Source organism: Pteropus medius, unplaced genomic scaffold, assembly GCF_902729225.1.
Source record: "Pteropus medius unplaced genomic scaffold, Ma_sr-lr_union100, whole genome shotgun sequence".
NCBI lineage: Eukaryota > Metazoa > Chordata > Mammalia > Chiroptera > Pteropodidae > Pteropus > Pteropus medius.
In genome coordinates, this window is record NW_024344378.1 from 24,042,853 (window position 1) to 24,114,778 (window position 71,926).

At 42.4% G+C, this 71,926-nt stretch overlaps 2 protein-coding genes, 1 non-coding gene and 1 pseudogene across 4 annotated transcripts in view; 3 read left to right on the forward strand and 1 right to left on the reverse strand.

The window, feature by feature from the left end:
• The first annotated feature begins 1,304 nt into the window (after positions 1-1,304).
• ALDH18A1 (aldehyde dehydrogenase 18 family member A1) lies at positions 1,305-37,943 on the forward strand. Of its 2 annotated transcripts, none has more exons than XM_039871664.1 (18): positions 1,305-1,440; positions 4,329-4,444; positions 11,599-11,813; positions 13,632-13,781; positions 13,869-13,973; positions 16,869-17,027; positions 17,455-17,545; positions 20,658-20,782; positions 21,523-21,667; positions 22,349-22,422; positions 23,621-23,714; positions 26,442-26,662; positions 28,647-28,784; positions 30,750-30,945; positions 31,049-31,170; positions 33,475-33,661; positions 34,670-34,765; positions 36,932-37,943. In XM_039871664.1, exons 2-18 carry the CDS (start codon positions 4,357-4,359, stop codon positions 37,111-37,113), a joined length of 2,388 nt encoding a protein of 795 aa, XP_039727598.1. In that variant the 5' UTR covers positions 1,305-1,440; positions 4,329-4,356; the 3' UTR covers positions 37,114-37,943. The 2 variants fall into 2 exon arrangements, with proteins under 2 accessions (XP_039727598.1, XP_039727599.1); XM_039871665.1 differs by having other exon boundaries at positions 16,869-17,021.
• LOC120609924 (uncharacterized) lies at positions 25,929-26,047 on the forward strand (annotated as a pseudogene).
• LOC120610121 (5S ribosomal RNA) lies at positions 33,157-33,275 on the reverse strand. The gene has a single exon (XR_005654874.1). It is a non-coding gene; the product is annotated as a 5S ribosomal RNA (ribosomal RNA).
• Positions 37,944-69,693: 31,750 nt separating the features above from the next.
• Positions 69,694-71,926, forward strand: part of SORBS1 (sorbin and SH3 domain containing 1) — a 211,496-nt gene continuing 209,263 nt past the window's right edge. Inside the window, exon 1 of the mRNA XM_039871670.1 lies at positions 69,694-70,162. The gene's annotated coding sequence lies outside the window, so the exon portion shown is untranslated. The remainder of the gene's footprint in view (positions 70,163-71,926) is intronic.

Here is a 71,926-nt window from a genome sequence, read left to right on the forward strand (position 1 = left end):
TTCTTACTTTGACTTTGCAATAGGCTAACCAGCCTCCCAGCTTCTAAATCTAGTTACTGATTTCTTACACACAAATCACATCATGGCATCCCAGGACTTTAAAAGTCATGGTTCTCTATCTTTGAGGATGATAAAATTCAAAATCTTTAGCATGATACAGAAATCTATCTTTGAGGATGATAAAATTCAAAATCTTTAGCATGACACAGAAATTATGCAGGGTGGCTCCCGACCAAACTCCTCTCCTGTCACGTGTCTCATGCCTCTGTACATTCCATTCCCTCTTCCTCATATGATCCTGCTCCCTCTTCTAGGTGAACTACTCAAAGCACAACTGGAATGTCTACTCTCTTCTTAAAGCCTTGCCTGGGTCCCTGGGCACCCTCTCCTCTAGAAATAATCACATAGTGTTGTAATCATTTGTTCACATATTCATCTCTCCCATAAGGCTGTGAACTCAACTAGGGGGAGGATAATGTCTTCCTCCACACCCAGGGAATGCCTGGCAGTAAAGTAGCCAATGTTGAATGAATGAAGAAATGAATAAATAGGCACAGCAATGTTCTCAGGAACTACTACCGAAGAGGCGCACGAGCCCCTCTTTGTCACGGACCTACACTCGAGTGCTACACCTAGCGCTATGTCTGTGCCTGTGCAGGAACGTGCCCTTTGAGCAATACACAGCAAGTAGGAGAAAAGGAGAGAAGGAGACTGAGCTCTAATGTTAAGGATGGATCCTTATTCACCTTTGGAATAGTTCCAATTGTCTGGGACTGAATATAACTTTTTAAGTGCGATATTCTCACCAGTACTCTTGCCGAATGAGAGTTGGGCTGGGACCCTTGGGGTCTGAAACCGCTAGACGATTAGGGGGCAAATCATTTAATCGCAGTGCCAAAATTTTCCCACTTAAACATTAGAAGTTTGCAGAGAGTGTGGGTCTGTAGATAATTAATTGTACATTGATTCAACCTATTTTCAAGGTGTGCCTAGGATATATTGATCAACACTGAAAAACGCACCTGCTGAGTTCTATCGGCAGCTGAGGGATCTTTTCTGCCTCCTTGGAAGGCCCAATGGGTCGGCTCTTGGACACTCCCTTAGGCCCCTCCTGGGACGTGGACCTGCAAGAGAACTCGAGCCCCGCCTCCCGGCGTCTGCCCGGGCCTCAGTGGGCGGGGCTCGCCACGTGGAGCGAGGACCAGATTCTCAGAAGGCGCCTACGCGGTTGCCGTGGCGCAGCTCCGGGTCGGCCCCTAGCCCTACGTCAACAGCGGAGGCCCCGCGCCCTGGCTTTACTCCTACGCCGCTGACGTAACGTCATCTTTCGGGACGTGGACGGAAGAAAAAGGAGAGTAATCCGGCGCCAGAATCTCACCCGCGTGTACTCTGGGCTGGGCGTCGGGCCCTGCGGTAGCGGTGGCGGCGGTGCTGAAGCAGGTATGCTGCGGGCGGAGGGGACCGCGGGGATGGCGAGGCGCCGGCGCCTCTGTGGGGGCTGATGCGGGCCGGGGCCGAGGCGAGGGAAGGCGTGCGCGCCGGGCCGCGGGCGACGGTGGGGGCTGCCCGGGCGCTGCCCAAGGAGGAGCCAGGTATCCCGGGGTTGGATCCACGAGTGGGCATGGGCGCGCGCCGAGGGATGGCGGCGGGCTGGACCTCCCAGGGCTCGTTGCACGGCCCCGGCGCGATCCATATGCCGGGGTGCGGAGGCTCCAAGGTCTGCGGGGACTTCGAGCACCCGACCTTTCTGGCCGCCCATGTGTACACCCAAGTGAAGGAATTGGTTCAGGTGGAGGCTTGAAGAGTCGGCGGACCCTTTCTCGGTACGGGAGTCCGGATCCAGCTTGCAATGCACCTGCCTGGTTTTGATGTTTTACCGTGGTTTATAACTGGCCTCACGCTGACTCTCAAGGCCCTGTGTGTACAGTTCCCTACGGCCCGACCCGTCTGGCTTTCGTGATCCTGTCTGTTCTCAAAACCATCCCCCCCTGCAATGCACCTGCAGCCGGAGAATCCGCGCTCGACCGCCTTTTGCAGTATGGCATAAGGTCTGTGAATAGTTCCTGGCACATCAGGGCGCTGCCAGATCTCCCCCTCTCCCATTGTTATCCCTTGCTCTCGATGAGGCGGTTAGATTTATCATCGAGTCTTTGTCTTTAAGTGAACCATAACCGAGCTTGCGTTTCTCAGTGAAGTTTGTTGGGACTAAAGTTCAGTACTTCATCCAAATCAGTAAGATAAGGACTTTCTGTTTAGAACATATAAAGAGGTACTTGATAAATGTCCTGAGTCAAAACATGGAAACTTTTTTCACCTGATGACATTGAGTATAGACACACGCACAAACACACATAACCCATTTGCTCCCTGGAATCAGCTGTCTTGCTTTTTGAAGCTGTAATAAACTTTGGCAGGATGAACTATCATCCATTGCAGTAAGGAAGGGGTCAGTTAGAGGCGATGTAAGGGGAGAGGACAGGAGGCTTGGTTCCTAGGTCAGTCTCCAGTCTAATAACTTAATGACTTTAAACATTCGGAGCTTTCAGCTACTCTTAGATAAGAGAGGAGTAAACAGTCAATAAGTGTAGCGTGATTATTTTCATATCCATCAGAGAATTTTTATTGAATTCTTTGTGCCTTTGACAGGTCCTGAAGGAAATAAAGAAATAGCTATAAGGTATCATTAGCATCCAAGAGACAGAAGAAGGAAAACTGACATTTACTGAGCATCTGTTGTACCAAGGCATTCCATGTATTGTCTCATTTAATTTTCACAATAATCTCATGAGGTCCTTACTGTTATTGTCCTTGGTTTACTAATGAAGAAACCAAGGCTTAGAAAGATGAAGGCACAAAGCTAGCAAGTGCAGAGCTCCAACCCAAATCTTTCTAACTCCAAAGTTCACGTTCCCCATCCTATTTACTATGCTGTCAGTGGGAAGTTTATAATCCACTTGGGAAATGCAACAGTAACACATGAACCAATTAAAAACTAACCTGTAGGATTATATTTAATGCTAGAGTTGATGGGGAACGTTTATAAAGGTGATGGAACTAGAATTTTAATGTCGATAATTGATTATTTTACCCTTTTGGCTCTTCTATGGGTATTTTGGAGAATTCACATTTAAATAATTTTTTAGCAACAATTGCTGAAGGAATTTATACAAGCATCAAACGTAGACCATAGACTCCTATCATGCTTCAGTTTTAAGCAGATAGTTTTCTCTTGGGATCTTCCAGACACTTCACAAACACTGGCATCAACAAGGACAGCACTTAACACTTTCTATCACATATAGAAAGTGTTCACAACAGATGTATCCTGCCAATCTCTTCTCTCCCCTTTCTCTGACTTTGCGCAGAATAAATTGAACAGTACACGCCACTCCTGTTTCTCTTCACTCTGGGGCTAAATGCTAGTCTTTTGAAGCATGTTTAAGAGCATTGGAATATGTCCATCAAGCACAGAGCAAAAATTAAGAGGAGGCCCACAGGCAAAGAAGGTGCAGAATTTTTCTTATTTTGTGAAAACAGCAATGTCCCTGTAGCATAAGAGCTGCAATAATGAATGGCTTATTCTCTGTATATGTATAGGATAGAGCCCTTTACCTTTTTGTGAATAAACTATTCTTTGTCTGAAGCCTCAAGTTTGACCTAGGGTGGGAAAATGCCCACAACCACCATGTTCTCAACTCTGAAGTTTTTAGCGGTGTATTCATCCTCCATGGGATGTGCCTACAGTCATTTAAAATGCCAGCCATTGTCAGGCATTGTGACTCTGTCCCAGGGATGCAAGAGTATGCTTCAGATTTCTGTGGATGGTAGGAAGAAAGACATGGCAGCAGCCGCTGACCTTTCCTCTTCTTGTGTCAGCAAGGATCATGCTGACAAATCAAATATGTGGTTTCAGAGTTCTGTTGCAGGGAGATAGCAGGTAGGCGGAGATGGCCGTTGTTGGATGTTGGATATGTTTTTGATCCGTTGGAGACTCCCTAATGGTATAAGAATTGTACTAAAGATTTAATATCAATGTATAAACACTATACCTTAAAGTTTTTTGTCACTCAACATTCATAATCCTTAGTTGCCATTTGCTTGCATAAAAACTAAGGTGGTCTAGGAAAAGAGGGGTAGAGTTGGAGGCTGGTAAGGAGCCATTTGTTTGTTTTTTTCCTCTCTTCAGAGGAAGTGAGAGTTTCCCTAATACAGAGGAGTTTAGAGCAGGAGGGTTAAGTTTTCACTCTGAGTGTGGGACAGTGGAGGAAAATAAAATGAATTGTGTAGTATTTTTCATTATTCGTTTTTTTTTAAAATGCATCCTGCAGGTACTTTGATCATTGACCACATCACAGCATGTTGAGTCAAGTCTTCCGCTCTGGGTTTCAGCCCTTCAACCAGCGTCTCCTGCTCCGGGCCCCATGTACAGCTCTCTCCAGATCTAGTATGTACCATAGGAAACTTAAAAGTATGTGGGAAGTTTGGTCGGAGTGTGTTTCAAACAAGATTTTAAAGGAGGGGTAAAAAGTAATTTAGCAGAATTGGGTAGACAATAAGCAAGGAAACAGCCCATTGGTGAAATGTTCTAGTGTTTGTATTGATCAGTAAAATGAAACTTTTGGATGTAATAGATGGGTTTATGGCATAGAATCTGGTGATGGTTTCACACATATATACCTATCCCCAAACTCATCAAGTTGTATACATTAATTTTTTATAACTTTGTGTATGTCAAATAAATTAACTCAAAATTAAAAACATTTTTAAAAAATAATACCTATATTCATTCCCCCCAAATTTTTACAGTTGTTTTTATTACTTTATTGTTATTAAGTATTTAATTTCGAGATAATTGTAGTTTCACTTGAAGTTTTAAAAACTAAGACAGAGACAGTCCTTATACCCTTTACCTAGTTCTCCCAATATCTCAAGCAGGATGTTGATGTTGAGAGCGTCGAGATAAGAACATTTCCATCACCACAGGATCCTTCGGGTTTCTCCTTTCTGGCCATCCTCCTCTTCTCTGTCCCTCCTCCCTGTCCCTCACCCTTGGCAACCTCTACTCTGCTCTCTATTTTTATAATTTGTCATTTCAAAAATTATATATAAATGGAATCATACAGTCTGTGATCATTGGGAATGACTTTTTTTTAACTCAGCATAATACTCTGGAGACTCATCCAAGTTGTGTGTATAAGTTGGTTCCTTTTTATTACTGAAGAGTATTTAATGGTATGGGTATACCACCGTGTAACCATTCACTCATTGAAGGGCAATGGTTGTTTCCATTTTTTTGACTATTAAGAAAAGGGCCACTATGAACATTCATGTACAGGATTTTATTTGTACATAATTTTCATTTGTCTGGGATAAATGCCAAGAGTTCAATTGCTGGGTCATATGGTAGTTTAATAAGAAACTGCCAAACTTATGTAGAGTGGCTATACCATTTTATATTCACACCAGTAGTGTATGAGTGATCCACTTTCTCTTTATCCTCACCAAAATTTGATGATGTCACCCTTTTTTTTTTTATTCATTCTAATAGTTATGTAATGATATCTTATTGCGATTTTAACGAGCTTTTCCCTAATGGCTAATGATGTTAAACATCTTTTCATGCACTTATTTTCCATCTGTATATCTTCTTCAGTGAAATGTCATTTGCTCATTTTTAATTGGATTGTTTGATTTTTTACTGTTGAGTTTAGAGAGTTCTTTCTATGTTTTAGATACTAATCCTTGGTCAGATATGTTGTTTGAAAACGTGTTCCAGTTTGTAGCTTGTCGTTCTCTTAACAGGGTCTTTCACAGAGGAAATTTTTCTTTTTATTTTGATGAAATCCAGTTTATCTGTTTTTTCTTTTATGAATTGTACTTTTGGGGTCAAACCTTAGAACTCTTTGTATAGTCCTAGATTCTGAGATTTTCTTGTACGGTTTTTTCTAAAAGTTTTATAGTTTTACACTTAGGTCCATGGTCATTTTGAGTTAATTTTTATATAAGGTGTGATTGTTAGGTTAAGGTTTGTTTTTTTGCCTATGGATATCTAGTTGTTCTAACACCATTTGTTGAAAGGCTATTTATTTTGTTTTGAATTGGCTATCTCCTTGATGACACCTAAATCTTATCAATAGTCTATCTCCAAGCCTTACCAAAAGGGGACTTGCTTATCAACTAATCAAATAATCAAGTTTATTATCATCTGGAGTAATTTATCATTCATGTAAAGAAGAATGTAAGGGTTCAGTCATTCATATAAAGAAGAGTTCAGTGTCTGAAACTAGGCTTCCTGGATTTGAAAACTAATTCTGCTACTTAGTAAGTAACTTAGTGACAACACCTCTGAATTTAAGTCACAATTCTATGAATTGGCCTTTTGGACCAGGTTCAGCTGCACAGTAGTTCTGTGTCTGTGTTCTCACATTGGCTCAGGGCTGATCATTGAGGTCCAGGGCACCTCTGCTTAGATGATGGATCATCTCTGTTCCACATGGTCTATTATCCTCCAGCAGGCTATCCGTGGCTTCTTTACGTGATGCTTGCAGGTTCCCAAGAACAGAAAGCATGGAAGCTGCAAGGCCTCTTGAGGCCTAAGCTTAGAATTTATACAGTATTACTCCCGCTACAGTGCATTGGCCAAAGCAAGTCATGGGGCCACCCCAGATTCAGAGTGCGGGAAAATAGACGCTACCTATTGATGGGAGATGGTTCAAGCATTGTGGGTATTTTTGCAACTGGTAATGTCGATAAGTTACTCGAGTTCTCTGGGCCTCAGTTTTCTTATTTATAAAATGAGGCTAATAATAATAATAATAATAACAACAATAACTCATAATAGTTCCTAAGTCGGGAGGCTTAAAAGAATTCAGTAAGGTGACAACGATGATGATAATAGTGATAGTTAACACTTTTTATAATACTGGCTAATACATGAGTGTTTACTTTTTCCCAATCCCTGCTTGTACTCTGACTCTTTTCATCCCCCAAAACAACTTTATGAGGTAGCTGAGGTAACAGCAAGTAAGTGGAAGAGTTGAGATTCCAACCTTTGCAGTCTGGCGCCAGAGCCTACACTTGTTGTTTTACCTGTCATCTGCCCTGCAAAGGAGAATGAATAGGTAACACAGCTCCTGGTATATAATAAGTATTTGCTTCAGTATCTTTATTGTTGACATTGTTGTTTGTTCTCAGTAACCTCACTCACAGAAAGAGGTACTTTCTGATCTTGTTCCTAGATTTATTTTCCTATTTTTGTATCCATATTTTTCTGGAGTCTGGAGCTCTGTGTTCGCTTACCATAATAAGCAGAAGAGAGGAAAAGAAATTAAAGGCAAAGTGAAAAAGCACATAGATACAAACAATAGAGGGAAGTGGGAGGCCAGGAAGGGAGATGGAAATCCTGTCATAGTCTGTCCTTGCTCAGGCCTGGAACACAGCCTCATTGATTGCAAAGCATAAGGACTCTGATGCTGAAAGGGAAAGGCTTCTCCTTTATTGGAGTATGACCCATGGCACCTTTGCAGAACATGGACAGCCTTACCCACCATCGCCACCGCAGCACATAATACCTTGGTAGCCTCTCAGACTTACTAGGTGGAAATGGCTTTTCTTTGGGACTTAGAGCCTAAAGATTCCTTAGAAGATGGGAAGAGATTACCCATCTAGAAACATCGGAGTTTTCCTAATTCATCAAGGCCTTCTCAGTCCTCAGTATGGACCCTTAAAAGTATAATGCACTGCAGAATATTAAAAATGCCCCCCAAGAAAGGTAGGGTTAGTCTGGGAGGGTGAAAACATTGTTGAAAAGAAAGCCTGGATCCCATAGAACTGTTGTTGGTGCTCTAGCCTACTGACGTGACTGAGCTTGAACCTTGTTCATAATTGTAGCCTCCTCTTGCACCTTGTCAGCCCTGAGCTGCTCTGACGCAGTTGCCAATCTCCAGAGTGACCTTTGAGTGCCTGGCACTGAGCCGAGCCACCTTCTCCTGATACAGACTGCATCAGGAGTCTTATTTGTGCTCACCTACCCTGCTACATTCTGATCGATTTCTGTCATTTGACCACCTGGACTGACGTGCATGCCATACCTATGTCCCTTAGTTGCACTCTCAGGCTGCCCCACCCATGTTTAGCACACTTCCAGAACAAGACAAGCCCTTCAGTGGACAGGAGAGAAAAATGGCCAGCAGGCCTAGTCTTGAGAGCTGTCATAGTGACACTTTGGTGTAGCTCCTTGCTCTGCAGACAGCCACTGATGATCATCCCAGGTCCATACCCCAGGGGAGTAAGTCTCTCCCTCTATTACCTCTCTGTGTCAGGTCAGTGAGGCCAGAACTGTTATATGTACAGCTTTCAAGCTTAGACTTAGATATATATATTGCTTAGGATAATATCCCTGAAGACTGAGCCAGGGTACCAGTATTGATGAACCTAATGAAGAAAGGTAGCCCTCCATGGAACTTAGCCCCAAGAACAAACCAGTCCTTTAGTCCCTGGGACTCCCCTTGCAGAAAGAGACAACCCACCTGTGAGTCTAGCAAGGGTGCGAAGCACCATTTCTGTCCCAGATGATAGACTTACTAAGCAACTTCTGCCAGGAACTGGAGTGTGAGCCTGTTATAAAAAAAGACCATGTAATCTCCCAACAAACTTGAAACATAGTCACTTTAAAAATTTGTTATTTAAGAGAGGGAAGGAAGGATTTTTTTTTACCACTTCATTAGAAATGTTCTTTCTACGATTTGTACGTGAAGGAAGCAGGAAGAACACGCGGCAATCTGGTCCACAAGAATAAGATTCTGCCCTCTTTATCCACCAGTGGTACAGCATAGAGAAAAAGGATAGAAGCCAGATTATAGTTAGAGGAGGTAGTGGTCAGAAGATAGAGGCAGTGGGTCTAGAGAAATTCCGAGAAATCTGTAAAGGGAAGTAATAACGGTTAATACAAGTGAAGGAAGCTATTCTATAATAGCACAATCAATATTAGAAGAATCGTCCAAAGGTGGCTTGGAATGCTTGCCTTTAGCAATTCATTCGACTATTTGTTAATGTCTGTAATGATACATAAAGAACCCTTGGATCCTACCATCTGCAACAACATGAATGGACCTAGAGGTTATTATGCTGAGTGAAACAAGTCAGACAGAGAAAGATAAATACCATATGATTTCACTTATATGCAGAATCTAAGGAATAAAAAGAACAAACTAAGCAAAAACAGATTCACAAATATAGAGGACAATCTGATGATGACCAAAGGGGAGAGGGGTTGAGGGGCCGTGAGAATGGGATGAAGGGTTAAAGAAATACAGATTAGTAGTTGATAGATGGTCATGGGAATGGGGAGCATGGCTTAGGGAATGCAGTTAGTATTAATGTGATGGCTAGGTGGAGAGCCAGAGGAGAGAAAGAGCAATTAGGGGTATCATTTTATAAACTATATAAATGTCAAACAAATGTATTATATACTTGAAACTAATAAAATTTTAAAAGAGAGTGTTTAACAGATTAAAAAAACTCTTGGGGTGGGGAATGCCTAAAGTTTAGTCCTGCTGAGAACCTGTGTTGCCCATCTTCTCTCACTTCTCACGATCAGGGAATCCCACCAAGCCAAAGTCCATTTGCTGTGAGTGAGATGACCTGTCAACAACTCTTGTTCACAGACAACTTCTCCACTCCTGTCCAGTCTTTGCCTGCCACTCTGCCTGTTCACTCATCTCCTTCTGTGTCCGTTACAATTAGGTCAGATGGGTAGAACAAAAAATCCAAAACTGATAGCTCAAACAGGATAGAAATCTGTTTCTCTTTCTCCTGAGAGAAGTCTGGGGGCCTAAAAGAAGGGAGGCAGTCCAGGGGTTCCAGAGTAGTATATGAAATGATCAGGCTTCCACATTCTTTTGCTTCACAGTTCTTAGTGTGTTTTTTTGTAGTCTAAAATAGATGTTTGAGCTCCAGCCTTTATACCCATGTTCCAAGCAGCAGGATGGATGAAGGGAAGAAGGAGCACTTTTCCTTTTTTTTACATTTTTTTGTCCACATTTAATGTAATTTCAGTCAAAAGGCATCAATAGGTAACATAAAATTGGGTCAGAAGGAGAAGAGATTCTAAGAGTCAGAATGGTTCTACGTATAGAGAGTAATGGGAGGGCTCTGAGATAGTGAACCTTAATTTACCTAGGAACAAATAATAGCCGTGAATTGACACAAGTAAAAGTGGCTGGTGGCAGCTTGAAATCAGACAGCCATGGATTCAGATCTCACTCAGGAAGCACTTTTCTGTTTAAGGATATTCCTAGAAGTCTCGCATAACATTTTTATGTGTACCTCATTAACTGGAACTTAGTCACATGTCATGTCCATGTATATCTGAGCATGAAAGTTTGGGAAATGTAGTCTTCTGACGTGTCAGTGTACCCTGCTAAAACGAGAAATCTCTTAATTTGTGAGATAAGGGCGGGAATAATTGGACCCATGAGAATTGGCGAAGGGATTCATTGCCTGACATTTGGCTCTTACTCATTTTGGCTTTATGCAGATATATTTTCAGCTTTTTGTTTTGTTTGTTATTTTGTTTTGCCTCCCTAGAAATCTTATACAGTGTTGGAAGAAAAAAGAATCAGGAAAAGTTTGCTTAGGGGTAGATGTCCAAAGGGATAGAAAGCATCTGACTCCAACATATCTGACTCCAACATTCATTCCTTCAGAAACCTATCCAGTGTATTATATCATTATTACAGCCATCTGGATCCATACTGCCGTGTCAGAGATAAACTTTATAGGTAGATTAGTTATAATTTTTTATTACTCATACCAATTACTTTGCTCTTAATTATCTTTGCTAATCAGACTCTCTTTTAATAGTGGTGTGATTACTTTAAAAGGTTACTTTTTTTTTTATTATGAAAGCAATGCATTTTTATTGCATAAGTTTGGAAAACATAGGAATAAAGAAGAATTAAATCACCCATAATCCCATCAAGAGATAAAATATTAACATTTTGATATATTTTCATCTTTTTTCTATGCATTTGGACATGTCTATGAAACAAAAACATGAGCATTTTCCTATGTTGTTAAAAATTCTAAAAATGTTTATTAATCTTTCCTGCTTTTGGATGTTTGCTGATTTTTCCTGCTTTTGGATGTTTGCTGATTTTTCCACTGATAAATAACCTGATGAATCTCTGTTTCAATCTCCGACTACTTTCTTAGAATAAATTTCTAAACATGCATTTGCTGGATCAAAAGGTGCGCACATTTTTAGGCTTTTGCTATATTTTGCCAACACTTGTCTTCAGGAAATATGGTTTCATTTACAGTCTTCACCAGCAGCGTTTGAGTATACCTGTGACCTGTGTAGTAGATATAAACTCCACACAATACTGAAATAAGAACATGCTAAATATGGCTTTTGATATACTGGTTTTACTCAGAATGATAAAGCTATTTTTTGGTGGCTAAACTGATTAATATTGTGCATATATCTTTTTAATGAGAAAATATATTGTTTTTTCTTTCTTTCTCCTCTCTCTCTCTCTCTTTCTCTCTCTTTCTTTAATTCTTTCTTTCACATTTGACTTTGTTTGGGGGCTATAGATCCTGTCCAGCCTTTAGCCATCAGACATGTTCGTTCTTGGAGCAACATCCCCTTTATCACTGTACCCCTCAGTCGTGCACATGGCAAGTCTTTTGCCCACCGCAGTGAGCTGAAACATGCTAAGAGAATCGTGGTGAAACTCGGAAGTGCTGTGGTGACCCGAGGGGATGAATGTGGCCTAGCACTGGGACGCTTGGCATCTATTGTTGAACAGGTAATGGCCCAAATGGAAAATTTGCTGAACTAAAATACAAGTGTTTTTAAACTGTCAGTACAGGCTTATCGGTTTGTACAGATATTCCCGATTTGAGTGCAAGACATTTAATTCAGTCTGAAAACTCTCTTTCCCAATAAAGATGCCAGTGGGAAACAGCATCCCAAGGCAAGCAAAGGGGATGTCAAGGAGTAGAGTTGATCTCATGCAATTCATCCCTTAGGCTTCTTAGTGATGAGGAGCTATATGTATAAATATGCTATATATATATGCAGTTCATCCCTTAGGATTCTTAGTGATGAGGAGCTATAAACATTGAGATATATATATATATATACACACACACACACACACACACATATATATTATGTATATACATACACACACACACACACACACACATATACATATCAATGTTTCTTAATCCTGGCTGCACATTAAAATTATCTGAGGACCTAGAGATGCCTAGGCTTCACACTCAACTATTTAATATTATATCTATGAGATGGGATTCAAGCACCCATGTTTATAAAGTTCCCCAAGAGACTCTAATATGTAGTCAGGATTGAGAACCCAGATGGATGTGTGTAAATATTGAGGTTTCCCCATCCCTCCCGCCCAGTTTTGCTGGGCCTTTTTTAATTAGCCCAATAATCTTGAAATAAATAAGAACTACATTGCAAAGATTTCCCAAATCCAGATATTTAAAAGGACTCACCAGACTCCACAGCGAATACCCACATAAGGCTTTCATTTAAAGGCAAAGGATACAAGGCAGCAAGAGAGAGAGTGCAAACAAACATTGGAGGGATTCTGAGAGACAAGTCCCTATGCACAAGCCCCCTGGGGTCTTTATGTGGAGACAGGGACCACAGTCCGTCTCCAGATTGAATCACAAGAGATCTGTGCAAGGAATGTTGACTTTGGAAGGGCTCAGAGCAGAAGTTTCTAGTGGGGGTTTAATGCTCCCATGGCCATGCAGTCAAGGCAGGCTGACCACACATCAGTAAAGAAACTGACCTTGGGAGTTGACAATGGGAATTTTGGACTTTAAACATCATACCACAAATCCACTACTCTTAATCTTTGCCAAGAGCAAGGATCAGCAAACTCATTCGGTTAAAGGGCAGATGATAAATATTTTAGGCTTTATCGGCCATGTGTTCTTTGTCTCAACTACTAAGTTCTGCCATTGTCGCACAAAACCCACCTTAGACAATATGTGGATCTGTCCAAGGTAGGAAACAAAGTGACCATAGCTGTTTCTGGGCAGACAGAGCAGAACAGGGTCAGCATCTGTCCCTGGCCTAGCCCATAGGGATCACTCATGCCCGAGAAACAGCCTCATCTCTCCAGTTCATGTCTTAGAATTTGAGCCATCTGCTAAATTTATGTCGCGACTCCTAGCTCCAGACTTCTTTTCTGGGCTCTGTTTCCTGTAACTAGGCCTTCTGCAGATATCAGACTCCAGCAGATACCATCAAGACCTATGGATGCCACCAGAATTCCTTGTTATAAACTTCTGAATTCTGTCTGCCACCTACTTCCCAGATTTGAGTCAGCATATAGAAATCTGTATTTTTTATGGAGGATCACTTATTGTCACTGTTCCAAATGTACAAAAAATTAGAAAATAACCCCCCAGGAATCTGTATTTTTACCAAGCAGCCTTGGTGACTTTTCTAGGGCTAGCCCAGTGCTGGTCCATAAGCCAGCATTTGGGAGCCACTCAATTGTACACCCTGCCTGAGTTTCTTGTGAAGAGAGGAAAGAGATATTGCAAGTAACTAGTGATACCTTTTCCTTCCTTAATGTCAGGTGTCAGTGCTACAGAACCAAGGCCGAGAGATGATGCTGGTAACCAGTGGAGCCGTAGCCTTTGGCAGGCAACGCTTGCGCCATGAGATCCTTCTGTCTCAGAGTGTGCGGCAGGCCCTGCACTCAGGGCAGAACCAGCTGAAAGAGATGGTGAGATCTGCTTCCCCATCCCCTGTAATAGATCCTCAAGCCTCTGTTCCTTACTCCAAGCATGCCTTGTCTGTTGGTGTGTTACAGGCGATTCCTGTCTTAGAAGCCCGAGCCTGTGCAGCCGCTGGACAAAGTGGACTGATGGCCTTGTATGAAGCCATGTTTACCCAGTACAGCATCTGTGCTGCCCAGGTGAGAGGCTGGCCTTTGCAAAGGGTATGCAACCCCTGAGGGTGATTCCCATGGAGCAAGGGGATTATGAGCAGGGCCGTGGAGATAGACTGCTAGGAGATAGTCTTGGCTTCACCACTTGCTCCTTGGGAGATCTGGAGAAAGTCTTTAAGTCTAACCTTTATATGCCTCAGTCTCCTCATCTGAAAAATGAGGATATTAGTGCCTATTTCAGAGGGTTTTTGGAAGGGCTTAACGAGAAAATATATGAAAAGCATTTAATGAGGTACGTAGTACACTCAAAAAGTATCAGCTCTTGTTGTTATACTAATAACTCTTAGGACTACTACAAGTACTTATACTACAAGAACTAATACTTCTCCTGAAGATAGGAAAGTGTCTTTCATTGGCATCTTTAAATTCAGGTTGCTTGCTTCACTTTGCACCTGGTTGCCTTAGCTAATACGTATCTATTAAGCACTGAAAGGAAAGAGGAATGCTGGTGGTTGGTTGGTTTTTCATTCATTCAACAAATATTTATTGAGCACCCGTGGTGTGCCAAGGAGCCTGTTAAGCATTGGGGATACTGTAGTAAACAAATCAGCCATGGTGCCAGTCCTCAGGAAACTTATAAATTTTTAGTATTTACCCTTGAATATTCTAGAACCATCTTTCTATATCATTTCTTTTTTACCTAAATTTTGAGAATTTTTTAAATTGTATTTTTAATCAACTAAACAACTATACACTAAAAAGAAAGATCTGAATATCACAAAACACCAGAAAAAAAATTTAACTCCCCAAGTTATTATTCTCAAACTCTTATTCTGCCTCTGATCCATTTCCACAAATGTTATTTTATATACATACTTTCAGGTTTTGCTCTGCCATTTCCTATCACTCTGTTTCTCCATCATTTTCACAGTTGTTACAGTAATGTTCTAGTATTATGCCATAGCGTCCTTGAAAAATTGAGCTGAAGCAGAGAGGCAGGGACTTGCCCACCTGTTTCCTGTGGCTGAGGACCCCACTCTGTGTAATCTTAGATTTTTTTTTTCTGTTAGCATAAATATAATGAAAATCTTGATCTTTCACCTTTTATTAATAATCAGTTCTCTTCTCTGCCACTATCCATTGACAGTTTTCATCCTTAATTTTTACAAGTGCCTAGAGTCTAGTGAGTAAACTTAGGTCCAGGAACTGCATTTTTGTTTTGCCTTTTCCCAGCTTTTACGCTTTTTGAAGCTTTTTGGTTGGTTTGTTTTAATGAAAGCTGTGTTAAAGTTAGTGCTCATCAGCTACTATTTTTATTAATAACGTTAGGAAAGAGCTCCGCCCCCTTCAGCTTCTAGCAAGCATCCATCCATGGGCCCCTTCTCTCCTTCTTTGCCTTCCCCAGTGATCTCACCTATAGGAAAATTTTGCTCTTTGTACCTTATCCTTGTTTTCTTTACTAACCTTTATATGCCTCAGTCTCCTCATCTGAAAAAAGGTCTCTTTTGAAGACCTTTTCAGTGGCTTCTGGCAGTCTCCACTAAGTTGTTTTTCAGGTTAAAGACTTAAGTGCAGCAACTTGTTTTGAAATTAATTTGCGTTAACACATTGCCCTTCTCCAAGCACATCTTTTCTCTTAGGGTTCTTATCTCTGGCCTCTTGTTTGTTAAATTGTTTGAGCAACAGATATTTTCGCTGGACTTTTATACCTCCTACTTGCCTCTCCTACACACACATGTTTATTTTTATTGTTCAACCTTTCACCACCAGGACTAAAATCTATACATTCATCTTTGACTCAGTCCTGTTTCTACAGGACTAAAATTTTCTGAAAAGTTCATAATGTGTCCTTACAAAAATGTGCCCCATTCCATCTTCCTCAAACTATTAACATTTTTATTCTCCATCCCAGCAGCTAGGACAGGGCCTGGCATTTCAGAAGTACTCGATAAATTTTTTATTGAATAAGTGAGTGAATTATTTCCCTTAGCCATGTTACTATTTTGTCTTCATCACCCACATTGTATATGTCATTCAGGCTGTCGTTATCTTCTCAGTTACCATAGCCAGACCCAAGTTCAGGGCGTAGCCATTGCTACTCTGTTTCACTACGTTCCTTCTTGATAGTCTGCCTCCAACCTTCCTGCTTTGGCCTGCCCTACACTACAGGAATCCTCTAACTTGAATATCAGAGAGATATCAGTAAACCATTTATTCATGAGTGTCAGGATTTGTTTCCATTTGGTTTCTTGCTGTCATCTCCATTTACCTTTCTCTCCTGCTAAACATTGCCAAATACTCAGATTCAAGCAAGGGAGCAGGGCTGATAACAGCTACCACACCCAGCTCTCCACTCTGCCTTTCAGCAGCATATGTTCACCCCTTCCCCTGAACTAAGTTATGTCTAGCCCTTCTTCCAGTTTGTGACTAAGGATTTCCCTCCATAAATCTCTCAGAATAATCTCACACACTCACACAGTCTTCGTTAATGCTGGTAGCGGTTGGTTGCAGAGCAGGAACAACACAGCCCTGTTCCGTTTTGTCTCATCACTTTTCCAAGCAGGGTAAACGATTCATTCACTCATCTGCCAGATATTTCAGACTCTGAGTCAGATGCTATTTAGAAATTAATGGCAGTCTTTATTTTCACCAGTACCCCTCTAAAGTAGAGACATTAATTTTCTTATGAGAGAACTGAGATCTGGGTGCTCTCCGAGGATTAAAGTAAGTTTGCAAGAAGTTTTGAGCATTTTTAAATCTTCTAAGGGGTTCTCACCTTTTTCCCATCTCTGAAAGAAGTGGATAACATTTCTCAGAAGCCTAAAGTTTAACTCCTCTGGTCTTAGCGTCTTTTGTATGCTGTTCCTGGGAAGTTTATCATTTTCCTCCTTCCTGTGTTTTTAATCTGTTTAACTCGTTTAGATTTTGGTGACAAATTTGGATTTCCACGATGAGCAGAAGCGACGGAACCTCAATGGGACACTTCATGAGCTCCTCCGAATGAACATCGTCCCTATTATCAACACAAATGATGCTGTTGTCCCCCCAGCTGAGCCCAATAGTGATCTCCAGGGGGTAAATGTGGGTGAAGTATTCCTAAGGGTTGAGCATATGGAGATACTAATGCCACGCTCTGCTGCATGTACTGACACCAGGAGTTTGGCACTAACAAGATGGAGAAATTGGGAAAGAATGCGGTATTGTGGGCAAGCTACATAAACTCTTTGAAGTCAGCGTTTTTTTTTTTTCCAACAGGATGAGGTGTGATAGTGCTTTAAGATGGTGCTATGAGCATGGCTTATGCATGTCAGTGGATAGAAGGGTGCATGTTTGGAAAGCGGGGTTGCCAGTAGGCATGGTGTTATGTAGGCAGAAGGGGCCTGGAAAAGTTGTCATCTACTTACTCAGGGTCATTAATTTTGCCTGCCAGAGCCTAACTGAATGCTTCTGTGAACTTCTTTTTGAACTGTATAGCTCATTCACTTATGACTTTTTACCTGCATTCCAGGTTATTAGTGTTAAAGATAATGATAGCCTGGCTGCCCGTCTGGCCGTGGAAATGAAAACTGACCTCTTGATTGTTCTTTCAGATGTAGAAGGTACAAAGTTATGTCTTTTCCTTTATCCAGCCTTTGTTTTAAATATTATGTGTATGAGCACATGAGTTTCCTTCTTTGAGTCCTGATCTTTTGTTACTGTGGGCCATTATTTTCTGAACCATGTGGTCTGACAAAGAGTTTTTATGATTCAGAAGAAGGTGGGGGAGTCTGGGAGATGCAGTTTAAATGCTGAGACGTCATCATTTCCAGGCACTTTAGTTTCCTTCTTTGTAACAGCTTTGTGGAGAAATAATTCACATATCATACCATTCACCTGTTTAAAGTTTACAATTCAATGATTTTTAGTATTTTAATGTAGTTGTTCAACCCTCACCACAATTTTAGAACATTTTTAACACCCCAACAAGAAACCTCATACCCCTTGGAAGTAACTCCTCACTTCCCCACAAATTCTCCAGCCCTACGCAACCTCCAGTCTACATTGTCTCTATTGATTTGCCTGTTCTGGACATTTTATATAAATGAAGTCATACACTAATGCTGCTTTGAACATTCAGGTGCAACTATTTGTGTGAACATTTTTTTTATTTTACCTAGGAGTAGAATTGCTAGATCATATGGTTAACTGTCTACATTTAGCCTTTTAAAGAAGTGCCAGACTATTTTCCAAACTACGTATACCATTTAACCATGTAAAACCATTTCCTTAGTGACATAAAGATGTACTATTTTACATTCCCACTAGCAATGTATGAGGGCTCTAGTTTCTCCACATCTTCACCAACACATACCTCTTGTTATCTGCTGTTTGATTATAGCCATCCTAGTGGGTGTGAAGTGATACATCATTGTGTTTTTGATCACTTTCAGTTTTTAAGGTAATTCATGAGACGGATTATTTTAAATTGGAGTCACTGCAGAAAATCCAGACTGTATGGCTACTGTGTTCTTATATGTTACTCTAGTCCTTTTCCCCTTTCTTATGGAGGGGCCCCTCTTGGCTCCAGTTTGACTCTCCATTCACTCTTCTCACTTTTTAAAGCTCTTCCTATTTACATTTGTCCCATAAGGAATATATATGGTAGCTATCTCAAAAATGGACCAAACCTACAAGATCCCCAAAGACCCCTATACATTCCCAGGAGGTGAGAAAAACCATTTAGTTCCCTGCCCATCCCCAAGGCAGGTTAACATGGCAGGACTTGTTCTCCAGTTTGTACTCTAGCAGTATGAGGTAAGGATAGGGGCTGCCTGGTGAAGGCAGGGACGAAAAGAGATGGATCGATCAGTTCCTTGCCCATGTGGAAGGTCAGAGAGATCATACTTACATGTCAGTGTCTTTACCTGTAAGAAGGCCTAGAGCCATGTTTATCCACTGTAAACTTCAAATCTCAGGATAGGAATGGCTAATTTGGGGTAAGAGTGACCCACCTGGAGAAGAAGGCATTTTGGTTAATCAACAGATTTTATATTAAATTTCTGCTGTGTGTAAAAACTGTGCTAGGTGCTTTATAAATGTCAATTTACTTAATCCTTGTAGCGACCATGCAAAGTAGGTAGGTTAGCGCAATTGTTCAGTCGAAGAAATTAAAAATTAAATTCACATCAGTTAAATGGTATAGCCAAAGTCACACAGCTAGTACTTGGCAGAGGCCAGTTTTAAATCTCCTTTCAGTTAAAAAATCTGCACACTTCCCTCTCTCCTGTACTGCCTGTCAAGGTAAAGGATGTGAATTTGAGAGATCAATACATGAGCTCAATTTGAACTAGATTCTAGTAAAACAATTTTAATGCATTCTCACACACCAAAATTGGCCAGCAGTGGCCTTGTGCTCTTAACTCTTTGGTTATCTATTGAATGTTGATTATTAGAACAATATCAGATATTTAACACTGCTCTTGGGTTTGAGAGGCTGCCATTAAGGAAAAAGAGGAGTAGGCAAAATATCAATGCTGGGAACCTTTTGACATCTCTGGAGAATGTATTGCTTAGTATTGTCCAACCTTGCCCATAATATTTATTATATGAGACCAAAACAGCCTCAGAATCCAAGGCCGTGACCTCAATACACAGTGCCTTCTGAGAAGAACTCACCCTAAATCCTGGGAGCTGTGGAGGGCTGGGTCGAGGTTGACAGAGGCTCCGAGAGGTTACTTTTCTCCCTCTAACTGCCGCACGTGGTTCACGTTGCCTTCTTTTGTGCTGGACACGATTTCCTCTGGCTTCTGACTCCCGTACTCTCCTGGAGAGGATGTGTATAGCAGGGCTGTGTTAAAGATTTGTAGTAATGGAGCAAAGGGGTATATTTTAGCACAAGAAAAGCAGTAACTTTGTACCAAAAGCATCACTTCCCTAAATGTCCTTCAGCCAATCCCAACCAGGGGTGAGCCACTGAGAAGGTTAGTGTTCCTCCCTTTGGCCTTGACTGGGACTCTTATTTTCTCAGGCCCCTCTTTTCCCTTTCCGAGACTCCGACTTGCTCAAAGTAAAATTGTGAGGATTTTAAATCTTAGATTGTATGCATGTAACATTTCATGTAACTTTTATGTCACTCAGTTATAAAAGGGAAATAGGCTTTGTGGTGGTAAATCTAGACTGAATGCAGTAGTCACTCGCTCTTCTGCTGACTCAGCCTAACCTTCTCAGTGGCTCACCCATAATATGGGGCAGATAATTAGGGTACTGTGAGAGTTAATGAGAACCTGTCACATTCCATCCCACTCAGAAACAGTCACATTAAACAGTATATGCCTGCTGTATTATTTCTGCAATAGCCACTCATCTTTTTCAGTTAACATCCTTAAAGTTCATCATCATAAGTAGCAATGGCTGAGGTGAGAACAATTTCCTGGTAGATTGTGGGCAAGGCTAATAAATTCTGTGCCAAGGGTGTACGCATGCTCTGATGCTGGCAAACATCCATTTAATAAGCCCAGTTATAAAAGTATATAAGGTGAGTCCCCCTGGATCTGTTTTCCAGTGTGGGTGGCCCCAGGGATCCCTCATTCTCTTTCTGGTTAGAGCTGTTGGAACAGCAGAATCTATACGGATAAGTCAAGGTCGGAGTGGTTGGCAGGTGTCTGGGAGGCCTGTCTTGGGGGATACTCACTTCCATTAAAGCAGTATTATCGACTCTTGTTTACTCTTTAGGCCTCTTTGACAGCCCCCCAGGGTCTGATGATGCAAAGCTCATTGATATATTTTATCCCGGAGATCAGCAGTCTGTGACATTTGGAACCAAGTCGAGAGTGGGACTGGGTGGCATGGAAGCCAAGGTAAGAATCTGGTACCTTAACAATTATAAAACCAAGATAATATTTTATCATTTTTACTTTTGTAATTGGGGAATAATGGTTTAGATACTAGGCACGTACACTCTTACATACATACATGTCTAAATACTGAATGCATATTGTGTACCTGTATTTAGTCATATCTGTATATGTATTTTTATTAACATTATATAAAAAGTGTGTTCATATTATGAACTCAGGGGCAAGGTCTATATATTTTTCATAATTCTTAAATCTCCTCATGTTGCCAACTCAAAATATTTCTTGATGAAATCTTTCAAAAATTCTTCTCTCCCAGTAATTGTTCTAAGAACTTATACCCTAGTGTCATATGGTCATATGTAGCAATGGCAGAGATGAAGATAAGCCCCATTTACAAAAGCTAAAAGTACTCAGCTTCAGACTCTGGTCAAACAACAGACTAAACACTGAGTTGAGACACAAAAAGTCAAATGTAGAAATGTGAGTCCTGGTTTAGAGTCTTGGAGAGAGAACACACTGAACACACTGGGTCATCTTTAGGCAACACTTGCCAAGGTTGGGCTGGAAGAGTACATGGGCTGAGTGTGTTTTCAGAGCTTCTGAGCTGTTCAGAACGTTACTATATATACTTAATTGCTCATTATCACATTATATTTTATATCTTTTGCAAGTTAAAAGTGCGGGTGACTAGAGCCTGCAAAGGTTTGAATCTCATCTTTGGATCCCACCTCTCACATTAGGTGAAAGCGGCCCTCTGGGCTTTGCAAGGTGGCACTTCTGTGGTTATTGCCAATGGAACCCACCCAAAGGTGTCTGGGCACGTCATCACAGATATTGTGGAGGGAAAGAAAGTTGGCACCTTCTTTTCCGAAGTAAAGCCTGCAGGTAAGTAATTCTTCGTGGAGTCCAGTGGTCTGTGGATGACAGCTAGTGATGCCATGGCCTGGAATGGGCTGAAGACTGAGTTCTTACTGTGGGAACAGGGATCACAAATTAATGTGCTTATGTTATAAAATACAATATTGTTTTGAACACTGTTTGTAAAACTGGATTTTGATTTGCATTTGGAAAATTTATCTAACATGCCTAACTAGGCCTCCTAGTCTCTCTAAAATTACTAAGTTAAAGAATATAAGCAACCATTTTCTCAAGAAACATTTGCAAGGTCCATGCCGGATTCCAAGTACTAATAAACACTAGAGATGCAAAGATGTATAAGATGTATGCTATGTGCTTTCAAGTGCCCACAAAGATAGAATTGCATTATAATCGACATTCCGAAATCCAAACACATTAGAAAATAGCCAAAGTGGAATTGAAAAGATCTCTAAAGACATAAGTTATGTTGTTTACCCTAGAAATACAGATAAGTTTCCTGTGTTTATGCCTGAGTTAATCTGGTATATTTTTTAGCCATTTTATTGGCCAGAGTGATCTCTGTATGTGCAACAAGGACACCAAGACACCAGATGTACAGTCCATGCATGTGATGAGCCTGTGTATGTGCTGAGATAGGGACAGGGAACTAAGCTGACCATGATCTGATGTTTGCAAATGTTCTGGCAGGCCCTACTGTTGAGCAGCAGGGAGAAATGGCTCGGTCAGGAGGAAGGATGTTGGCCACTTTGGAACCGGAGCAGGTAACTGCCCTAGCTAATCGTTTGGTTAGTTTTCAGAGTGAGTCATGCTGTGAGGTGTAGAATACATAGTCAAGCCTGCCGTCTCCCTTGTTATTCCTCATGTCCCCCAGAGTTATCCAAGTTACCATTCAGATTTGTTCTGCCTTTTTACTTTTTCTAAATTTTATTTTCCCTGTTGACTTTTGTAAGCTGAGGCTTAAGGTATCTTTTCATCACTATGATGTTTTGATCAAAAACATCATGAAAATGATGAGACCAAGGAGGCTCTCTAATCCTGCCACAAACTAGGCAGGGAAATGTAGGAAAATTACTCATCCAATCCATCCCAGTCACCTCTAACCAACCCCTAAGATGGAAGCTAATGAGCCTGCTCCGGAGTCACAGCCCTGCCTTGTCTACAGTGAATCAGTCACAGTAGCAGACACGAAGCTGAAAATGCGGAGAGGTCATGTGGGAGCTGGGGGCTGGCTTCCGAAGGGTTGAGTTGTTATGGATGGGTTCAAGAGTGATGTGTATAGGTTTCTTCTAAGGAGTACCTTGGCCTGAGAAAGGAAAAGAGAATATAGAATAACTACAAGTAGAGAAAGAAGAACAAAAGAGGAGCCTAGCTTCTCTCTCTGTTAAACCACTTTTATACCTTCAGTAACCATCATGCTGACTACTCACATTTCCTAATCTAGGTGGGTAGAGGTTGGGGTCTTCGCAGGCATCCAGGACTGGGTTTTCCCCCTTTCAATTCATTAATCGTCAAAAAAAGAAAATAAGTAATTGTGAAAAAAAGAAAAACTAGATGCAAAAACTTACCTGGGAAATGAACTGTATACAGCTAATGATATTAAATGTGTAGAAATGTGTGTATCATATGATTCAAAATGCTGGCCCTGTCTCATAATTGTATAATTCATCATGCCCCCTCCCACACCACTGGGCCGCAGTTTGCTAATCATAATAATTAGGAGTGGTTAAAGAGGAAGAGAAATAAGAAGAGATCGGGAGATTAGCAGTGAGAGAGGAAGGAGAAAATGAGAGGAGCAGTGGTGGAAAATGAATGATATGAAGTAAAATTTCAGATACCGATAACCTTGAATTTGGGAGCAAGGCCTGGCACACTCAGAAGGTAGATTTAAAAGAGCAGGCGTGCATTCTTTTTGGATTAATGTGTTTGCTTGTTTGTTTAATGTTTTACCTTTCTTCCTAGAGAGCAGAGATTATTCATCATCTGGCTGATCTGCTGACGGACCAACGCGATGCGATCCTGTTAGCCAACAAAAAAGACTTGGAGGAGGCAGAGGGTAAATACCAGCAGTTTGGAGTCAGTGTTGTGGACTCCAGACAGAGAATCAGGAAAAGGGTTTTGTTTTGGTCTTTATTCTTTGTTTTACTCATAATTCTTGTATCATAATCTGCCTAAAGTCAAGGTTGTTATAGAAGAAATTGTATATTATGCATTCTGTTTATTGAGGGTTGGTGGTTAGTGTTCATTGGACTCTTTCAATGTTTACATAACTACCTCTACCCCTTTTCCCAGTACAACCCCCCAAAGGGACTTTTTTTATTCCCCACAGGTCAAGATCCATGGCCATTATGGTAATTTCTGGACAAACAGGAAAAAAAGTTGAGGACCTCAGTATTTTAGACATTTATCTAACAGCAGCTAACATTTATTGAGGCCTTTCTGTGTTGCCAGGTATTGTGCTAAGGGCCTAACAGACAGGATCTTTATCTTTATGACATAGCATCTATGAGGTAGCTATTATTTATTATCCAATTTTACAGAGGAGGAAACTGAAGCTCAAAGAAGTTGTCACATGCCTACCACGCATATAGCCAGTGACAGATGTGGGATTCAAACCCAGAATGACTGCATGTAAATTGTTGTAGAAATAGTTTGTGCAGTCTGTGATGAGAGACAGCTTATCTCCTAGTGAAGAAACCAGTACATAGTCTGCCCAGAGATAGCAACAGGTGCCATCCAGAGTGTCCTTGAGGAGCTGATGGTAGAGTGAGTGATGTGGCTGAACTCACTTTGCAGACAACTAAATATGTAGAGAGTTAAGTCGAAGCCCTCATCTTTCTCTCTCTTTTCCTGATTCTCTGTCTTTTGTACCCTAAAATAATGAAGACCGATTTTATAGGTTTTCCTTTTCTCTTGAATAAATGTGCCTTAAACATCCAAATTAGTGTTGTTCCCTTCAAAGAAACCTTGTGAGGCTCATCAACATGATTTTTATTCCTTAAAACATGTTTGAGCCATTGTTTTGGAACTTCCTTTAGAGTTTGCATCTGGTCTTTTGAATTATTGCAGTATTGAAAAGTCATAAAATAAACTTTCAGAAATGGGAGAAATCTTTGATGACACCTTATCCAGTTCTTCAAACTAAAAAAATTAAGACCCATAGAGGTTAAAGCTATTGTTCAGAGTCATACAACTAATTGTTGGCAGAACTCTGACTTCTGATGTCAATTATGTCCTAGAAATTCATAAAGATATGCAGTGCCATAAGAACAAAGTCCTGTGTATACGTGAGTGTGATCATCCTTTTTGACTCATGAGCCCATTTCAGGACATTTATCCTAAGAAAATATATGTAATATGTAATATAGTGAAAACGCTATGTGTAAAGATTCTTAGAGCAAGATTGATTATCATACTGAAAACTGAAAACAACTGGAGTGTCTATAACCTAGATATAGTTAAATGCATCAACCTGTATCAACTCAATGAAATATTCAGTGGTAATTAAAATAATTTTTGCAACATGGTAGATGTACTTGCATTGTAAAGTGAAAAACTAGAGTGTAACATTTAGCATTCACTATAATTAAAACTTGATTTTTAGTACATGGGGAAAAGTGAAAAAAAAAATTAATTGATAATTGATATAATTTGGTTGATTAGAATGGTGGTTTAATTTTTTCTAACTATAAGGTTGGTTTCTCCCCTCCAAAGCAGAAATCTTTTTATTATCTTGGTGGGTGTGACTATGAAAAAGAAAGGAAGAATTTTCATAATCTCATCTCAACATTATCCATAGTAGTAATTTGTGATATGTGATTCCATTTGGTTTTCTTGAGTATATATATTCACGTGTACATCTGAATGTGTATATAGAGAATCACACTATGCATACTGTTATATTTAAATTTAAAGAAAATCTTATATATGAACTTATAATTCTGTTGAAGTTTTTATTTTGAAAGATACCATCTTATTGCTCCTGATTATAAAAATCATTCATTATAAAAGATTAAAATAATGCAGAAAGGTAGACAGCAATCATCACTGTTCTCAATGCCTTCCAGACATGCATGTATACATGTAATGTTTGGTAAATAGAACCCTATCATACGTGCTGTTTTGTAGTTTTCCTTCGTCATAAACTATACCCTTGACAGCTTTCCATATCAGGAAGTGTAGATATAGTATTTATAGTTACTGCATTGTAGCCCATTGTCTGAATTTATAGGTAGAATCTAGTTTCCCCATATTCTAAAAATGCTGTGATGTCTACGGCCATGTTACCCTGAACAAGCCCGATCCCATCTGATCGTGGAAGCTAAGCAGGGTTGGGCCTGGTTAGTACTTGGATGGGAGACCATCTAGGAAGACCAGGTGCTGTGGCATAAAAAATAAAAAAATAAGGGATTGTAAGCTAACAAGGTCCTTGCAATCTGTGAGGTCAACCAAGGGTTGCCTCGCCTAAAAATTTTTAAAAAATTAGAATAATAAAAAATGCTGGTGATAGGTATCCTTATTACATGCAAGTTAGCTCATGCAAATGACAAATTTCTGGAACTGAACTTGCTTGCTTAAAGGGTGTGGGTTTACATACCTTTATATGATGATGTATACTGCCAAACTGCTTCCCCCACTGAGAAGCTGTATAAATGGCATGTCATCATCTCCCCAGTACCCCCTAAGTTCCGTGTCTGTTCCTAACACAGTGCCACATGTTCAGTAAAACAATGCAGCCTGCCAGGATCTACTGCTTTATCATGTGTTCTTCACACCTCTTCAGGGAGACTTGCAGCTCCTCTGCTGAAACGTTTGAGCCTCTCCACGTCTAAGTTAAACAGCCTGGCCATTGGTCTGCGGCAGATCGCAGCCTCCTCACAGGACAGTGTGGGGCGTGTTTTGCGCCGAACCCGAATTGCCAAAAACTTGGAACTAGAACAAGTGACTGTTCCAATTGGAGTTCTGCTGGTCATCTTTGAATCTCGCCCTGACTGTCTACCCCAGGTATGTGACTAATGCCAAGATAAATCTCCCAAAGATTCTTTTTCTTTTCCTTTTTTTCTTTTTAGTGAAAGTTTTTGTTTTTTTTTTACCCAAAGATAATTTTAAAGACTTTATTTCCAGGTTGCTCTTAAGGTAATTTATGTTATTGATTCTTTTAATAATTCTAAAGATAGGTATTCATATATTCATTTTACAGTTGAAGAAACCGAAGCTTATAGAAGTTAATATTCCTGTCGCATGTATAAGGGTAGATCTGGGTGGTAAGCCCTGATGAATCTCCCATACCGTGTCAAGAAGCACAGTTCCAAATATCTTACCTCACTGGGGCACTTTGTTTCCTGGCCACAGAGTCCCTGTTGGCCTCCTGCAGGGACATTCATCTCATAGCTGGTTTTGCCCTTATGAAAAGGACCCCTTTATCATCAGTGTCACAGATCGCTTCCTGTAGTTCATCTCTTAGGAAAAAGAACATCTAGTAGTTAATGGGAACTAGAATACAACCCTCTTTAAGGAATCTGACATATCACAGGCTAATGTCGAGATACCATAGATTAATAGCCTTGCCAAGCAGCCATACTCTGAAATACAAGGTGGCATTAAGAGGTTAAGCTCACTTGTTGCTTTAAACTTTCTCCCAGAAATCTGGAAGCATTTCCCCACTAGACTGAGATGATACCATCTTTTTCTCTGCACTAGCCACAAAGTGTCAGAAATTCTATTTAAAAAACAAAGAGCCAGCACCTCTTTACTATATAGTGTAAATGACCATGGGAGTCCAGAGTGCTCCGTGGAGGATACTCCCTGACATGACCTAAAACCAGCTTGTTAATCAAGGGACTCCCATGCCATCTGACCCCTCCTGACTTGTCTCAGAAATGGTCCAGAGAGGACTGCAGCACTCCCCTCTGCTGGTAGAAAGGGATCCTAAGTCTCTGAGAAGACTATGTCCATGACGTTTCTCTGCTACCTTTTTTCCATTCTAGCTGATAGTTCACAAGGAAAAAGGTTTCCTCCTTAGCCAACTACAGCTGAGGTTCCTCACCCAGGATCTTAACCTTGGATGGTATCACAGAATCCTTGAATCCTAAAAGTTGCATGCAGAATTCAGTATGTTTGTGCATTTATCTAGAGAAAGTTTACATCACTTTTATAAAGGATTCACGAGCAACAAAAATGAACAGAAAAGAATTAAGAGCCACTAATCTGGAGATTAACATATTCAGGCAAGGTTTTTTAGTAAAGTTTCTTTCACTATGTTACAAAAACAGGAAAATTTTTATTCACCCCAGGAGCATTCAGAAAGTTAAGCTTCAGGCCTTGGATGATTATGTCAGTGTCATTAGTTCTTAGCTCTAAGAGGGTGACTAATCCTACCCACGGATGGCCTACTTTTTCCTCCCCAAACAGGCTTGTGCTCCTTCCCGAGCAGTCTCAGCCTCTGCCACAGCTGCCCAGGGATCCAGTAGGAGGCTCAGGCTTTCTCCAGGTTCTCAGAACCAGGCATTTAGAGCTCTCAAAACAATTAACCAGAGATGGCGCCCAGCCTCAGCCCCAGTCAGGTGGAGCAAGTGCATGTGTCAGGAGGCAGCTGAGCACCCTGTCCTCCACATGGCCAAAGTGGGGAGGGGGACCTGCAACCCTGGCCACTTACCTCAGGTATTTTGCTCATGGGGCTAAGAAGCTATATAGTTGAGTTCTAAGATCCAGGTGGCTTGGCTCCAGAGTCAAGGCTCCCAGCCCTGCCACTTATAAGCTGCGTGACCTAGCAGACTCACCAACCTCTCTGGGCTTCAGTGTCCTTATCTGTAAAGCAAGGGATAAAGCAGATACTCAGTTCACTAGAATGTTTTGAAACTGCAACAGTCTATGCCTTATACAGTGATTAATAGAGCTTGGCCCAGAAAAAGTGCTCAGTGACTACTAACCTTACTATTATATGATTGCTTCTTCTCTTTGGCTCACTGTTCTCCCCTTCGATCTGCAGGTGGCAGCCTTGGCTATTGCAAGTGGTAATGGCTTATTACTCAAAGGAGGGAAGGAGGCTGCACACAGTAACCGGATTCTTCACCTCCTGACCCAGGAGGCCCTCTCGATCCATGGAGTCAAGGAAGCTGTACAGTTGGTAGGTCCCTGGAAGGAGCCAAGTCGGGCCCAGAGGGGCCATGTCAGATCTTTTGGGATTTGAAGCAAAATTTAGGCCATGTTAGGGCCAAGCCACTTCTACAGGCAGGCTTGATTATAGTGGCAGCAGGTCCTGTGTGCCTGCTGACACTGGACAATGCCAGGAGCTTCCTTGGCCCAGATGGGTCTTCAGTGGCTTAGGAAGGTCACTCTCATACACCTCTATCCTGGTACTGTTGATTTACAAGAATGCCTGTTAGCCCTTTGTTCTTTAGGTCATGGGGCAGCAGGAATACTAGACCTAGAATGTGAGGGCAGAGTGATTTAGGCCAAGGAAGATGAGATTAATTTTATGAAAGTTTGTCATAAACCATAATGCAGCATTTAAGTATGAGATTTTGCTATTATGATGATGATGATTATCATTTTAACTATTGTCTCAGATTCCTCAACTATCAAATGGAGTTTCTGAACTAGATAGTAATAACTACAATTTATTGAGCACCTACTATGGGCAAGGCACCTTTCATTCATTTTCCCACTTAATCCTCACAACAACTCTGAGAAAAATACATTAATTATTAGCCCCATTTTATAGATGGAAAAAAAATGGTTCAGGGGTTGAGTAACTCACCCCAAATTACTCCAGATCCTCTTCTCTCTCCGCCGAGGCCCACTCGTTCCAGCATTCCGGGATTCTGTTGGCTGCTAGGAGAGTGTCTGCGAATCTGCTGCATTACATGGTCACTGACAAGAATCTGGGTGTTTCTTGTGGTAACGTAGTGGGTGGATAGATCACAGCTTTTAGGGATTCAAATCTCAGCTCTGCCACATCCTAGCTTAATTCAGCAGGTTCCCTCCCTTCCCTTCTTCCCATTGGTATGTAACATTCACAGAGTAAGTATGTAAGTAAACAATATGATTTTGTACACACACACACACACACACACACACACGTACGTACGTACGTACATATAACCACCAGCCATATCAAGACACACAACATTTCTAACAGCCAAAGGCTCCCATGTGCCCTTTCCAATCAATATGCTCCACCCCACTCCCAACTTGTTTTTGTACTTTCACATTCAGTTTCTTTGGCCTATTCATGAACTTCATGTAAATAGAATTGTATGAAACATACTCTTTTATGTTGTATTTCTTTTGTTCATTCATGAGATTCATCCATGTCGTTGCATCTAGCAGTAGCTTTCTTTTTCACTGCCGCGTAGTGTTCCATGCATGTGCATGCGCTATGGTTTAACCCTTCTCCTGTTGACGAACATTTGGGTTGTTCCAGTTTGAGGCCATGCAGATTAAAGTTGCTGTGAACATTTTTGTACAAATATTTTTGTATTTCTGTTGTAAGTAACATTACCATATAGGGGAAAATTAAAAATCAAGAAGACAAAAAAGATGCCCGTAGTCTAACACAGGCACTTTAGTCAGTCCAGCCAGCATACCAGGGTTGAAGTTTCAGTGGAAATAGTGAGAACCATGACTCTATAGCAAGACCCAACATGTCAAGAAGACCGTGGATAGAGAACCACCAGAGTAGCCACTTCCTCTTGTGGTCCTCATTGCCTGGCACAATCTGTACCTACTCTCACTTTCAGAGATAGCACTTTGTACCTCTTCTGGCAGTTTTTAAATTATCTGCCCCGTGTATGGCTGATTGTCTCCTAGTCCTGTCTTCCCAGCTAGACTCAGCTCTTCGAGGGCAGGGACCAGGTCCTGCATGTTTTGTCATGCAGAGCACAGCACCTGGTATGCAGTGTTTGGTGAGCATTTGCTGGACTGTCAGTTCCCATGACCAGGGGCTTAATCTTGTTTTGGAATAAGTTTTCAGTGCCCGATTTCATTCTCAGAAGCTGCAGAAATTTATCTGTAAAAGGGATGTTGCTGCTCCTCTATTTCATGGGATTAGAAGATGTCCTCTTTATCTTTTCATCCTCTGCCTTTTCAGGTGAATACCAGAGAAGAAGTAGAAGATCTTTGCCGCCTTGACAAAATAATAGATTTGATCATTCCACGTGGTTCTTCCCAGCTGGTCAGAGACATCCAGAAAGCCGCTAAGGGAATTCCAGTGATGGGGCACAGTGAAGGGATCTGTCACATGTATGTGGATTCAGAGGCCAATGTCGATAAAGTCACCAGACTGGGTGAGCTCGATGGGTCTCCTGTTTTAAGGGCAAAGTATTTGTCAGATCTTCTGTGGCTCTGGATCATGTTAATAGAAACAATTCTTTGTCCTTCTTCTTTTAGTCAGAGACTCTAAATGTGAGTATCCAGCTGCCTGTAATGCTTTGGAGACCTTGTTAATCCACCGAGACCTGCTGAGAACACCGCTGTTTGACCAGATCATTGATATGCTGAGAGTGGAACAGGTAAGACAAGTCCGTGGGACTCATACGTCACTTCCTGCCTTCCATGTTGAGATTTAGGAGCCTGTGGGATTAGACCTGGAGCAACTGCCATACCGTGTAACGCAATTCAAGAAGCAATATTTTTGAGCATCTGCTAAGTACACAGATGAGTAAGACATGCCCCCTGCCTTCTGACAGTCTAGTCGATGGGGGAAACTAACACACAAATGGCTTCATTACAAAGTGGAATGTGTTAAGTGCTAAGAGTGTTCAAAGATAAGATACATCACACGGCAGCCCATTGAATGGACTGTTTCTGGCAACCTTTATTCAAGCAGCATAGTTTAAAGTGTATGTTTCTGAACACACATTTCTGTTCGGATTTGATTTAAAAAGATTATACAGAAATGTTCTCAAATCAAAAACTTACTGCATCTACCTGTCCACAAATGTCTTCAATTACCAATATTAATGTACTTGATACAGTGATATTTGGGAATCAACAATTTGTATAGTGTTTTTTTTACTGAGATTATTTTTTTACCATGTCATTAAGGTTATGAACAACAAATGCCAGTAAGTTTCCAACATAAATGTATGCTCCAGCCTAAATTTCTAATTGCAAGAAAATAGATGCTCTCCAAACAAAAACGAACAATCTTAAATTTTCAGTGAGGACACATGTTAAGCTTTATATATGATGTCATGGATTCCCTTTCAGAATTATATAAACAGCGGTTCAGACAGTGACTGAACATACACTGGGCTTTGACCTGGGGCATGTGTCTCTTCCCTTTTCTCCTCTGACTGGAAAAGAGGGCTCCAGTTAGCTTATAAATGTGGCGTGGTCCCAGTGAGAACCCGAAAGGATTTTGAGCATTAAAATGTACCCCACAAATTAGAGGTAGATTACGTGATCACTTGTGTCTGAGGCCTTACTTTACACTAGTGGCCTATTTGATTGGGTACTTGTGTGTGTCCAGTACACAGGACTATACAGGACAAGAGGAAAGCTCTCCTTTAGTTAGGAATTAAACCCCCAGTCCTGATTCAGGCAAACCCACTCTGTTCTCAGTCATTGTCGGGATTGCCGTGAAATTCTCCAAATCCAAACGAGTATTTGTACTTTAGGCAGCACCTTTGTATTGTAAGAAGTACACCAGCAGGGTGACTTGCCCAGAGCTAGGGCTCAGGAATGGGGTTCCAGTCCCTGAGGAACATGGGCGGACTCCAACTCTGGAGGAAGTAGAGTTCCAGGTAGGAAACCATGCAGGGCCTCAAGGACAGACAAGCACCACTTGTAACTTAAGCCAAGCAAGAGCTTGGTCCCAAAGAATAAAGGCATGAACGCTGCCTGGAATGGTCTGAGAGCAAGCCTAAGTGGGGTCAGACATGTTCCTGGGGCCTTCAGTGACTAGCCTCCAGATCCCTAAATTCTTCCAGCAAGGAGCAGAACTATCCCCAAAGGCTGGAGCTGAGCTGAACCTAGAGGTGAGGCTGGACCAACCAAGTTGGAAATCTGAGAAGTAACCACAGTTTGAAGTGGTTACCAGCTGGAGTACTGTTTCCTCTGAAGCACACCTAGGACTTCTCCAGGGTGAAGGGAGTGGAAGTGTATACGTGGTATCTCCCTTTCCCTGTGAATCCAGTGCCTAGGTCCCATATGTGGGGAATGGGATTTTTATAGTCAAGTGTTCTTGTTAGTAAAATGCCAACAGTTGGGGGCTTATGTTGATAGTCGGTTGGGTTCATTGCTGGCAAGTGTCCAGTCAGCATTTTCTTTCTTTTTCTTTCTTTCTTCTTTCCCTTCCTTCCCCTCCCCTCTCTTCTTTTCTCATTTCTTTCCTCTCTCTCTCCCCTCCTCCCCTCCCTCCCCTCCTCCCTCCCCTCCTCCCCTCCCTCCCTCCCTCCTCCTCTCCTTTCCTTTTCTTTCTTGAGAGGCAACCCTTGGTTGAACAGATTGCAAAGACCTTGTCAGCTTACAATCCCTTATTTTTTTATTTTTTACACCTACAGCACCTGGTCTTCCTAGGTGGTCTCCCATCCAAGTACTAACCAGGCCCGACCCTGCTTAGCTTCCGAGATCAGACGGGATCGGGCTTGTTCAGGGTAACATGGCCATAGACACAGTGAGCATTTCAAAACCAGTGCATCCTGGAGGGCGGAAGGCTGCCTCTAAAGGGAAGGCAGGGACTAGTTTAGTTGTCTGGACCACAGGAGCCACAGGCTCACCACCTTCATGCCCATCCTGCTGTGCAATCCTGGAGGAAGTGTGAGCTTGCTTACTTTGTTTATGTTGTTGCCCCTGGACTTCCTCTGTTCCAGGTGAAAATCCACGCAGGCCCCAAGTTTGCCTCCTATCTGACCTTCAGCCCCTCTGAAGTGAAGTCCCTCCGAACTGAGTATGGTGACCTGGAATTGTGCATTGAAGTGGTGGACAGTATCCAGGAGGCCATTGACCACATCCACAAGTACGGCAGCTCCCATACAGATGTCATCGTCACAGAGGACGGTCAGTGTGCAGATGCTTCGAGCATACGGTGTCTGCTTTTTCTGCCTTGATCGCTGAGGTGGTTTCATTCCACTCAGCCCTTCTTGGCTCGGAGGAAAACAAAATCTGAACAGTCTAATGATGATCCCTGGTGTTGGTTGCGCTTGCTGGTTAGCTGAGTGCTTTCATGCCTATTACCTCAGCATATTGGCACAGTGGCCCTGGGTGGGGAGGCAGAGAAGAGGTGACTAGCTCCACTCTAAGCTGACTCCCTCTGTGGTAGAGGTGTTCATTCATTTCATACACAGTCTTTCCAGGTTGTTGGAATAAATCCACCTGAGGAAACCAAGGCTCAGGAGCTTAAATGCAGAAACAACTAGTTAAAGGCAGAACCAACTCTCCATACTCATTCATTCACACCACAGATAGGTATTACAAGACATGCCTAGGCGTCAGGCGCTGGAGGCCCAGTGATAAAACCAGGATGGCCCCACAGGGAAGTTATAGTCAGTTTATTGGGGAATCACACCACCACCAATAGTAACAGCTAACGTTTATGGAGCACTTATCATGTGCTAGGCTCTGCAATAGTGCTCCGTGGTTGTCAGTTCACTTTCTCCTCTCTGCCGCCCTGTGAGCTGGGTAATGTTGTCACTCCCCATTTTACTCAGCCAGAGAGAAGTTCAGAAAAGGTCACCTTAGAGGGTGTGGAGTTGGAGTTCAGACCTAGGCATTCTGGCTGTGGAGCCTATAAACAGACAGTGTAGACAGGCCATTGCAGCACTGGGGTCTGTCTGCAGTGGAGATCTGGACTCCAGCCCAGTCTTTCCCAGCAACTTCCACATCAGTGACTGATAGAGCTGGTTTCTTTCTTTCTCTTCAGATTTTTCTCATAAATCTTCATGCGTAATATGTGTGGCAGCTCCTCAGGGGCCTGGACCCTGCCCCAGTCAGTCACTGGTGAGTGGCTGGAAGCAGGGATATTCTCCGTGAGTCATCGTAACTCAGTTTCTTCTCTTTGTGCTGCAGAGAAAACAGCAGAGTTCTTCCTCCACCACGTGGATAGTGCCTGTGTGTTCTGGAACACCAGCACTCGCTTCTCTGATGGCTACCGCTTCGGACTGGGTAAGAAAGACTCAGGTCAGGGGGAAAGAATTGCCTTGTGACTCATTGTGTGGTCCAGGGAGCAAGGTGAGGGTGGAGTAGACACCTCTTCTTCATGCTTGATGGAGATTATAGAGACAGAATTGGGAGAGGGTGGGTTTATGAGAGAGAATAATTCTAGCTACCATGAGTTCATGGAAGTCCTGTGCTCTGGGCAACTAAGATTCACAGAACTGAAGTACCTTGCCCAAAGTCATGCAGCTGGCATTCAGACCTAAACTTATTCAAATCCAAAGCCTGGGTCCCACCATAATGTTGGCAGACCACAGCATGTCTCCATACACAGGTCGTGACAGGTGTACATGCCAAGGACCCTTGAGAGCACTGCCACTGCAGACTTATTCCTTTAGAGAGACACAGCCAGATTTCCTCAGAAATAGGAATTCCCCATGAGGATAGGACAAAGGAAGGTGTTAATACCTGTGCTGGGCTTAAGTGTCAGCATCAAAAACAAACAGGTAAGCCCAGAGATGTGAGGTTTACTTTGCCCCCATCCCCTTCCATCATTAATAATAAAATCTCCATCCCCAATGGTATAGGGATTTTTCAGACCATCTCTGGTTTTCAGGGGTGTAATTATGCAAAGCTCCAATAAGGCATTTATGACACATCTGAGAAGCATTTCAACCACTTGAAACATTTTAATCCCTCTGGACTTTTGAATAGATGATCTGCCTAGAGAAATAGTTCTTACTGAATTGTTAAAGGTTATTAAAGGGAATTTTACTCAGTGGTTCTTAGTCATTAGATACTTTATTTTTAGTTCCCAGTTTCTACTATGTTGGGGGTTTGATTTAATTATCACATCACTTGCACTGATCTTTATATTCCATGTTCTTGAAAGAAGAAATACTTTCACACTTTTAAGGGCTGAAGTGCCCAGCTTTCAAGTGAAAGTCTAAGACGGGGAAAAGCAGAGGACCACTCCATTGTCTTTCCATCCCCCACTCAGAGCAGAGACTCAAACTCTGGTCCAGTTAAATGCTTGTGAAATGCATTGATAACAGTGACAGATAATATTTATTGAGCATCTAATATATTCTAACACTATGTTAAGTGCATCACAAGCAGTTTCTCAGTTCTACATAATGGATTCTATTATTTTCATCATTCCTTAAATGAAAAACAAGGACGAGACACAGTTAGGCAATGTGCCCAAAGTTACGTGGTCTCTATATCATTAAACCAAGATGCGAACCTGGTGGTCACTCTGCTTGCCAACCGCTGGCCCAAGCTCATCCCACTCAGGTCTCTGCCCTTGCTCTTCTCTCTGCCGGCTGCTCCTCTCCACCTGCCCCTCCCCTGGCCAGCTCCTTCTCATTGTTCAGGTTCTAGTGGAAAGACACCTCTTCAGAGAGACTCTCCCTGACCACCCTGTCCACTGTGGTACCCACCCTACCCACGTATTCTGTCATAGCACCCTTCACTGCACTCAGTCACCACATGAAATTACTTGCTGAACTGTCCTTCGGCTGCCTTGCCCACAAGATACATGCTCCATGGAAACAGGACCTCTATCAGTTATTGCCCAGGGCCTGGTACATAGCATGTAAAATTGTGATGAACAGGGGAACCCTGCCTCTACTGTGCGTGATGCAGCAACACGAGCCAGACCCAGGAAAACCCCTGCTGTCCCTGAGTCGACACCTGGAGCAGGAGGGATGGCAAACGGTTGATACCCTTTCATGTATCCAGTTACTGTCTAATGAGTGCCTCTGTGCTAAGAATTCTGAGGGATACTGAGAACATGTCCCTTTCTAGGATTTAAAGAATATTTGTGGAAATGACACATTCATACTAAACATTGTTGTACACCTCAGAAAATGCCCAGGGGTGACATCGTGGTACGTAATCTAGACACTAAGCAGGTGTCAGAGGCAGCACTTCTAGTATTGTCAAAATGCATTGAGGATAAAGTACAAGAGGCTCACGCATAGTGTTTCATTAGAAGAAGGGGCCTCATCATGATTTATAGCAACAGTGCAACTCAGACCGGCCTGGGGAGGATGGGGCAGGATGGGGCAGGGAGAGGGTGCCAGGTGAGGAGAATGAGGAGATGTGGGGCCGGTGGGCGGACAGGAAGCAGAGGCTGAGAAAAGCCACATTCTCATCCACGCTTCTTCGCAGGAGCTGAAGTGGGAATCAGCACATCACGAATCCACGCCCGGGGACCAGTAGGACTTGAGGGACTCCTTACTACCAAGTGGCTGCTGCGAGGGCAGGACCACGTCGTCTCAGATTTCTCAGAGCATGGAAGTTTAAAATATCTTCACGAGAACCTCCCTGTTCCTCAGAGAAACAGCAACTGAGAGCATGCAGAGAAGAACTGGGAACGTTCCTAGAGTTAAACCTGTCGTCACAGTCTCGGGGCGAGTCAGGTCTCATCTCCCACTTCTGGAAGGGTCTGCCTGTTGGAAAGATGCTTCTGCGTTCCGACTGGCGGCATCAGTCTTGGCTAATGACTCGCATTCCAGCTCACCCTTTTCTTTTTTCTTTCTTTTTTTAAGTTAGAAAATAGTTGCTGTGGGTAGGAACTTTGCTTAATTGCTTCAGAGAGGGACTTCGCACAGTCCAGTTCTCTTCAATGATAGAAACAGAAAGGTACCGTTTCCCTACAAAGAGGCAATGGAAGAATCATGGCCGCTTCTTACCTTTTTATTACCTCAATGAGGTAAAGTCTCCCTTGGCATTAGGTTGGTACTAGAGCCAGCCATACCTAAGCAGTCTTTTCACATTTCATTTCTTTCACACTCGTCATCTTTGAAAAGGAAAAATTTGGAATTTAGGAGAGGGGAAGCTCTTTAACATTCTCGTCAGAAACAAAAATGGACTGAATCATTTCCACTGGGAAGATCAATCTTTTGTATTTATTTGTGGAGTAAATATAAATAAGCATTCCAGACGCTTGCAGCCTTTCCAGATCCGAGAGATTGAGCATTACCCGCAATGCAGTTGGAGCCTGGAACTGCAGACAGGAAGTACAAGTTTCAGGATGAAGTATCTACAGTAATTGTGCTTGAAATTTTTATATGAATTATTTTGTCATCCTGTTCCTTCCCTCCAAAACAAAATTAGAGGATTATTTTAATACTTTGGATTCTTCCCCTCTTTTTGAGAAATAAAGTTCTTATGAAAAGCCTGTGTGCAGGATTAAAGTTTTCTCCCTCGGTAGCTGATACCCTCTTCTTCCTTTTCCCATTTTTTGTGACCTCACAGCCCCGCTTTCACACATTGTCTCCTCTCCAGAAGCTGGTTGGGAGACGGCCTGGCCTCCTCCTTGACACTGTCAGTGGAAACAGCATAGGCAGATCCCCGGGGACAGGACGTGGACAGGGAGAGAGGAGAGGAAAATGGGTAGATTAGCCCCATGAGCTTAGGACTGAAAGTTTAGTGATGGTCTGAAGTCAGGGGTGTGCGTGACACAGGCGAGCTGCCATTGTGCCAAGGCCACACAGCGTCTGCTCCGAGGGCCACAGCCCCAGCTGACATTTTAGTTCACTTTGGCTGGTCCTCCCTGCCAGCTCCATTGCCTCAGAACCGCCTGTTTCATTGACAGCTCTCGCCCCTCACCTCCTTCCCTCCCTCCAGCTCTTGTTCTTGGGGTCCCTGGTGCCTGACAGTCTGTAGTTGGAAGATTTCTGTCTCGTGGGGGCCCTCAAAGAAATAAACACTCGCTTACATGCTTATCCTCTGAGGATGTTTTATGAGCACAAGAATTACAGTGTCACATGGAATGTGTTCCCAGGCTGGTTCCAAACTACTTCCCATCCAGACCCTTACATGGTCTGGCAAGTTACCCTGCCTGCCCTGTCCTCTGTATGGGGAATTCTTGCCTGAAAAGGCAATAAACAAAGTCCTGCTTGAAACTATGGCAAATACCGTAATCAGCTCCCAACCAGACAACAAATGTCCCCGGAGTCTAAAATAGAAAGTGACCCAAGAAGACTGGGACCCTTGGGGAAGATGCCACTGAGGAGGCAGGCTTGGATCTGGGCCCTGAAAAAGGCACGTCACAGGAGCAAGGAGTGAGCAGAGCATTCAGGCAGGGTGCCGGTGCCAGCAGAAGTCAAGAGGTGGGGATGAAACACATCTGGGGAGCAGTGAATATACCAGTTTGAGGCAGAAGTTCATATGGGTAAACGGGAAGGTGTTACATCCCAGATGGCTGATGGTATCTCAACTGGAGCCACCCTTAGGGCAAGGAATGGGATGGGGGTGGGGGGAGGTTGTCCAGAAAACACAGGTAAAGCTCAGTTAACCAACAAGGCCATGGCCTCTGCAGCCACCTCAGCCTCAGTCCTTTTCTACAGAGACCATGGTCCATCAGTGCTCCTTTTTCTACCAAAAGTGAAGACATCCCCAAAAGAGGGCCAGGAGTCAGCCATAGTGTCCCAAGTAACCCTACCCAGGCAGTCTTTCCTGCTTACTGGCTTTTCCTAGCTATAGAAAGGGGGATTTTTATTCCGAAATCTCTCCTGTGATCCTACCCTACTTCCTTTTCCTGGCCACTAACTCCTGACAACACAAGCTGCTGAACCAACCAATCCTGAAGTTCCCACCTCCCTACCCAGGAGGTGAGGGCAGTGGGAACCTCTGGGATATCATGTAAGATAGCAAGTTTTCTTATTTATCAAGTCAAGTTTACTTGGGTTTAGGATTTTTGTTAACTTGCACAAGCCAAAAGTGTCTCAGTGATACAGTATATTCATACCTTATGGGGCATTTACAAAATTATTCATGTGCAAAGAAAGATGGGCAGCCAGGGACTAGATTATAATAGGTGTTATTTGTCTGTTCTATATCCCTTATTTTATGAAACCTCTCCCATTTTGCAGTAATCCTGCTCAATCTATGTGATTCAGGAGAGGGATGCTGATTTCTCCCTGCCTCACTATTTTGATTGGTTCTCATGAGGTGGGCCTGATAAGTAAGAGTACTCTGTTTTCCTGTTTATAGCAATTGTTTCAGGGCTGGGCAAATGATTTAAACAGCCAAACAGCATGCTGGTGGAATTCAATTTTTACTGTAGTTATTAGGATAAATAAACTATCTTTCTCTGGAGTTATAAACTCTTGTCCCAAGGAGGTCTACAGCTGATAGTATCCATCCTTCCCCGTAGAGAGAGCCTATGTAAGAAGTATTTAATACAGAGGAAAGGGAGCCAGGGACATATAGAGACTTTTGCCCACCTAGTTCCATTTGTGCCCGAAACCTACCCCTGGACGCAATTCAATAATTTCCTTCTTTTTTTTGCTTAAACTAGTTTGAGTTCAATTTCTATCTTTTTCATCTTAGAAGATTCTGGATAATATACCTGGGTTCCAATGTCTGCTGTGCCACTTAAGTGACTTTGGGCAAGTTACTTGACTTCTGTGAGCTTTAGTTTCCTTGTAGGAAAACTGGCAATTTAAATACTTGCCACAACACGGGCACATGGCAAGCACTCAATAAGCGGAAGATGGTCACTTGCTGTGTTTTTTCAGATACCCAGCTGTGTGCCTTGCTCTGCACTCCACAAGAAACCAGAAGTTTCTTCTGTTCTTTACGAGGCAGTTTTCAGAAGCCAGACTTTCCCAACCCAGCTTCATCTGGTCACCGGAAGCCCAGACTTGCCCTCCGCATGAGCAGGGAAGAACAGAGCACTGAGTCTGATCAAACATTGAAGCACCTGGAGTATGTGTCTGGCTGCTCCTGAGAGGGGCATGAGCAGTAGAAACCCTATTTTGGGTCTGAGAAAGGGAAGGGGAACCCAAGTGAATGGTACTTTTTGCCTGAAAGAAGAGAGAAGAGCTCGGTTTGGCTAGAGACCACACCTACAGCAGGTAAGCAGGGGGCGGGAGCAAAGCAAGAGACTTCGGGTTTGTAGATAGTTGCATGCGGGTGCTGCAGTAGGGGATAAAATGCGTGCAATGCATGTGCTTTTTTGAATAGAAACTTTTAAACCTCCAAGCAAACAATGATTTTGCATATTGCTTATTTAGATGACTCTAAAAATCTTGCCTGGTTGAGGCTTTAAATCTGCTAATCAAGTCTCTTTTCTGACTCAGGGGCAGGTGGGGTTGATGTCATTCACACCTGCTTCTCAAATGTACACAGAACAGAATATTTCTGGATAATCTTTTGTTTCCTGTATGGATAGTGTCCCCGAAGCAGCAACTGTAGAGATGTTTTCAGGTACAAGTAGCATAAACCCCAAACTAGTTTTAACAAAAAGAAAGCGTATTCATTTACTTACATAACCGAGGAAGGCCAAAGGTATAGCTTGGCATGCTTCTATCAGGGCTCTGGCTCTCTCTCTGTGGATTCCTGTAAATCAGTGGTTTTCAAACTTTGGAATCTCAATCACCTGCAGGGCTTATTAAAACAGATTGCTGATTCATTAGATCTGAGATAGGGGCTGAGAATTTGCATTTCTAGTAAGTTCCCAGCTGCTGCTGCTGTTGCCACCATCAACCCAGGAAGCACGCTTCGAGAACCACAGCGCTAGACGTCTGCCAGCAGCAACCTGTCCACACTGTGGGTTGGGTGCTGGGGTGGGATCACAAAATTTTGTTATCCTCCCACCTTCAGCAAACAAAAGTCTTAAGCTCCATTCTTATTAAACTGTCCTGAATCAATCACTGTAGTAAATGTAGAAATTGAGTTGAGTTGCATGTCACAGAAAATCTGAACAGGTAGGGCAAGAACATGAGTTCATTTTGTCTCGTGTAAAAAGAGATCTGGAAGTAGGCATCCCAGGTGGGCAGAGTCTATGGCTCCAAGATGTCATCAAGCGCTCGGGCTCCTTTTGGTTCTTCTGCTCTTCCATCCTAGGGTGAGATCCTCAGCCACAAGACAGTGGTTTCCCAACCATCAAGACCGCCTTCCAGACAGCAGGAAGGAGAAAGAACCATGGGCCAAAGAGTACGTGCCAGCTGCCCCTTCTCAGTGGCCTTCCAGGAAGGCCCAACCAATGGCATGGCCAGAACTGGCTTGTGGCCTCCCCTGTCTGTAAGGGATCTGGGCACATTGCAGCTCCTGTCTTTTGGTAAAAGAGAAGGAAAGTTGGGTAGAGGAAAAATTATCCTAATTGATTCATGGAGCTGGGAGCGGAATCTATTCACCTAAACGACATGGTTGTTAGAGAAGTAACTGTTCCATGTGGCCACATGGACAACTCTAGCTGCAAAGGAGGCTAAGGGATATATCTTTGTATTATAGCTGGGCACATTCCTGCCCGAACAAAAACCAGGATCCTCTTTGTATGGAAGAAAATAGGATAAATATTGGGCAAGCTGCTAGCACTGTTTGCCACAATTACCCACAAGGCCTTGTGGATTTTTCTTGAAAGTTTCTTTTGTTCCCTTGAGTTCATTGATGGGTTTTGTGGTAGGCTCAGGAAAAGCTAATTGCTATCAGAGATGGGAAAAAGGAGAAATTCCTGGGCAGTTCTGGAGAGTAGAGAGTCGTAGACTTACCCTAGGCAGAAGTTACAAACTGAGGATCAGCAGGAAATTAGGCTGGAGAAAGCTAAACCACTAAAGTGTAAGAAAAGCCATCTGGTTTTAAACTGATGGCTCGACGGGGGTAATTCTTTTGGAAATACTCGAGTTTTAGAAAAGGAAACTTGTTATTCCAAAGAATTAGCCAGGGTGACATAGTGGAAAGAGCATGCATTTGGGAATCACACTGACCTGCATTGCCAACTATAAACTATGAACTTAGCTGAGTTACTTTTAATGAAATGAGCCTCAATTTTTTTATTTGGAAAAAGTAGAGGACTAACACCTACCAGGAGAGAACCAGGTAATGGATTCGACACCTAGCTCATGAAAGAAGCTCCATCAGCATTAGCCACAATTAGTAGTAGGAATGTATCTGGTATATGTGTCTTTACATTCCCCACTGGGCACAGTGAGGAGTGGTGTATATAAGTATTCACTGACCACCTATATTTTTATTGAAGCTTAATTGATCTATAACATATTAGTTTCAGATATATGACATAATAATTTGGTATTTGTACATATTGTGAAATAATCACCACAATAAGTCTAGTTAACATCTGTCACCTACATAATTATAAACTTTATTCTTTTGATGAAAACTTAAAAAAATTTTTTTTAATAAATTTATTTAAATTAAATTCAAGTGTACAGTACATTGGTTAGACATCTATAATGTTCATAAAACAATTCCCCCAATTGCTCCCTCCCTCCCCTTGCCCTCTACTTAGCCATATTAATGCTAACTGCATTCCCTCTGTTGATGAAAACTTTAAAGATCCGCTCTCTTAGCAACTTTCAATTATGCAATCCAGAATTATTAATTATAGTCACCATGCTGTGCATTACATCTCCATGACTTATTTGTTTTATAAGTGGAAATTCGTTTGTCCCTTTTGACCCCTTTCACCCATTTAGCGCACCTCCTGCCTGCTGCCTCTGGCAACCACCAACCAATCTGTTCTCTGTATCTATCTTGGTGTGTGTGTGTGTGTGTGTGTGTGTGTGTGTGTGTGTGTGTGTGTGTGTGTTTAGATTCTGCATATAGAGAGATCACAGTTGTTTCTGTCTGATTTGTTTCTTGGCACAATGTCCTCAAGGTTCATTCATGTTGTCACAAATAGCAAGATTTCCTTTTTATGGCCAAGTAATATTCCATTGTACATATGCATGTGTGTGTGTACATATGTATCTCCATATATATCTCCACGTTTTCTTTATTCATTCGTCCACTGATGGACACTTAGATTTTTTCCATATCTTGGCTATTGACCACTTATTGAAATCAACTACTTGGGCAGAATTGTGGAGGTGGAGGGGGCCTTTTCTGAGATCTATGAACCTTTAAGTCGCTGGTGTGAGGATGGCAACCTAAAATGACCATATGTCTTTGCTGACCTCAACTCATTCTAAAAACCTGAGGAGTGTCATCATTCTCACCTAGTTGTGAACGTGAAGATGCCCTTGGAGTCTATTGGAGTGAAAGATGGGTTACACATTACAATGTCTTTTTTGCTAGTGCTTCTGGCAAAAATCAATGAAATAACTTTATAACTACTCTTACTGGCATAACTCCCCTTCGGCGAGAATGAGATTTAAAATTTTGTTCAGTATTCAGTGAACACCTACTATGTACCACGCGCTAGAAATAAGAGACATTTCCCCAACGGAATGGTTTAAAGCTTAACCTGTCTGTCAATTGCCACTCTACCCCCACATAGTCCTTCTCAACTCCCAGTCTTTACAGTCCCTTTTACCCCCATCCCTAGGAGAAACTCTTTGGCCAATAGGAAGGTACCAAACCAGACAGATCTGCTCCAGGTTGGAAGTAGGGAGAGTTCACTACTATCTCAGAGGAAAAGCAACGCACTCTTCATTCCATCTGGCTCCAAGATTCCTCTAACACTAGAGGGCAGTCTGGCCCCACTGACCTAAGGAGTTCAAGCCCTCTCTCAAGTCTGCCCCACTGCCAACCTCCGACTGCCCACCTGGAGAGGCAGTGTTGACACAGTAAAATAACTTCCAGAGACCATTCACCAAGAGGTAAGAACAAAGGCTTTTTGTGGGGGGTGGGGGGAGGGTAAGAGCAGAACAGCGTATGGATCTCTATTCTACCACCTACTATCTGTAGGACCTTGGGAAAGTCTTCTCTGAGCTTTGATAATACTTACTCATAAATGGGTTTTGTGAGATTATATGTAAAACATTCCACACAATATCTGGCATATGATAAAGCTTCAATAACTGTTAGCGGTTATTATGTATTCTGTTCTAAGGAATAGCTTTCTCTTAGTTCTGGATATTGCTCTTTTATTTAAAGTCCAAACATCATTTTCTAGAAAATCAGCAGGGACAATCTTAAGAAATATCTACCATGTACCAGACACAACATGATGCCACAACAATCTGAGGAAGGGCATTGTTGTTCCTATTTTACAGGTACAGAAACTGAGGCTCAGAGAGGTTGAATAAATTGCCTAAGGCCACATGGTTAGAAAATGGTGGAACTTGGATTAGAACCCAGGCAGCTGGTCATCAAAGCTTTTGACCACCACAGCAGGCTGTAGATGTATTTCCCAGAAGCTTCTTGTACCTTAGTCCAAGGCAAGTTGTAAGGCTGAAGAAGGAGGTTGCCATAGCTATTACCTGGACCCCTTTTCAAGTAATCTGATCCTCGGTCTGCTCCAGTTTTGCAAGAGGAGATGCTTGTCTGGAAACTCTCCTCAACACCTGCCCCTGGAGGGAGCCAGCCGCACCTGAATTATTTAGAGAGTTTCTGGACACTTGATATAATGAGCAGGTGTGGATGCTTCTCTAACTTTCCCCCTACATGCCTTTACTTACTCCTTTCCCCTCCCCCTAGTTGCCTGTGAGGAAAAGGAAGGGCTTGGCATTCTCCACATTGTATATGTGTCTACCTCCTCATTCATTCTCCATCCCAGTTTTTCTGAAAATTTCAAAATCATGTTGATTTTGGTTTAAATTGGTAGTATAAACAGGACCCTAATGAATAAATGAATAAATTGTCTTTTTCTATAGATACACAATTCTCTTTCCTCTATCCTAAGCTTATGGAAATCAAACCTAAAGGCCAAATTTGTATAAATGAAAAAAAAAAAACAAAACCAAAGGTAATAAAAATATTCATACTATAGATTTCAACTATGTAAAAGGGAAAACTATGCTTGGAGAAATGAAAAGAAATATGAATATAAAGGTGGCACTTGGCCTATAGTTTTTATTACATATAATAGCATACATAATAGCATAATAGCAGTTATTAATAAATTCTGCGTCTAGGGTCATGAGTTTGCTAGGATCTGCTCCTCACCTATGCACCCTCACCTGAGTGCTCACATACATCCCTAGCCTTGACCATCCATCCATTTATCAGTCCCTATCTCCCACTTCCTGTTCATGAGCCAGTAGTGTGGGCTCATAGTGCAACCTGATGTTTTCCTGGTAGAGGAGAATTGCTTCCAGGTCTGTCCCTCATCCTCTCTATCTTGTCTGTGACTCTGTGTTGTTGTGAGTATCCTTCACAGCACACTGATTAGATTTTAATGTGAAATCAAACTGAATCCATTGAATCCTAACTAATAATATTTGAATTATATATCTCTTTACGATGAACTATTTGAAAATAATTAGCCATTAAAAATCTTGTTTTTAAAGAATATTTATTGACACGGAGTTGAAGCTCACTACAAAATGTTGAATAGAAAAAATACTAGGCTATTCAACAGTTAATGTTTAATTAATGTTTCCCAGTTATATATATTTGGTCAGAAAAAAAGACTGGAAAAAAATGTATCAAAATATTATGAGTGATTCTTACCGAGTAGTGAAATTAATAGTGAGTTTTGTCATTATACTCCTCTAAGTTTTCCAACGTTTCTGTTTCACTGCTTGAATTATTTTTAGAATATTTTCCTTGTTTTCATGGCTACTAATCTTTATTCCTATGGGAAAATTTTGGTATGATGGTGAAAATAAATTTGTGATAACCATCTTTTAAATCTAAAGAGAGGCTATTTTTCCATCCCATCTCCCTTTGCAGCCTGTCTTTTGCAGGCAAGAAATCAAGACTCAGGAGGTAAGTCCAGACAGGAACCCGGGTCTCTGCCCTGTATGGAGATTGTGGCCTCAGAGGAGACCCTGGACTAGTTAGTTCCAGGGTGCCTCCAGCCTGTGGCTCTGTCTGTTTTTGTGTTGGTTTCACCCCCTTTGCTGGAGAACTTCAGAAAGTCAGGAGGTGTTTCTGCTCCAGGTACTTCACTGAACTCTGGTTTTCCTTCTCTAACTCACAAATAAGGCTGTGTTGCTGACTCTGTGTTTCCAGATTCTGTTTCAATGCAGACAATTAGATGGTAAATAATTCAGGAGAACGGAAACTGGCAAAGTGGTGTGTGATGTCCAAATAGCTATCTTGTTTACCCTCTGGTGTAAACTTCAGGCTCCTCTGCAAGTAGGGGAGCCCTGGGAGCAGGTAAAATGTTCAAACACAGGACTCTCCCCGCTTCCCTTCTCTCCCATCTATGAATATTGTTGAGGGCGAGAATGCAGTGTCCCAGTTTGATTAAAATGAAACAGCATGGTTTTGGCAGATAGATTTCAGATGACTTCTTAGGCAAGTCTGAGGTTCCTCCCATCGTGGGTTGGGTGTCCACAATCCAGAAGCATCTGCCTCTCTTTGGGGTGAGGATTCATGATCCAGAGCTCAGGTCTCACCATTCATCCTCCCTCTCTTCCTTCCATGCAGTAAGGGAGATACCTTTCACCAGGCCCTTCTAAACCTGCCCATCGTTAAAGAAGTAGTCTTAGTTAAGACTCTTTGAGTTACAGGTAACATAAACCACTTCGACCTTGCTTAGGAAGAAAAGGATAATATATGGACACAAGGTGTCTCATAAAGCCCAAGGGGGAAAAAAAACAGAGCTGGCCCAGCCTTTCAAGAGACTAAACTAGCTCGGGCGAAAAAGAGAAATTTGTGGTTCAGATAAGAAAACCACAGTAAATGGGAGTGACAGGAATCAGGGACTCCAATATCCCCTGGATATTCCTATGCCTCTCCTTTCTGTGTGAGGGCTTCGTTTCCTCCTACTGAAGACTGGCTTCTTCCAAGAGCATGGGACATAACCAGGGGACGCTTCCAGACTTACACTCACGTTTTGTCCCACCTCCTACCCACTGCAAAAATAAAAAGGCTGTCGGCTCCCAGTTCTGGAAGGACTCTGGTTGGTCTACTCGGGCAACCTGTCCTCATTGTAGTGAGATATGGAGGAGGGCCATGGCATGATTGGGTTTATTCAGCTATATATCATGCCATATATCATGACATTTCAGGTCATGTCTGCATGACCATGCCATGGTTAAATCTTGAAATAATTTCATAGGTCTTCTGGATAGGATGTAGTATGTAGCAATGATCTAACGTTCTTGCTGAAACAGCTAGAAAAACCTGGAAATGTTATAGAAATCATTTTTTTATAAATCATACTTTTAAACACTGGAGTAATGTAACAGTATCTAAGACTAAATAAACTAAAATTCTAGAGAGGAAAGACCCTTTTTAAAATGAGCTGATCATCTCCGACCATTATCTTTCCTGGGTTTATTTGCCAAATCTAGGAGCAGACCTAAGATAGAGCTTGGCCCGGGCATAAGGTCTTTACGGGGACAAAGAGAGACTGGTAGAGCTCTTGATGATCAATGTGATCTAGAGGAACATGACATTGGACTCCAGAGGGGCTCTAAACACATGGCCACTTTTCTTCATAGGATATTTGCTGAATTCTGGGTTGGAGCAGGAGAGGCTAGATTGGAAGTTCCCACAGACTTATAGTACATAGGAAACAAAATTCTCTTTGAGGGAGGAGGGCTGCATCAAATATAAGATGACCGTCCCCCTCAAGACATATGCTGAAATTTGTAACTATGTGGGACAAGAGACCAAAGAGCCTGAGCTCCTAAGAACAGAGCTGAATCTTCTACAGGCTTTCAGGGTTGAGAAGACAGAGAACTGGCAGGCTTTCAGTCAAAAGTTTGAGTGGGCTCCCCCAAGGAAAGAGATGACCCAGAGTTGGACTGGGACTAATTAAACTTCAAGCCAGCCATAACACAACTGAATCCCTGATTAGACTGAGATGATCAGTCCCTCACCCCATCTGCTAACGGAGGAAAAAGAGAATTATCACTGGAGGAAAATAACATCATTTACAACCCCTATGGTTCTTTCATACAACTATAAGACATGCAAAGAGCAGGAAAATATGATTAATAATTAATAGAAAAAGCAAACAAAGGAAGCAGATCCACAGATGATTCCGATATTTGAGTTAGCAGACAAGGACTTTACAGTAAGTATTATAAACATGTTAAAAAAAATAGAAGCAAAGAATGTGACATATGAAAAAATAAAGAATTTCAACAGAGAACTGGGATCTATAAAAAAAGAATCAAATAGACATTCTAGAACTGATAAATGCAATATCCAAAATTAAGAACTCACTAAATGAAATATATCAATACCAGTTGGTAAATACCTACTGGCCCGAGCCTCCTGAGTTCCTGATCCTCCACCTCCACGGCCATCTGGACCTTCCTGGGACACTCTGGACTTCCCCATGAAGGGTGTGCTAAACTAAAGAGTTTGTTGACTCAGCCAGAGGCCTCTTCTTCCTGCTTTATCATTGTTGTAAGTGACCCTTCTGAATGATTGGTGTCTATGCTTTCCCATTTGTCAACTATTCTGATGTCATCCCCTGGCATTGTCATTGAAAGTCCCCACCAGAACCAAAAGATTAAAGTTGGGGAGAAGGAATTCTCAAAAGGAGGTAATCACAAAATAAGAAGGAAAATGGAAGGATGTGGAAAAGGATGTTTGTTCACTTATGATGTTCACTTAGAAAGTCAGAAATCTGGAACTGAAGCCTGTTTGCTGAGTTTACATTGTTCTGAATTCCCTCTCCACCGTGAAGGAGAATGGAGTAGAGATTCCCTATAGGGGAAGAGATTGAATGAGGTACTGGACTAGCTAGAAAAGTTTGCTATATTTCTTGGTCTCCCTAATATGGTGACTTGTAGCTCCCAAAGCAGTTCTCATGAAACACCCAGGATAGCCTTAGTGACTTGGGTTCCTCTAAGCAAAAAAAACCTAGTGAGGACTAACTGCATCCCAGAGTACAGGTTGAGAGAACAGGTTTTACAGACAGATAGTTCTGGGTTCAGATCCCACATCTGTCATTAACTGGTCGTTTGACCTTGGGCAAGTCACTTTACCTCTCCTATGTATCTCACAAGGTTTACATCAGATGCTATTGGTTAACTACCTAAAAGTTTTCCCCCTTTGCTGGAAAGGGCCTCACTTTTTCAGAGTGTTTTACCTCTTCCCCTCTCAACTGGAGAAGAGGGAATCTCTTACTTCGCAGTCAATTGTTGGATTAGGAAGAGACCATCCCTCTGCTAAACATTGTCATGTTCAGTTGGATGCCTGGAAATTCAGCAGCTATTTTGTAGTCAAAAAAAGTGCTCGCCTGAAAGTCCAAACCAACTGAGCAAAAAGATGGAGAGAACCAGGGTCCCTGATGACATCATTAAGCCTCTAATTTAAGCAACCCTGATGCTCCTCTTGCTAAGGAATTCTTGTTACAGATAAAATAGCTAATTCTCTTATGTTTAATCTATTCCAAGTTTAAGATTTCTCTTATGTAGAGTCAAAAGCACCAGAATCAATAATTTATGTAAAGCACTTAACACAGTTCCTGGTATAAAATGTGCTAAAAAGAATGACAAGTATTATTATTATTACTATCATTATTAATTGTTCATCATTATAATTTTTATTTTACCTTATTGCTTCAGCTTTGGTTATAGGCAGAGGATAAGTCTGAGATTTAAAGATGTGATGACAGGAATGGGGGTGTCAGTGGTAAAGGGATGAATCCAGGTGCTTTGGCTCCTTATCCAGAGCTCCTTCTAACAGTGGTTTTAGTTTAAGAACTTTGTGTGTGTGTGCATGTGTGCGTGTACACGTGCATACAGGTGACAGAAACTGACCTAGGTTAGCTCAAACTAATAAAGAAAACAATATTTTTGGAAAGCTATTGAGTGTGTCACCTAATTGAAGGAAGAGATTAACAAAGAAGATTTAGCCGAGGAAGTACATAAGACAACTATAGACACCTTGTCAGCCAGCGTCCCTGGACCCCATGGCCTGATGTGACTGTTTCAGAAATGCTCAGCCTCTGAACCTCTCTTCAGAATTTTTAGATGAGAGCACTTGGGAGAGGTATCTGCACTGTGATTATTCAGCTGTGGCCAAGTATCGAGGTCGTACAGATACCGCAATCGAGGAGCATCACCCTTGGTTATCAGGACCCTTTTGAGAGAAGGAAGAACGATGGGGAGCCCTAGATGCATCTCATGGTCCCGCCGGACTCCTCCGAACTGCTGGTTTCCACTAACTTAAAATGAAAAGCAGCAGCCCCAAGCCAAATTCTGAGCATGTTCAGAATTCAATAATGCCAAAGACAGTCTATTTTCCATGATGACTCGGAAATGAAAAGGAAAAACTGGGGCAAGAGACTAGACTGAACTATGAAGTCTACATATTCGTACTTAGGGCTTCCACACACTGACTTGAAATATCTGAGCCGGAAGGACCAACACTGCCTTGATGCTTGTAAACGTGCTAATATTGCCTCATGTACCATATGTCTAAATGTTTAAAAACTATAAATCAAGCTATGCCCACCTCTGTCCCATGCTCCCAAACAAGCCTTTCTCTCCCCACTTTATTGAGACTTGGAGGCTAAAGAAACCAGGTTCTCCCTGGATCATTCCTGCCATCTGGACGCCTGTGTCATTCGCTGGGACAGGGCAAGGCAGAAGCTGGCCCCAGGCCCATGACTCTTGGGTGGTGACTGGATGCACCTAAAACCGGGACAGGGACTGACCCACCTGAACTCTCCTAGAGTTAGGGGAGCAGATTACCTTCCCCCACACCTCACTTTTCAGTTCTAGGTGCCTCTCGAAACTACACAACCCCAGCTGAGGAGCAGGGAGTGGGGAAGGGAGAAGGGACGGGAAGGTGGTTATCAGGAAATCAGTTCTGCCTGGGCACCCATTTAGGTTGATCTGAAGGGCCAATTTTAATGTGAAACAGGTTCCCTTTCCCTGATTTCCCAGGGCAGAAGCTGTGATTTTTATTGCCCATTCTCCATACCCCCATCCCCCTCACTGGCAATCTCAGCCCTCATCCTCTGGCCTGAGGGGACCAAGTGAGCCCATCACGTCCCTTCCTCCTTGACACAATTGTTCACCTACCTTTCAGAAACTTTCTTATGAGATCCCAAAAGATGAAGACATACTCGTTGTCTCAATGTATGTGTGTGAAGGCATGGACTGGGCTCCTTTTTCCCTGATCTGTGGGTAGTGCTGAGAAGCACCTTAGACGTTATCTCAGAAGGTGAGTCCACAGAAAGTAAGAAACTATGACAAACTTCCAGTTAAACAATGAATAAGTCCTGGGGCTGTTAAAATACATCATGGTGACTATAGTTAATCATAGTGTATTATATATTTGAAAACTGCTGAGAGAGTAAATCTTAAAAGTTCTCATCACAAGAAAAAAAGTTGTAACTCTGTGAGGTGATGGATGTTAACTAAACTCATTGTAATTATTTTGCAATATATACATCTAGCAAATCATTGTAACACACCTTAAACTAATACAGTGTTATATGTCAATTATATCTCAGTAAAACTGGAGAGAAATAAGAAAAGAAAATATGAACTTCAAACACCACCCGAGTAGGGTTAAACAGACTCAGGAGTGGGTTAAAGGCCACACGATTCCAATGGCCTGTGATGGGATAATCAATAAAGATGATAACTTCATTGAACTCAAACTCCTTATATATATTTAAACCCACGAGTTTGTAATATCTGGGTGATGGGTACATCAGATTTATCGTATATTCTCTCTGCATTTGTGTATGTTTGAAACTTAATGAGCACTCGGAGAGGTGCCACGCTGGGTGCTAAGATCTCTAAGAGGAAGCAGGTACCATCCTTCTTTTAGACTGTTTTACAGACTCTCATCACTGAGCATCTCTTTTATTATTCTTTTTTCCTAGTGAGCTGCATGTTTGAGTGATTCTGCTCACTACATAAATGCATTTATCATGTTATAATTTAAAAATACTCTATCTTTGGAGCGGTTTGAAATGTCCAAACATTTGTTCTTTATGAGCCTTAAAGGAAGTCTTGGCTGGGAACCCCAAAGTCACCCAAGTTTTTAATTTTACAGAGGTGGAAATTGAAGTAGACAAGGAAAATGCCAAGGTCTGAGGGCAGTGCTGTTGGTAGAAGTGAGACTGGAGCGTAGTTCTCCTAAGCTAAGCCCACTGTTTTTTTCCAGTGCACCACCATCAGCTGAGGGTGGAAGGTGTCTTTGGAGTGTGTGGATGATCTGGTTTACTGTACTAGAGTCACTATGAAAGCCTGTCACCTTTTTAAAACTGAGCTATGCCAGTTTCTTCAACTTTTCTTCCTAGATTTTATTTACTTGCCACCTCTGAGACTATTCCAAATCTGTCTGACACATTACCCGCTTGTTTAAATTTTCCTTTTATGACGGGTTACTTAGCACTTATTTTCCTCACTCCTCTTAAGAGTGTAAGTTAGAAAGAAATGGAGACGTCAACTCTTGGTTTTCCAGGGGCGGGTTGGCCAATTTTCCATCAATCATGGTTAAGACAAAACAACCCCAAATTCATTATATAATAGGGGTAGAATAGCAATCTATAGATGCCACACTGGATAATTTTGATGTCAGAATGTCCTGTCTTTTTACCAGTCCCACAGTATGAGCAGGTTTGGTTTATTGAGAAAAATCTACATACAAGTATTTAGTACTTTATTTTGGATACTTGTCATAAACACTTTCGCAGAAATTTCCAGTGTTAAAGTGCACCTCAGCAATGTTTCACTTGCAACCTCTTCATCAAAAAAGATTTTCCTGTCAAAATGGCAGAACCACATCTCCTCCCAAGCCTTCTGTCTAAATGGCGAAGTAGAGTGAGTAACCAACTTCGGCTGCCAATATTCTCACATGCAAGATTGAAATCTTTAAAAGCCCTTTTGGATGGTACTTGGTCAAATCTTGTCTCTGTTGGGAATTATTTGGTTTCCTTCCTGAATTCCCATCAGGGAGAAAAAGAGCCTTGAATGGCCCACAGCAAGAAAAGTGGCTTTCACAGCAGCTGATTGGAATGGAAAACCAGAATCAGATCCACCTCCAAAAAGCTTTCACATGAAAAGGGATGAAGTTTCAGTTATCCACTCCAATTCAGAAGCTCCAAAGGCTTCTTGAAAATCCAGAATTGCCTATTTAAATTAATAAAAGAAGAAACCAGAACTATAGCTAGAGCTAGGTTCTGCACTGCTAACCTCAAAGGTCCAGTAGAGTCTGAATCATAACGTCACAATTAGTTAAAGAGCAGAGTTTGAGGAGCAGAGTATCAGTACTGTGACAGTCCCTCAGGACAGGAAGCTCCATCATCCCCCAGCCTGCCTGCTTGGCCTTGATTTTTTCTGCTGACATTCCCAGGATACCTCCCAACCCAACCTACTTATCACTCTGCTTTCCTGATCTTCAGTGCTCTGCTTTCAACCGAGAAACTTAAGCCAAATAACCACCACTGCATATTATATAAGTTAAGCAAACCAGACATAGAAGAGAACTCCCCCCATTGCATAAAGGATATTTAGCACACACACAAAAAAAAACCTAGAAAAAAGTCATAATCAATGGCAAAATATTAGAGACATTCCATTAAAGTTAAAAAACTAGGCAGAGAACTATCCCTGTAGTGTACTAATGCAATGGGCTAGAAAAGGAATGAGAAGCATACATACAGGTTAGAGCGAACGAGAGCTTTCTTTTTCTCCTCTGTCGTCACTGCTAATGGCTCCCCTTCCGACCTTAATTTTTACCACTTAGCCTGTGGCAAGGAGCAGATGGAAAGTGGCCTGTAGCTTAAGATGCTTATGTGGTAAGAGAACTAGCATTTACCGACTTTACTATTATCAGGTTGACCATTTCCCCATGGCATCTGGAGCCAAGGTAGGAGGCAGAATAGAAAATGAAAAATGTTTTAAAATGACCTTACTCGTTAGAGGTTCCATAATTTAAAGATGGGAGTGGGTGAAGGCAAAAAGCAAGAAAGAATTAAGTGAGCAAGAAGGGACAAGTCAATGAAAAAGGGAGAAAGCATATGTGGTGGTGAAGTGGATGAGTAGTCAGGAGTAGGAGAGAGAAGCAGAATCCTGAGGTGCAGAGTGAGGACGAGAAAATGGGAGGAAATAATAGCTAGGAAAATACTTGGATGCAGGACGTCTAAGCTTTATCATGGCTGAAGGAGTGTGGAGGTATCTGTGATGGAGCTGGGTTAGTAGGAGGATTTGACTAGGGAAAAGTAGCTTGCAGGGGCACAGAGAGCTGTGAGGTGAGAGGTGAAGTTTGGGGAAGTCCTTGAAGATGTTCCAGGCACTCTGCTAAGTGCTTTACATCCATTATCTTATCTAATTTAACCCTAACGCCAACTCTGTTATACAGGTGCTCTTATTTTTTCCCTACATCTTAATGAAGAAATTAAGTATTTTACCCAAGATTAGTCATTTAACAATAAGTGAAGCTGGGATTCAAACCTGGGTCTGCTGACTCTGGTGCCTTGGCTGGTAATCTTCAGCTTTGCTCCTCCAGATTCTTATCTGGCCTGACCCAGTTTACCTTCCAAGATTGGGTGTATTCAGGGCTGTTTGGGAGGGATCGCTATGCATTGTGTGGGTAGGTGAAAAGAATTTTATCAGACTAGTGAAATTATCGATGCCAGTGTCTCTAAAATCCATGTCAAATGAGGAACCTTTGGAGCAGCTGGGGTCGATTAGTCTGGAGGAGAGAAAAGTGGGACATTGGATATTTGAGGGACTGACACAGAAGAAGTAACCATCTCCTGAGTCGTTCCAGAGAGACCAGTTGCTGTGACACGGAAGGTTATTACAGCTCAGCTTGGGTCAGACTTGCAGGTAAAGCTTTCTGAAAGCGGGATGAGATGACCTGTAGAAGCACCCCATTACTGAGGGTGCCCAAACCAAGGTCCTATAGTCCATCTAACCGTTCACACCAATTTTGTGGAGAACCCATAATGTGTCATCTCTATTCTAGGGACTAGGGTGTGAAAGGCAACAAGACAAACATGCTCACTTCTCTCCAGGAGATTTCATTTTCATGGGGGAAATAGATAAAAACAAATACAGATAATTATACAACTCATGATGTATATTATAAAGGAAATGAACAAGGACCTGAGGTAGGAAATAGAGAGAACCGGAGTTGACCATGCCGATGCTTTACCTAGGATCCTTGTTGTGGTTTCTGTACATCAGTCCTCCACCTTCTGTGCACTAGTGCTACAAGGACCAGCTCTTGCGACTTTGTTTCAAGGACAGCCCTTAGAGCAGCAGAGCTCCATGCCTGCAGGCACGGAGAGCTCCCCCTAACCCTCCATAGCCCAGGACTCAGCTAGCAGTGTGGGAGTATGGAAACCCGGCCCTTCATCTTCAGGAGGAACAAGTCTGGATGCAGTCCTGGCTTCCAGGCTTCATCGTGCTTGGTGTCTTCCGGTTCCCTGTGTGGCTTCCCCCAATCCCTTACCGGTGTCTCCTGGGGCACTTTTTAAATAAAACACTTGCTCATGAATTCTTGTCTCAGGATCTGCTTCTGGAGAACTCAATCTAAGATAGAGAGAGAGAGAGACATGATCTGATTGATATTTTTAAAAGGGACCCTGGTTCCTGCGGGGGAATAGACTGATAGACTTATGGAGGTAAGGAGACCAGTTGGAACCACTAGTTTAGGTGAGGGATGAAGGAGGATGGGAATGTTGATAGCAGGAAGAGAAGAGACTTAAGATCTGTCTTAAAAAATGGAATTAACAAGGTTTGCTTGGAAATGACTGAAGGAAAGAGGAATCCAGAATGTCTCCTACATTAATGAGCACATGCAGGTAGGGCTATTATGGATAGAAATCCCCTCATTGTGTAGGAAGTAGAACTAGGTAATGTGTCCATTTGGAAATTCATCTTCAAAGACTGGATTTAGCAACCAAACAAAAGAATAGGAGCTAGAGATGTCTACACGTGAAAATAAACATAAAAAAATGGGAACGTATGCAGACTGGCAGGTAGCTTGCAAAAATCATTAAAGTAGCCCAAATTCCTTTGAACTTACTGAGTAGGGTGTTTCTATTTCCTGCTCCTATAGTTCCCCTCCCACTTGAATCCAGGCCATGCCTGACATTATGAAATGTGCTGGGCCTTTCTCTAGGAGGAAAGTGTTCGTGTGAGAGCCATGCTCACCTTCTTGGCATGGCTATCTCGTGCTCTTGCTTACCAATCACCTTACTTTTTTAAAGAACAGATGTTCAGCTGTTGTTGCTGTTTTGTTAACATTTACTGAGTACTTACTAAGCGCCAAGCACTTTGCATCTATAACCTCATTTAACCTTCACGGCAGCTCTTGGAGGTAGTGTTTCGTTGTTCCCCTTTTGGGCCTGAAGCCATCATGGCTTAGCCACTTACCCAAATTCAAATAGCCTGAAAGTGGCTGAGTTGGGATTTTAACCAGAAACCCAGAAATCCGATGCCAGACCCCAAGTTCTTAACCAGTATAATTAAACTGACTGAAAAAAAATTTACTGTTCTCAGGTGAGCCTCAGCACTTCCCCTCCTACACAAAACTCCTGTCCCTCAGGCCTTGAGCCCCAGGGCAGCAGGCAGATAGATTCTCACTGTCCGTAGACATGCCCAGTTCCCTGTTTCCAGCATCCGAATTCCTCCTCATGCCCATCTGGTTCTGCTTTACAAGGTTCCCTGATCTCTTTCTTGGGCTCCTAGTGAACAACATAAGCTCTTAAGGAAGTTAGTCCTCTCTGTGGTTTGGACATTTCCTTAGAGAGGACCTCAAGGTAACTTGGTTAGGGACACTTCACATCCATTCGATCCATGTTCCCCCAGCACCTGCTGTGTGCTAGACTCTGTTTTTGGCAATGAGAAGGAAAATAGGTGAACGGTATCATTGACTGTAGGGAGCTCTCAGTAAATGTCAAGTGTGTTGTCCAGGTGACTCATCTAGAAGGCTAACTCTTTCCAATTCTCTGGAGACTTCATGGGCCTTTTCTAGTTTAAGAGGGCTCCCCGAAGCCAGAAAAAATTCCTTCCACAAGTGAAAACAGTCGAAATATCCAACAGTATTTAACCATCGGTTACTCGCTGATCTAACATTCCACACCACAAAACATTCTTGAAGTCCTCGAAAACATTTGTTTTAATCATGAGTTTCATAATATGTTGTTTGTGAAATGAAAAAGAGGTAACTTAATATTTTGCGCACTATGATGCAGTTTATATGAAAAAAGCTACGTTGCGTGCGTGGTTGATAGTGATTATATTAAAATGGTGAAATTCTTGGTGGTTTCGTTTTCTTCATTAAAGAGTTGATTTAAAAATAACTTATTCAGAAGACTATCTGCAAAGGCTACATACAATATGATTCCAACTATGACATTTCTGAAAAAGGCAAAACTTATGGAGACGGTAAAAAGGTCAGTGGTTGCCAGAGTTTTGGGTGGAGAGCAGGAGGTGTGAAAAATGAATAGGTGGAGCATAGGTAATTTTTAGGGCAGCGAAACTATTCTGTATGATATTGTAATGGTGGATACATGTAATTATACAGTCGTCAAAACCGATAGAGTATACAATACAAAGAATGAACCCTAATCTAAACTATGGACTTTAGTTAATAATAATGTTTCAATACTGGCTCAATTGTAATAAAAGTACCACATTAAGATGTTAATAATAAGGGAACCTCTGTGTGTGTGTGTGTGTGTGTGTGTGTGTGTGTGTGTGTAGTGTGTGTGTCTGTGGAGTGGGGTGGTGAGAAGATACATGAGAACTCTCTGTACTTTTTGGTCAACTTTTCTGTAAACCTAAAACTGCTTTAAAAAGTAAAGTCTATTAATTTAAAAAAATGATAATCGATAATGTTTCAAACCTGCAGAAAAATACAGAGAAAATCATGAACGCACAATGATTCACCACAAAGATTAAAGAAGTCTTAAGATACTGCCATATTTGTTTTAGGTAATTTTTTTAAGAAATAAAAAATTTCAGAAACAAAGTCTTTTTATGCCCCACCCTAATTTTACCTCTTTCTTTCCTCCCCAGAGAAAATACCTTCTATCCATTTGTGTATACTTTTTATATGTCTGATGACAGTAACAATATACAGTATTGTTTTTGATCTTTTACGTCTCAAAAATTGTATTTCTGACTCTGCAAATTACCTTTTTATTAATCTTATATTAAGAATTGGTATTTCTTGATATATTGAAGCTCTGGGTTTATTCATTTTAACAGCCGTACAGTATTCCATCATGTGCATATACCATGATAGAAAGCTTTAAAATAATATTTTGGATATATCTTTATGACATAAGGGAATACTCAATATTAAATGAGAAAAATAAGATATAAACTGTTATTTACAGTATGACATAAAACATATAAATACAAAATAAAATGCTGCAATGACAAATACAAAAATGTTGACAATGCTTTTTTTGGCAGTTTATTCATAAATTAAAAATTTTTTAAAATTATACTTGATATACAATATTATATTAGTTTCCAGTGTACAACATAGTGATTAAACATAGTGATTGTACATAACTTACAAAGTGATCACCCCGACAATTCTAGTACCCATCTTACACCATACGTAGTTATTACAATATTATTCACTAGATTCTCTATGTTGTACTTTACATCCTTGTGACTGTTTTCGTAATTGGCAATTTGTACTTCTCAATTCCTTCCCCCTTTTCACCCATTCCCCCATCCCACCTCCCATCTGGCAACCATCATTTTGTTTTCTGTATCTAGGAGGTTGTTGTAATCATGTTTGTTCATTTTTTTTGTTTTTTAGATTCCACATATAAGTGAAATCATATGATATTTGTCTGTCTCGGACTTATTTTGCTTAGCATAATACCCTCTAACAATATTATTTTTGGATTATAGATAATTTTCCATATTTCCTAAACTTTGTACAATGAATAAATATTGATTTTATAATTTTTTTAAAAGTTAGACTAAAAGCATGTAATACTGCTGAAACAGGAGTTTGAACCCTGAATCCCATGAAATTATTATCTCCATTCCTGCCCCTGTTGGTAGAGCCCATGGGTAAGCAGTAAATAGTCTCCTGTGTCACCCAGGCATTACACAGGGGCAGCAGCCGGCCCTGCAGCTTCCTGTCCTAATAGCCTTATCTTCCTGGTCTCCGCAGCACATTCGGTTGATTTTTGATGCCTGATACCTGCAACGCAATTACGGGATTGGCTATAATTATGCCCGCAGTGATATTATGGGATTGGATATAAATATACTTGCTACATGTGAAGAGCGTTTATTTCTGTTCACAGCCTACACCAGCTGACTGCAGTAACCCTTTCCTAGCTGAGACAGGAAAGAAGAGCACTATCCAAGCCAGAGGTAAAACAGGAGTCCAATTGGAGGCTTTAAATAAGCAGCTTCTGAAAAGTTCTCTCAATGTGTGTGGTGGGGCCACAGTGTCAGGAATCACAGGAAAGAGGCAGCAGGTCTACATTGTTCTTTCCCTGCTCTTCGTGGAGCGAAGCGCAGTCAGGCCGGCTCATGCTTTCCTGTCACAGTACTCACGTGGATTTGAAGCTCCTCTCCTCTCAGAGGTACCCGTGTCTTCACTTTCCGCCTTGACCTCCCTCTCCAGCTTAAGTTCTGCATTTTCACCTGCCTGCTGGATCATTCCATCTTCCTGTCCTATGGTAACATCAAATAAACTCAGCATTATTTCTTAGAAGTCCAAACTAGGTCTTTCTCCTGACTTCGCTATTTCTTTTAATGGCATCGTCGTGATCCTAGTCATGTAGGGGGTCATCTTTGGTCACCTTCTGCTTAACATCATGTATCCCAGTGGAAGGCAAATTTTTCCACATCTTCCTTTATGAGTTTGGTGCCCAGATATAGAACAGTTCTTGGCTCTCAGTGATTAATGAATGAATTAGTAAATAAATGAAATGTCTCTTCCTTTGTTGAATGAATGAATGAATGAATGAATGAATGGGTAAATGAAATGTCTCTTCCTTTCCACTCCCCAAGGTCACCTTCCTAGTTCTAGCCCTTATAACCTCACACCAGGACTATTACTAGCTGTTCTGCCTCTGGCCTTTCTCAGCTCTAAGTCATCCTGCTGCTGCCACCAGACAGATCGTCCTTACATGCCACCTCCATCATACCACTCCCCTGTGTAAAAACCTTTGTACTCTTCACTGGCTACCAGATAAAATTCAAAATAACAAGCAAGGCCACTGCACTCTAGCCTGAATTAATATCTCGAGTCTTATGCCTAAAACTACAGTACTAACATTCCTAAACCTTCCGGGCTCTTCTCACACAGTGAGGCGACCATTGCATTTGACTATCTCTATGAATACCCTCAGGCCATTTCCTTAGTCTGGACTGTGGGTCCCATTTCTATCTACTCTCTGGAGGAGATAATACCTAAGTTAAGACAGGAAGCATGATCGGCAAGACACAGAACCATCGTTCCTTTGTTTAACAAATACTTGCTGAATTTACACTCTGCTGAGCACCAGGGCTGGCACAAATTGATCCATCCTTGCTCTTGAGGATAAAGTCAACTACTTCAGATTATCCTCAGGTTCTTCAGGGCCCTGGAATGGCCTCACCCTGAGCCTCCTTGATCAGACTGGGCCTTAGGTCTTAGCCTGTACCATTGTTTTCTGGCCACCCTTGGGTTTAACCTGCTGACCCTACAGGGAAAATTGGGCCATTGTTTATCCCTAAGCGTTGCCTTGGAGCTAGCTAACTGGCCAGACCTATCAGGCTTAGCTCCTTGCCTGAGCCCCAGTTCCTGCAGGACACCCTCTATCTTGGATCAGACTTTGTGTTACCTAGTCTCTTCTGTACTTCCCTGACCTAAACCATTATAGTCAGGCCTCCCAAGAACCAAGTAGGCTTCCTAACAGGCAGGACATCATTGGAGGCCTGACCCTCCCAGGCAACATAACGACAGTATGGAAAAGGCCTGTTTGGAATAAGCAACTCCAATATATTACAACTTTTTTAAAGTAGGTTATAGAAAAGGATATATTACAAGGTCTTATTTTTTTTTTTTTTAAATAATTTTGCATGGAGAGAAATTTGGCAAGATAGAAATAAAATTTAACATTTAATTGAAATGATTTAAATTTTTCTTTTTGTTTACCAATCATTTCTAAATTTTTCACAATGATCACATTTTACTAGTAGAATATTTAAGAGAAAATAAACTTAGTGGCAGAAAAAATGATAAAATATTAAAAACACCACTCTATATTTTGTTTTATAAGTGCAAAGTAATGAATGCCACAATACTTTTGTGATTTGTTCTCTTAAAACGTTAATGATTATGTTCCGTGCTAATTATATCACCTGTTATCGGGGGTGATTTAGAAACCTAGAGGTTAGTGTTTGCTTACAAAACTGAAAGTCCTGACTTCTCATACACGTCGGCTGCCCAGGCCTCTCTGTCTTGGCATTTACCAACCCCCAGGCACATGAAACCCTGGGTGAGGGAGTTTTCCTGGCCTGGCCTACAGAAGCTTAGACCAGAATTGCCACAGAAGCATCCGAACAATAGAATGTGATGTGGTGGGCATCCCAGGAGGAAATAATGCTAGATTGAAATGCATTTTTGCATCATTGATTTTCCCTGCTGATTGAGCTCTGTTTATCTCATTTGGCAGATCCGCCTCAAAGTGCATGAACTATTTGTGCCTCATTAGTTTCCAATAGATTGATTTTGCTAGGATTGCGAATTGGCCGTCTTGAATTGCAGCCTGCAGAAGCCGCCTCTGGCTCAGCCTCAGGGTCACAGGCACAGACAAACAACAGCAGCCACTGCAGCCTCGCTGCTGGAAAAAGAGACTGGAGAGCTGTTCTCAGGTCACAAAGACAACAGTGCCTTAAATCTTTTCTGCAACCAGGCAGGATAAAATACGGAGCTATAAGAAAGTGAACAAGGGTTGTTTCTGCTTCCTTTTCTTTCTCTGTCATGTATTCTCCTTGACTTCTCCCTCCTCTTTCCCCCAAGCCTATTTCCCACCCTCCTTCTCTGTCACCTTAGCCCCCTCTTCAAAAGCAAGAAAATTAAAGACAACATTTGAAAAGGAAAATATAAAATAAATAAATTTGAAAGCTAGTTTATAAAACAGTGAATATTGAACTACTTACCTTATAGTGATCAGAGAGAAAAGCAGAATATAAAACTAAACATACAATATGACATAGCTTTATAAAAAGTACATAGAGAAAAAGAAACAATTAAAAGAAAAAAAGCAAGCCTAATGGGAATAGTGATAGCTTTGGGCAATAGGGATATGGATAATTTTCATTTTTTTCCCTCTTTAAATGTTTCTGTATTTTCAAAATTGTCCGAAGTGATTAGTAGTATACTTATCCTTAGAAAATTTTTATAAAAATTCATTAAGTAATAATACACATGTAAATAAAGCGGCCCATGCTTTTCATTCAGCAAGGTGTATTGGCCTCTCCCAGTTAAAATAATAGAAACCTAATTCAAGCTAGTCTGGCAGTTCTTCAAAAAGTTAAATTTAGAGTTACATATGCCATATGACTTAGCAATTCCACTACTAGGTATCTATCCAAGAGAATTGAAAACATATATCCACACAAAAACTTGAACATGAATGTTCATAGTAGCATTATTCATAACAGCCAAAAAATGGAAACAGCCCATATGTCTATCAATTAATAAAGGGCTAAACAAATTGTGGTAATATGTATAGTGGAATGCTATTCAGTCATAAAAAGGAACAAAGTACTGATACATGCTACTGTGAGGATGGACCTTGAGAACATTATGCTAGGTGAAAGAAGCCATATATAAAAGGCATTGTGTTGTATAATGCTATTTATATGAGATGCCCAGAATAGGCAAACCTATAGAGACAGAAAGTATATTAGTGATTGCCAGGGATTGGGGAGAGAGGGGAAATGAGGGTGACTGCTGATAGATGTAGGGTGACTTTCCATGGTGATGAAAATATTCTGGAATTAGATTGTGGTGATGGTTGCACAACCTTCTGATATACTAAAAAGCACTGGATTGGACACTTTAAAAGAGTGAATGTTCTGGCATGTGAATCATCTCTCTCTTTTTTTTTAAAGTATGTCTATCACACTGTCTTGTCATTGCCTATGTATTTATTTATCTGTGAGCATCTTCAGGATAAGTTCCTGTCATTGTTCTCTGGATCTCCAGCACTGAGTAGAGGACCTAGAATAGAGCAGGCATGCGAGACTGGTTAACTGAATGACTTGTTAGTTCTCTTTCCACCATCCCAGGGCTACCTGGACTGGCTCTACTCTCACCCTTGATGAACCATCTGGCTGTTGAAAGCCTTGGTGTGGATGTAGTATACTCAATCCAGAACCAAAAAGTGGAGCAGCCTATGGTTTGACTACCAACTGGTAGAATCATATTGCTTAACTCCACTGAGCCTTGTCCAAGGGTCACAGTGAGTCAAACGAAGGGGTCGCCACTGACCCCTTAGGGGTCCTTATTTCCCTCTTGACAGAGGATTCACCTTGAATAACCTTCCTTCTTTGGAGGTGGCAGCTGGGCTGCGGCAGATTCTGGGAACCAGGGTCTAGCATGCTGTCTGGTTCTGTTCTACTTCTAATTAGGGTCAAATGAAGATGGTTCACTCCTCCTTTGTACAAAGTCCAGTTGTCCTCACTCTTCTGGCTGTAGGACATGATTCAGATGATCTCCTTACAGACAGAGCCGATGAGCAGGCCATGCGATCTCTGACGAGACTGCCAATCTGAAGTGGGTTCCAAATATCTCTGAAAATAGGTGGCTTTCCCAGACGTCCTGTCACAGAGAGCCACCTAGGCCTGGATGAACCAGTTGGTTTAGCCAGTTTGGGAAGCAGATGGTAAGATCCCTGAGGAGCATGGCACAGTGACTAGAGATGGCCATCAAACTGCCATTGATAAAAGTGGGTTGAGGTAAGCAAAGGTTTAGGAGGCAAGCATGTTTGGAGATAGGACAGACTTGTTGAGGGAACGGAGAAGGGGCTGGTGCTGATAGGCAACCCTGTCGTCTTCCCTTCTGCCCTTTCCCCACACTGCGGGGGGCATCTCCTCTTGCTAGATGCTCATGAAGTGTTATTAACCGTCCCATATGACCCGGTTTGGCCCTGTGTAATGAGTTTCCTCAGTGAACTCTTCCAATCACCTCTGTCAAGCTTCTCACAGCTTCCAGAATGTCAGTTATTCCCTTAACACCATTATTGTTGATTTTTAAACCTTGTTAACATTACTTAGTTTAGTGAGGCTAGTTGCTCCGTTTCTGAAGTTGGGCCATTTAATGATTTCTCTCCCTCTCTCTTGCTGTCCCCCCCCACTTCTTCCCTGCATCGCCTTCTTTTTCTTCCTCTCTCCTCCCTTCATATTCCTTCTTCCTGGCTTCTATCTGCCAACCCTAAAAATGATTTCCTCATGTAAACACTTCATTAATTAAATTACTTCAGAGTAGTAAGTCTTCTAAAGCACACTCAGCATATCCTAACTGATTAATCCCCTGCCCAGTCAGAAAAAAAATGCATCTCTCAGGCCCTCTCCTCTTGTACCCCTCCCTAACCCCCTGATCTAAGGCGGGCCATTCTAGTCATACAGTGGAAGTGGATAATAGAAGTGTGTTCTGTACTTCCGATTTCTCTCAAAGATCCATCCAGATCAACGTTAAATTTCTTATTTTGACTAATAGCATAAAACGATCTCGAAGTCAAAACTTACACACTTGGTTAAATACAATGCAATTGTATAGAATTAAAATTCTATTATGTACACATGCTTTCATGCAAGCAACAATGCAAGACACATTGGAGAGAGTGTTTATAGACTGATAAAAGAGGCCAGTGACTAGACTCTTGGGGTCACTCTTTCATGCTCGTCTTGGCCTTGCTTCCCAAGCACAGCCATCCTCATGGCTCCTCTCATTTCTACCTGGCCCCACAGACTTTTCCTGACCAACCTCCACCCATCTCACCAAACTTCCCTAAAGCTGAGTCCCCAACATTGACTTCCAATGAATGTGAAATTCTTGGATCTAGCATCCCGTGATCTTCAAATCAGTTCCGTGTCCTCAGTAATCTACATAGCACAAGAGGATAGATTTGCTTTTTCTCAGGAATTAATCATTAAGAAACAAGAGAATCAGTTCTTTAAGGAAGTTTTGCTTTTTCTATTACTTGCTTCACATTCTTCAAGATGCTACAAAAGAAATTAGGTACAAATGATCACCAGAGTTTTAGTGATATAACGGCTAACCTCTTTGATTCATAATGCCCTTGGTCTCATTTGATTTTCTTCTTCTGTCCTGGTGTTCTCCAGCTGATGTGTCTGAAAATGACCATCTTTTGGATAACTGGATAAGCAAATTACCCAAACCCACTCATTTAAAGAAAGCATCTTTCATGACTTGGCCTCCTAGTAATATTAATAATAATATCCACTTATTGAGTGCTTATGTGTCAAGCAGTGTGTAAGCACTTTACATGTGTGCTGTCTTCTGCAGCTCATAAACAGACCTTAGAGGGTTGTGTTTTCCTCATGTTCAGGTGAGGGACCTAAGAGCTTGCATAAGAGTTCCATATTAAGCATTGGAGCTAGGATTCTGCCTGCAGGCTTAACCGCTATGCTTACCACCATCTCTAGATCATCTCATTTATTCCTCTTCCCAGTCAGTGTGACCCTGACAATAGAGGATTTCTGCTTCCTCTTCTAATTCCTCACACTCATGGCCCGCTTGGGGGATGCTCCCTCCACCATATTTATGATCCTGGTTTGTGCACTCGACTCTCCTGCCTGACATTTTTATTTCTCTCCACCAGCAGAAGGACTGCTGGGAATAATCTGATGCCCATGAAGAGAAAATGAGGAGTTAATAATAAGATTAAATTAAATTAAAGCACATTTTTTTAACAGTGTGTAAAGCACACTGCTAAGCACTGTTTGAGATGAGCAGAGACAAACCAGGACCTCATGGAATTTACAATCTGGTGGGGAGAGAGGATGAGAAATAAAACTACACACATATATACATGAGTTTATGCCAAATATGGCAAATTCTATGAGAAAGGACAAAGTGAAGTGCTGGAAGGCTAGAAAGTAGGAGCGCTCACATTTCCCTGGGAACCAGAAATGAGCCTGTGTGATATAAAAGAAGGGCTGTGATGGAGAGTGGAAAGCCCTGAGCTTTTCTCCAGGCTTGGTCACTGACACAGTGATAAGGCTCTGGTATTTCTGCTCCTCAGGACAGGCCCACATAATTTATAAAGCCCAGTTCAAAATGAAAATGTTGAAAAAGTGAAACATTTCAAGATGGTGAGAACAGAGCAATAAACTAAGCATGGGACTCTTCTCAACACAGGTTGCACGCCCATGGAGCTGGCCCTCCCTGGGCCTCTGCTTTGTCAGGGGTTACCTTAGGGTGGTAGGAAGCCAAGTGTCCCCAGTGCCTAGCATAAGGCCCCGCTACTCAGATGAACCAGTGAATGACTGGAGATAAGAATGAATTGACACAATTACCTCTGATGATTTCTTGGTTGCTTTCAGTGTTAAACTGTTTAGACCATGATTATGAATACTTCTTGGAGGAGGCATTTGAGATGTGTCTTGAAAGATGGGATTTGTTTTTCTCTCTGTTTTCCCCTCTTCTCTTTCTTCCCATTCTTCCAGTGTTTTTCCCATTAGCTCACAAACTCTAATGATCATGTTATGCTTTACAGTGAGAAATGCAACAGTCAAACAGAGTGGAACGAGCAGAGGAGTTCAACATTTGAGGGATAGCTCAAAAATTTCAGCCTCACTTAAGATTCCTCAAGGCACTTTCCCACTTAAAGGGATGTCCTTGCCTGTAGATCAGATCTCCATGGGCAGAGTCTGGTTTTTCATTTTAAAATTATCGTGTTTTGTTTTCATTGAACAACTTGATAGATGTTTTTGAAGAAAAAAAATCAGAAAAATAAAAATGAGCAAAAAATATTCATAAGCCCACAAAACTGTTAGAAATAGTTCTCTAAGATTGCAGTATAAAACTAGTTTTCAACCTATCTTTCCATTTAATAATATATTATGAACATCTTTATATGTTAAAAGGTGTCACTATACTCCTTTATTTTACCTGGTTATATGATATTCTGTCATTTGGTTGTAGTGTAATTTTCTTATCCAATCCACTCAACTGAATATTTGAATTGTTTTGATTTTTTGATTTTTTTTTTGCTATCCTAAATGGTATTGCCCTGATTTTGTTGGGTAGGCAGTTTACTTAGTGTCTCTACCCGTAATTTTCCTTCTCGGTGGATAACCTCAAGATAATGATAGTATTTCCTCTGGGCATGTTGTATGGTGTAAGTAAGCTAATGCAGGTAAAGCTTTTAGTATAAATACAGAATAGTGCATACCAGACTAGATATGCTTGATAAAGGCCATTTTATTACTTTACTGGTCCAAAAGGAATTGTCTTGCCTAGATTGTGGAGTAAGTTAATAGTAGAGCCTGGGGAGCCTGGTTCCTAGTCCAGTGTTCTTTACAAAGTAGCAGGATGAAGTGCATGTGGTGGAGAGGCCTGGGCTGGGGATTCCCTAGATTGAATAATCTTGTGGTGGTGTCTTATGTCCTCAGTTGTAGAGTAAGCTCCCAGCTGGCTAGGAGCCTTCTAAAAAATTTTTTTCTTTACACAGCAGAGGACAGCAGGTACTCAGCAGACTTGTCACTGTTCCCTGACATCTAAGAATCTTAGCAGATGTGTCTGCCATCAGCCTGTGCAGTGATCAAGGTCTGTCTTTACCTCACCACACACAGCCTATTAACTGGGAACGTGCTCTAGCTGAAGATTCTTGCCAAGGGCAACTGACTCAAGTCAGCTGTGTTCAGCCCAAGGATGATTGCTCTACCTTCGGGGTTGTCCCAGGGATGTGGGGAAGTTAGGTGTGGAGGGAGCAAGTTCCAGGCTGGCTATTGTGACCTTGGGCAAGCAGCTTCTACTCTTTGATTACATTTCTGTAACACTGAGAGAGACAGGATGATATTGCACAGTGGTTAGCTGGAACCCAGTCTAACAAAGTAGTCTTCTCTCCTCTTATACATTATCCTGCGTTATTTTATTCACTCTTACTTTTTGCATTGCAGAAGATCTTATTCACTTGTCTGCCTCCCTCACTAAAAAGGAAGCTTCATAAAGGAAGAAGCCTTGCCTGCTTCTTTTCTGCAGTGACCCAAGGTCCCAGCACATACCTGCCATGCAGCTCATAAATAAACGTGTGTTGCATAAATGAACTCTCAGAGCCTGGGTTCAAATTCTGTTTGCACTGCTCTGTGACCTGAAGCAAGCCACTTAAACCACACCTGTTTTCCTGCTGAAAAATAGGGATTAGTAACAGTGCCTCTCTTATAAGGCTATGAGGCTCAAAAGAGAAAATATCCAGAAAACATTAAGCACACTGGCTGGTACAGATTATCATAATGATAGTAGCAAACATGTAGCGCGACAGCCAGACGCTGACCCAAACGCTTTACATAGATAGGTTAACTAAATTAATCCTCACGACATTCTACTATTATACCATTTTACAGATGAGCCAACCGGGGCACAGGAGTTAAGTAACATATGCACCCAAGAAACGATAGCTGTTATTTTTATGTCCATGGCTCCTTCCCAGCTCCCCGTGGGCGATCTCTCTGAAGGGCCAGAAGTCGCGCCGCACCCGCCTCCAGCCGAACCTGCAGCGGGCCACGACAGAAAGGGTTACACGGCCCGCGCGCACTTTATCTGCCAGAGATCTGCGGGCCCGCGCGCGGGGCTGACAATGTCGCCGGGCGGGGCGGCGGGGTGCTTCCTCGCCTCCCATTGGCGCACACGCCCCTTCCTGTCACTGCCGAGCCCGGCCCCGCCCCCTGGCCCCGCCCGCCTCCAGAGCGCAGCCGGAGTGGACGGTTCCAGACGCATGCTAATGAGGGGGCGGCTGCCGCAGCCCATTGGCCGGCCGCGGAGTGTCGGTGAAGTCAGCGCTGAGTCCCAGAAAAACAGAGCGGGGCCAACTGCAGCGTGTAGTGCGAGTGGGGCAGGACGCGCGCTACCCGCCCGCCCGCCCGCCCGGCGACCCGCAAGGTAAGCCCGCGCCAGCCACCCGCCCTTGCTCACCCCATCTGCGGCGGCGGCGCCGGGGGCGTGCGCCGGCCCGGCCCCCGCGGGCGGCGCCTTTGTTCAGCGCTCGGAGGAGGCGCGTTTAAAGGGCCAGCTGTTGGAAGGACTTGGGGACCCCCTCCCCCAGAGGGTCCCCCGTAATCACTGGGAAAACCGTGGCCGCCTCGGCCGAACCCTCCTTCCTGCCTGCTTAGTGGATCACTAGTCTTTCAAAGAAAGTTCCCCAGGGTGCGGCGGTTCTGAGAGATTCCAGGGCTTTTTTTTGGTGGGTGGGGGTACGTGTGATCATGGCCTCTGCTAAGAGAGAACGTTCTCCTGCTTCAGGCTGGCTGCAATATGGGTGGGTAGAGGAGACATCAAAGCCCGGGTGGGTTTGCGCTGTAAAGTGAAACTGCCGAGGACGGGCTCCTCCGGTGCAGCCAGGGGAAGAAGGAGAGATTGAGTGGCAGGATGGAGGCGTCTCAGGTGTGTACATTCATCAGCATCCCTCTGGAGGAAAGGGCGGCGGGAGGGGCGCAAGGACGACCAGTCTGGCCTAGGACCCACCTGAATGAGCGGGTACGTGTGTATGTGTCCGGGGACTCCGTGCCAGCCCATCCGCCCATACTGCTTCATCCCCCAGAGTGGCAGCATCTTGCTAGGCAGCTCATCACTGAGATGGACAGAAAGCAACTCCTTTCTCCGAATTCCCCGGGCATCCTCCGCTCTCCCCTGGCTGCTTTCCGGCGTGGCTTCCTGGATAAGCGGTAGCGCCATTCATAATAGAGGGGGAGAGAGGCTTGAAGTCATTATGTTCCTTCCATGCGAGAATATGCTGTTGAATTCTGCATCCCCGTGCATCCGCTGTGGTAAGATGGCTTTGAAATTCAGCAGTGCATGCTTTCTTCAGGCAGACAGATTTTATTACGCTATTCCGTTGCTACATAAAAGCAGAAGGGATCCCACTGAGCGTAGCTCGTTTTATCCAGACCCTGGGTTTTCCTAGCATGTTCTGGCTGAGCCTTTAGATTTTTGTTTTAAACTGATCACTGGGATGCCCTCTTGTCACAGGGCCGACCTGCTGAAATTGCCCAAATTGATTTCACGGTGAATAGGAGGGAGGTTCATTTAGAGACATCCTGGAACTATCTGGCACATCAGGCATCTGACATCACCCCCACTTGTACCCTTTTTCCTCTCATAAGGGAAGGCCAGGGATGGCTTGTCTGTCACCAGTCCCCTCCTTGGTTTTTGAGCTCCTCTAGATTCAATTTTGTGTTTTGTGTTGGAAAGGTGGCTTGGTGGTGATTGAAGAGAAGGGGGTTGGTTAAAGCAGGGTGGGCAGCAGATGGAGACAGCAGCCTCAATGACAGAAAACACATACTAGACATTTGGAGACTCCAGATCTACAGTCCTTAGAGACATAGGTGAGATAGATGGCTCTCTATGAAGAGAGAGAGAGACCGAGAGAGAGAAAGAGAGAATGTGTGTGTGTGTGGCTGTGAGGGAGGGGTGGAGGAGGAAGATGCTGCCAGCAATTTTTCTGCCCCACCCTCTAGATGCTGCCTTAAATAGCTCCTTGCCAGCCAAGCTCTGGTGTCTCAGGCTCTTGGCCTAAGGGGCCCGCAGAAAAGGGTTGCTCTGTTTGTACCTTTGCCCTGGGCACTGTAAGAGTGGATGGTTAGGAAAAGGTTTAGTTCTCCAGGGGTTGCTGAGAGCGCATTTCTTAGCTGGAGGGCCCTGAGTTGAATTAGCTTTGGCGACTTCCCAGCAGGGAATTAGCAACTGAAAAGAAATTTCTCTACCCCTATAGGGTGAAGAGGTGGGGGCAGGGGTATTCTTATCTTCCACTGGACACGCACTCCCTTATTGGCCTTCTCCTCCTCTTACCTGCTTTCTTTTATTCTGGTCGGAGAGTTGCTTTGAACTTCTCTGAAAGGACTGGGAATATTGTGGGGATCAGGTAGGAGTTATGGGAAAGGACTAGCAGATACTTCTGACTGGCAGAACAAAGAACTGTTCAGCTCTTCCCTCTTTTCCCACTCCAAAATAGACTTTAACGTAGATAGCAGAGTCTGGAGTTTTCTTTGTAGAGAATGAATGGGCAGGGTTCAGGAAAGTACGCTTTTACTAGGCAGCATTCATAATCATCTAGTCATCCAGATTTATCTCTGGACTCTTCCCTGGATATGGAAATAGATTTACTGTAGAGGGCACTCATTGGTAATTTAGGATTTATTCAGTCTCTGT

What these genes read in the sequence shown, in the direction of transcription:
- ALDH18A1 (XM_039871664.1), top strand. Translation starts at nt 4,357, where the DNA reads ATGTTGAGTCAAGTCTTCCGCTCTGGGTTTCAGCCCTTCAACCAGCGT. An exon ending in ACAGCATCTGTGCTGCCCAG is followed by an intron (nt 13,974 to 16,868) that starts GTGAGAGGCTGG and finishes TAACTCGTTTAG; the next exon opens with ATTTTGGTGACAAATTTGGA. An exon ending in GCCCTGACTGTCTACCCCAG is followed by an intron (nt 26,663 to 28,646) that starts GTATGTGACTAA and finishes TTCGATCTGCAG; the next exon opens with GTGGCAGCCTTGGCTATTGC.